Raw genomic sequence first — 71,612 nt, 5'->3', positions numbered from 1 at the left:
TGAAATTGAACAGACATCTCATCAGTTGGGCTAGGGGCTTGAGTGACAGCACAAACAGCATTGGGGATAGAGGACACCCCTGTCTTGTACCTCTTGGTAAGTTAAAAGGTAGAGTCCATTAGTTATAACAGAAGCAGTGGGGTTTTTATATAGAACCTTTATCATATTCACAAAGCCTTTGCCAAAGCCATACGCATCCAAAACAGACCAGCGGTAATCCCACTCCAGCCTATCAAATGCCTTCTCCGCGTCCAAAGAAAGAACTGCAGCTGGAGTGGGACAAGCCCGGGATTCATGTATCACATCCAGTAGTCTCCGTATATTATCAGCTGCTAATCGACCTGACATGAACCCTGTCTTGTCCAGATACACTAATTTATTAATATACCGCTGCAATCGTAGGGCCATAATTCTGGCATACATTTTTATATCATAAAAAAACTTTTATATTTTCAATAATACTTCAACATGAACACTTGACTGAAGCAACTTAGGTTTATTGATTATCCATGCTTTGATGACGCCATGTTTGAGCGCAGAATCTTGGGATATGTGGTCTTCACCTCACAGCCGGTGGAAAAGAATCGGGATAGAACTTGGGCAGAAATCATGTTCATGGATGTGATTATTAACATTACTGTAGTATGAAGCAGGAGCAGGAGCGATTGTTAATAAGAAGAGCGCAACACAAGCCTCGCTAGCAGCGGGACTTTTATTATGCCACAGTGGCCAGCGCCATTTCCGCTTTTCCGGTCATAAGTATGAGGTAACGCAGCTCTGTTTATAATATCAGATACATCTGAGTGTGTTGAAAATTATGTTATGACGTTACTCTGTGCGTTCACTCGGCGGCTGCTATGACACTTGTTGCACACTGCAGTGAGAGTAAAGCGTTTCTGGAAAATAAAACTGAAGGTTAAAATGGAAGCCGAGGGTAATGCAGATATGACGCTAGTGACAGACGACTCCCTCACACGTCCGGGTTCCTTGATTAAAATAGCAATTTTCTCACGATTTACAAATAGTTGGAAACATTTGGGATAATGTAAGTAATCAATTGAACAAAATATATAAAACTAGCCTAGTGGTTTTTGGATATTTTACTGACATTTTTTTTACATAGTGCACCTTTAATGTCAGGGAATTGCTGTAATCAACTCGCATGACAGAGGAGTTAGATAACAAAACAGTCTTTAATAAAATAAACAAGGAACACTCAGGAGATCCCAGGAGAATAAATCAAATACAACCACATTTACATTGGCAATACCAGACATTAGAATGAAGGAAACTCAGGGTGTAAATACATACAGGGATAATTAACATAACTGGGAACATGTGACAACTCAATCAAAAACCATGAAAACAAACAGAACACAGGCAAACAGGAACAGGACACAGAGAAAACAAAACAAAAAACTGAGCATAATCGTTACAGTTAAAATGTGAGTATCAAATATGATTGAGGAGCGTTATCTCTCAATTGTCATTGTTTTGCAGTGCATTATTGCTATCAGAATTTGATCTTACTTTTTAGCCATTCAAATATCAGCAACTGCACTAAATTGCATATATTTTGCTCAGTTTGGGCCTTTGAATAAAGTATATTTCTACCTCTGAAGCTGTGAAAGAAAAAATCTAGGACCTTGTTAAAAAATTAACATCCGATCACATTTGAATGCTAGAAGGCAGATATAGCACAATGTTAGCTCCATAGCTCCATATCTTGTACTTTTACCAACTGTATAAGGTTTACTGAATAAGTTGACATGTAGTTGCAAACTTACTTAAAGTCAATATAATGTCTGTTGGGGGACCATCAAAATAAAGTGTTACCAAAAGTCTTTGCTTGAAAATATTAACCTTCGTTTTCAGCATCTAACCTCATTGAGCAACAATAATGTTTCAGATCTGCAAGTTGGCTTGGGGCAATTTTACAAAACAAGCTAATGATGTTGATAGGCCTGCAGATCAATTTGGTTCAGAGGCACCTATGTTGAAGCCAGCTCTCTCCCAAAACAATAAAAAAGGCCCAAAGAACGGGTGACACCAGGGCCGTAGCTAGGGAATTCTGGGCCCCCTGAAAAAACATTGATGTGGGCCCCCAATGCTCTCCACTCATATCATATACGGTGTATATATACGGTCTATAAGGCCTATAAGATTTGTGCTTGGAGGGCCACATCTGGTTCCATGCACCTAATAGGGATTTCTTGCAAAATAACTAAACAGACAAATAAATAAATGCAAATAAAGGTTATTGTTTTTACTTATTTTATATATAAAATATGATATAAAAATGGCATTAAGCGATTAATAACTTTGTTTACAGTCATCAAGCAATTATGCAAGACAAACAAATAAAACAACAACAAAAGACAAGAAATTGATAAAATGATAAAATAAACTTTTTTTAAAGTAGGCCTACCAGCAATAGCCTATAATAGACTTGCGGTTTTATTGAGTCTTTCTGCTGTTTTCCGCTGATTAAGCTGAAATAATTAACCGTCAGACTAAACCATTTTTAGGGAGGGGGGAGAGAGAAGGGGATATTTGGAATACTTCTTTAACTAAATTGCATGCTTTTGTGGTTTTCATTGAATGCAGGCATAGAGGAATATATAGCTTAACTACAGAATTTAGTGGGGCCCCCTGGGCAGTGGGGGCCACTATAATTGTCACCACCTTTCACCCCACTATAGCGACGGCCCTGGGTGACGTTTACTATTTGGATCCATGATGAAGGTCCTGAATCGCATCCAGTACTTCCCTCACCTGTCGCTCTGATAACACCCCCTTCCAGCGCAGCAGACCAGGTACATACTGCTCACTGCAAAACATTCAGAAGACTTCACTGTTTGAATACTCTCACACAATGAACAGAGATACATTTAAACACCTGTAATGATTGAATTTGTAGTGTTTGGTCTGGGTTTACCTCTCATGTGGAAAAACACTGAACAATTCACCACAGCTAATCTTCAGTGCATCTACATCACTGTGGTGTAAAACTTCACTCATTCCCTGAAGGAGCTGGTTTTGCTGGGCAACATCTCTGTTCTGCAGACAGAAAAATCTAACTATGAGATTTTATTTATATAATGAATGTAAAAACACTGTTCTCTTATGTCAACAGTCAAGGATATGTGGAGCAATTATGTTAAAGAGGGTCCTATTATGCTTTTTTAAATGTACACTTTCTTTATTGTATAATGTTGCTGGTTTAAGCATGAAAAGGGTCTGCAAGGTTACAAAGCACAAATTCACTCCAAAGGAAATTATTCTCTATATCAGTAAGCTCTGTTTTAAGTCTTGAGTTTTCTTCTTGGAATGTACACATCACACAATACTCCCTAGTTAAATAATTCCTGCCCAAGGCATATTCCTGGGAAGTTTGTATTACGAGTTGGGAAGCCATGTTTATGACATCAGGTGTGTTCAAGTCACTTTCATTGGAGCAAGATGGTGGTGTAACTTAACTACTGTAAGAATGTGCATCAGGTGTGTTTAGCTTTTTTGTGTTTTTAATACATTTATGAAGCCACTGTAAACGTTATATTGTTGTATTACAATACTATTATATTTTGTGCAGGCAATTTACTTATTTTGTTGTAAATAAAAAAGCCTGACAATGTCACTGCTAAATATAATAAGTATTGTGGTATTCTGCCACATTTCTTACTGACATGCCCGAATTCATAAACTCAAGGCAAAAAAGCTTCCCACTCGTATTTTATGTTGTGACACTGTTGTGGTGTTAATGTGTTCAACTCATAAATATGATATTTCCGACATGACTTGAACACACCAAATCACAACACACTGATGCAGCCAATCCATCCGAGCACATTGTGCTTTTTGGAAGGAGAGGCTTCAGAGAAAGGAATTAAAAGAGTTTGGCAGGGACAGTGTTACTGGGAAGAGAGATGCTGCAACAAAAGAAAATTAACATCCAAGCATGAAAAGCTATTCTAGACCCCAAAAACAAAATCAAATTAAAAAAAGGGTATAAGGTCTCAGTTAAATATAGTTTGACCCTGATTTCTAGTGGTCAAGTGCATCAGGAAATCAGTCCTTAAATACAAATGGAAATAAAAGAGTTATTTTTTTCACCAGTTCAGAAAATGTTTTGTGAAAACGTTGAACATCCTCTTTTATCTTTTCCTCGGCATCTTCCCAAACCGTCCCAAGCTTTCTTAACTTTGTCTTCACCAGGCAGTCCAGGTACACTTTGGAAACACAGTCGTAAGCTATTTTCACAATGATCTGTCAGAAATAAAGAGAGTGTTGGAGAGAATGAGGGTGAGGTATGGAGCTTGAATCTTTTTAATTGGTTTTAAGGTCATACACAGTGCGTACCTTTTTGATCTCCAAGGCGCTCTGAGGCAGAGATGCACACTGCCCGTGGATTGCCTCCATCAGGATATCAATATCCACATTATTTGTCTTGAAATAACTTTTTAAATTGGCCTACAAATGAACATTTAAAGACAAACAGGACTGTAAGATTGGTATAAAATGTGTTAGGAAAGGTATCAGTATCCTTGTTGTTTATATCAGCATAGCATGGATAAATCGGAAATAATCCCAATGAGATGGACGCACTTAATTTCAAGTGCATGATAGCAATCTTTTCTTCTGAACAGATGATCATAAACATATTTTGAAGAAATCGAGGAATACCTGTGCCAAGCATGTCATGATCTTTTGCACAATGGATGAAGCCTTAACTTCCAGTTCCTTTAGTATGCTTATTGTGCTTGAGACGACATCGCTGTTGTTATTATCTGGACTGATTTCTATAGCACAACATCTGTAGTAAAAGAACACTGATTTTATGACAAAACTGCAGAAAATTGTGGGAATTAAAGATTGTAGGGTTAGCTCTTACTGTAAGCATGTGAATCAATACATTTTGAAGGGGAAAAGGCAATTCAAAGTGCACTAAAACGTTCACTTAAAAAAGTTTTTGATGCAAAGAAATTAATATTTGCACTCATTTTTTTTTTTTAATCATACACTCACAGAATATAATAACTCTAGTCATAATCTAGTCCCTAATGGTTGACTCTGTGTTTCAGACAAATATGGTGGTCAAATATTAGTCACTTTAATATTGTGGAGATTGTGGGGGTCGCAGATGGATTCATGGATGGTTAGAGACGGGCTTGGCCTTTTCTCTGCCTTCACCCGCGAGTTCCAGTGCTCTCTCCAGTGCGGTCAGGAAGCACGCTCTGCGGTTTCTTCTGCCCCGAGTAATGGCCCGGTGCTTCAGCTATCTTCCTTTGAGGAGAGATTTTGAAGACACTATTGTTTCGACTGGCGGCAGAGAGGCAAGACGTTCGCCCAAAAAGAAAACTGGATGAATGCTCCGCAGTAGCATGGGGATTCCCTAGCTCCACCTCATTCATCCGAGCCCTCAGCTCCACCTCAGACCGCAGACCAGTTGGCTCAGCCCTGGCTCCTCGCCCCCTTGGCTCCACCTGTGACCGTCGTCCCTTCAGCTCCACCGGGCTCTTTCTTCCCATTGGCTCTGCCCTGGTCAGTCGTTGCTCCACTATCGCCTTGGACTTCCGGGCTGTTGTCTGCGCTCCATTTCTCCACCCCTTGGCTTTGTCTGCTCCTCTATCCCTCAGGATCAATGGGGTCCTCCCTTGCACCAGCGTTGCCTCAGTTCTCCGGCCCACTGGCTCCACCTTGGCCACTTGTGGTCTCCAGGTCCAGCGATGTCGCTGGGTCTCTCAATCCATTGGACGTCACCATCTCCCTGCGTCACCTCAGTCAGTCTGGCTCAAATGATCTCCATCATGGCCCTCCATCATGGCCCACCACAGGGTCGCTCAAATATTGTCGGTCGTCCGTACCTCCCTGGATCCTAACACCACTCTTCCATGGGTCCTTCCACCATCAACTCCTCCATGGCTTCTCCCGCCATCTGCTCTGCCCTGGTTCCTGACTTCTGTCACATAGCTTTTCTTCATGTGGATTACTTTAGTTTGTTTGATTTAATATATCCTTGTTTTATTAAAACTTCTGAATTATTCATCATTATCCTCTGGACCAAATCATTATAAAAAATATCCCCACAATTATAATCTGACACTTTGAATAAATCAGTCAAGAGTGACAAATATTTCTTGATATTTTCATAAGCAGAATTAATTATTCAATATTACAGTTTCTGAGCCATGTATACTTAATAATCAGTAAATACCTGAGTTGCATACAAGTGTTGATTGTCCGAAACAGATACACAGAGTTCTTCTCAGTGAACTTTAGTTTTTGTTGACGTTTATTCTGAGTATCCACATACCTAAGAAAACAGATATTTATATTAAGTACAGGATCACAAACCTCCTCTTTCCCACAACCATGCACTAACAAGATAACCACTGGATACACAATCGTTTTAAGGTGTGAAACTTAGGCAAGGGGTAATATAAGATTAGGAGAAACCTACTTCTGAGCAAAACAATGCAGCTCTTCACTACAGAGTATTTGTACCGCATGCATCAAGGTCAGACCAACCTTTTTTGCATCTAAAATAGCACCATTCAGGCACTGTAAAGGGGAAAAATTTAATATGTGAGCATCATATAAATCCCCTGTGACATGTTTTTACATGAGAAAATAAAAATAAGTCTTGCTTTACGTTCTCTCTCCAAGAGCTACCTGAGTGACATCTATGTGAAGTCTTAGGAATGTTTCCTCATCCATTGACTCCTCATTATGTACTGGTTGCTCATCATAGAGCAGGGTGTTCTGTAAAGTCCTACAGATGTCCTTCTGTTGCAATTAAAGTTGGACAGAGACGTGTGTTACATCTCTCTTGTTTTGGGTCCCTTCATGCATTACTGAGATATTAGTCATTATAATGAGAGTCAAATACATTCATTAAAATAACACACAAACAGTCATAAACTGTGAAGTCCTACCTGAAGTTCTAGAAGCAGTTTCTGCTTTGCTCTCTCAAACCATCCTGTCAACAGCAGCGGGTCGTACACTGTCAGTTTTGAGTCTGAACTGAAACATAAATGAGTACAAGTAGTAATATAAGTAGTACACATTCATGTTCAAAATGTAGTAGTAAGTAGACATTAATATTAAAAAGGTTGGTAAGATATTGTAAAACTTTTTCAGAGAAGTCTCTTACGCTCTTCAAGGCTGCATTTATTTGTTCAAAAATACAGTAAAAACAGGAATATTGTGAAATAGTTTTACAATTTGACACATGATCCTTCAGAAATCATTCTAATATGCTGATTTGGTGCTCAAGAAACATTTATTATCACAGTTTAAAAAAATTATGAACATTTTCCAGAATTCTTTGATGAACATAAAGTTAGAAAGAAAAGCATATTTTTGATATACAATAAATAAATGTCTTTAGTGTCATTTTTGATCAATTTAATGCATCCTTGATGAATAAAAGTAACCAATTCTTCTTCTTTTTTTTTTTACAAAAAAAAAACACTGTCTCCAAACGTTTGGATGATAGTGCGCCTTTCAACACTTCAAAATTAACTTGTCATACAAATGTTACATTTACAATGAATTTACATTGCATACCTGAAGAAGACATCTTTTCCCCACAGTAAAAGGCAGAAGGTCTCATTCACAGAGAGATCTCTGTTTAGGAGCAGGTCCAACTTGGTCAAGAGGTGACGACTGTAACTGTCAGTCAGATGAACTAGCAGTCCAGTGTCTTCCAGTACAGGTGTTAATCGAAGCACCTCATTGCATATCATGCTCTGTGTGTTCTTTAGGAAAGCTTGTAACTGCTCTAGCTGAGATCCTGGTGCTCCCTCTACTGGCAGTGTGGGAATGTGGTTTTCCACAAACTGATCTACTTCTTGAAGATACTCACAGAGCCAGTTTTGAGGGAAGCTGCCTCCTTTAACAACATTCAGTTTGCTCCATCTTTGCAACACCTCAGCTGCCTGGTCAAGGTCCTCAGGGTTTGATTGTTCACTCAGAATCGTTCTGAGAATATCAAGCGCTTTCTTGCCACTTACTTCAACCCCTGAACCAGATGCCATCTCGGAGCTTTCCTGTTCTCCTGCTGTGAATTTCTGTGCATTAACTGATTTTGAAATGTTCAACTTGTATGTGAAACATGTAAAAAAAAAAAAATCCTACATTTCATTTTTAGACAATAACTATATTTTAAAAGCTGAATGAACTACCGATTGTAGAAAAACTTTCATATGAGCAACTTAAACTATTAAAAAGCAAAAACTTGAGAAAAAAAAAGGTCCAATTTGGTGGTGAGGGTCCAAATGAACTGCTGAGCATGCTCAGTTTGATCACTGATGATGCACTTTAATAAATTGTGTTTTGGTCAAAGCATGTGGAGTTATGTTGTATTTTACCCTCTAAAACATCTGAATTTACTAAAAAAAAATTAAATAAAAATCATTTTCTTACCATTGGAGGTCTCTGCATGCTGTATTTCACAAGAGGGAACTGCTCATCTTTATTTCCTGTTTTTTTTTATTATTTTTTTTATATATATATATATATATATATATATATATATATATATATATATATATATATATATATATATATATATATATATATATATATATATATATATATATATATATATATATATATATATATATATATACATTTTTGGTCAAAGCATGTGGACTTATGATGACATAAATGTTTGTTATTCAGAAATAATTCATGTTTTAGCTTTATGTAGTATTTTTGATAATACCATAAGTATATAGGCTATACAACAATTGTTGTTGTGTAAAAGTAACACATTTTAGCAGTTTTCTCAACAACAATAATGTAATATTAATGCTCAGTTTAAAGTGAAATGCAAACTTATTGAACTTGGACCCATAAGTCAAAATGAAATACTATTTTTGAGTTTACAAAATTGATCATATAATGTTTGACTTTAGTTAAGTTGATATAACACATTTTTCATGTTCAAAAAAGTCCTGCGGTTGCCTCGAGTTTTCAAAATAAAAAATAAAAAATTATAGTGTAAATGCATTGGGAGAAAATTTTCAAAGATGCAGAATTTATTTTGTATTTTACCCTCTAAAAATGTCTGACTTTACTGTTATTTAAAAATTTAAAAAAGCATCGTCTTACCATTGGAGGTCTCTGTGTGCTGTATTGGCGTGCTTTTCACAAGAAGAACCTGATCCTCTATGTTCTTGACTTTTTTTTCCCCCCAATTTTTTTTAAAAGCTTTAAACATTTTTGCAAGTGTAATGTTACTGTATAGTAAGGGCTTTTAGATTCTGCAATCTCTTCGATTTAGATCTGTGAAAAAGTCAGCTGCAGTACATGTGCTCTATAGTAAATGATGAAATTCAACTTCTTTATGTCGTTGTTGTATCTGCTGTTATGCACAGGATATGAATGTGGTTCAATTATTCTTTGAAGTATCAGGTAGCTGCACCCGGTTTGAGCAGAAAGTTAAGATAAATTCCACGTGTGGTACCAGTCAAAAGCTGGATATAAATTGTTTTCTGTTGTGATCAATCACTATTATTATTTATCATCCATCCATTATCTAGCTATATCACTCAATATATGTAAGGTCAAGGGAAGACTGGAGCCTGTTATTATTATAAAGAAATTATGAATCAAAATATTTTACATATTTTTAAGGTTGGGTGCTATATGTATTTACTTCATTAATGAACAAAACAAAGAAGTAAATCCAACATCTGACATCTGACCATGGTGAAGCAGGAAGGACGGCGGAGTCAGTGGGATGACGGTCTGATGGAGACAGGGGAGCATGGAGCCAAGTTAGATCCTCTGGCTTTGGGGGTGGGCGTGGGCACGGGCTCTGGGTGCATCTCAATCAGCTCCCTAGTTCAGTAGTCAGGGCACTGATCAGGGAATAAGTCAATGGGCTGATGGGCTGACTCCTGATCAGTGCCCTGACTACTGAACTAGGGAGCTGATTGAGACAGCAGCTTCTGACTCATTGTCTCTGGAGGGCGTGGCAGAAGGCTGGCTGGGCTCTGATTCCAAAGTGAGTGTGACAGTTCAGTGGCTGGCAAATTCCTCTTCCATCTCACCCCCGGTAAATGAGGATCCACTCTTAACGAGCACCAGTTCTACGAAATCCATACATTTTCATTCAAGGACCATCAACGGGCAGGGGAACAAGTTGTTTTTTCTTGGGATTTAAACTGGTCCAAAATATGAAATTAGTGCACTATCAGTGTGCAAGATGGGCAAGGCCCAATGTGATCCTCAAGGGAGCAATTCTCCTGGGTGAGGAGGTGGAGGAGAAGGCAAATGGCTGGTATATTTATCTCTTCTAGGTTCAGTATTCTGTCGTGTGCAGGCGAGACAAAGGCAAGAAAGTGGTGAGGTGGATATAATAACAGCCGTTTAAGATTCAAGATTCTTTATTGTCACTATACAAGGTAGCTACAGCAAAATTAGAGCAATCCTTACAGTGCAGTCACAATCTAAACATATAATTTGAACAAATACAATTTAAGTAGAATTTCAAGAAACCATACGATAATATTGTATATACTGTACAATATGTCAATAAACAATATATGCCATAAACAATACAACACAAAAACACACAAAACCAGTACAATCCAGGCAAATATTGCACAGAAATATTGCGCAGTAGGTACTGTATGATATTGCACACAATAAAAGAGAGGTAAGTGCAACAGAATGTAAACAGAAACTGAATTATATAGAATGTAAATGTATACTGAATAGACACACACTGAGATACAAAGGTTGTTAACCTGTAGGTTGATGCCCCATCAGATTGGTGCATTTCTCCGTTTATGTGTGTGAAGCAAAAACAACAAATGACAACAAACTAGGGCATAACCACCAGAAAGGAAGCACAGGAACCAAATGGAAACAGAAAAAGCAAATAAACAGATTGCCACAAGTACCATACAAATAGTTCATACTATTTACTGTTGTTTGCTATGTTAATGGCCAGGGGGTGGGCCCCAACAAATCTTAAAATGTATTTTTTTTTGCTTATAATTACATAATCTTAGTGTAGTGTACAACAGTAGTGTACGGTAGTCAAAAAGGTTGAGAATTATAATCTAAGTTTTTAATGTCATATGATACACAAAAGACATATGGTGCTTTTGCAACTTTTGCGAATCTGATTTTTATGTGGTGACCTCATTCCTAATTCCATATCATAGCCATTTAAATTTTGCTATGAATATTTGTAGCCTACTATTTTTTATTCAAAATTCTCTTTAAAAATTACGTTTTTAAAAGACATTTCTTTGCTGCAAAAACAAGCCTCAAATAGGCTTACTTACATAACCTATAATTCTCCATTGCTAGTTACATGAGAAGAACGTAAACCGAAATAAATAGTGATTATGTGTTTCAGTGATGATTGACGTCAAAAGGAGCCAGTGAGCGTTAGGAAATTGAATACAGGAAAGAATTTTAGCCAATGAATGACTGCGGTAGGCGGGGCTATGTGGATTGCACGCGAGGTACCCGCCCATCATCAGCACTCACAACTCATTCTGCCTTTGCGTGGAGCAAAGAAGGTTCTGGAAAGGTAAGACATGACATTAACCAACACTACATGCTGGCAAAATGACACGTCTCAGACATATATCCGTAGTGTTTGAGTCTAATAAATGCCAAAAAAAATCGTTTGAAAAACCGTTTGTTTTCTTGTCATGTCGAAGCTGGGAGCGTCTTAGCTTTATAAGTATCACAGCAAGTGTGTTGCCAAGTTACATTTGACAAACCTAGCCTTTTTTCTAACCCAGCTTCTCTCCGGAAATCCGACACCCCTGGACTGATCGGCTGCATCGCTCAGCACTCCCCAGGTTTAATCTCTCTGTACCGTTGTGTCGTGTTACATTCTTTGGATCACGACCCAACATCTTCAGGCTCTCCACTGTCAATCCTTCACTCCGTCAGTGGACGACTAGCGTTGTGTTTATGTCTTTATTTTACGGAAACGGTGAGTACACGGTTGGTCATTTGCATAAACTGCTTTCTCAATATATATTACACATTGTAAATGCGTTTTGGGTACCTGTGACTTTGAAACGAGTATTTTGTAGGTGTTTTATAACTAGCTAATGGGTGTGAACTAGCTTGACGGAGGGGAACAAAATGGCGTCATGGTGCTTTTGCGCACTCCGCTGCGCGCTAAACGTGACGCACTCTGCACCACCGCGACGATCACACAACTTTACGACTCTTTCTGAGGTTTGTTAAAACAAACGCGTCGTTGGTGTGTTTAAATCATTTTGGGTTATCTAAGGGTTGTCGTCGGTATTCGACGTGTTTATTTCGATATAAAATAATAGCAGAGGGGGTTGAGCTCGAGCGGGTAAGTTAACCATGTGTATGTTTATCGACCTTGGACTGTAGCTTAACGTACATAGATATCGTTTATAAACGCATATCAAAAGGGCAGTAGTATAATACACTGATGTGGGCTCTGAACATTTCTTATTCTCTTAACGGTTTCTGGATTGGAATCGATTAATGTACTTTCAATGTACACGCGCACAATACTACGTCGTAATGATCGTAATTTTACATTTATTTGGTATCAGAAAATCTGTTCTGTCACGTAACTTACAGCTCTTAAATTTTTCCTCACCACGTGTTCATTTTGGCTTGAGTCATACTTAAACCTGCTGACGCAGTCGATGACGTGTGTAGCTAGGGTCTTGATCAAGGACTCTATTAAATTATTATATTTTTTTTATTTCCACGGCCAGAAGTTTGTTTTCCTGTAATAACAGATGCCAGAGAGAACATTTAAAGTAATTTATTATAGTTACTCTAAAGTTTTATTGTGGCCTACCCTAACCACCATAGACATTGACAAGTCTCCCCGCCCAATAATCGGATCTTCCCCGATATTTAATAATCTTGATGCTGCACCGCTCTGTTTATCATGTCAAAAAGTTAAATCCTTAGGTTGGTCTGCCTCATGGCTCAAAAAGCTTGTCAATGTCAAAATCAATGTCAGTCAAACAGGCTTGTTCCAGTGCCAAGCTTTAGATTTAATCAAACAATAATTGACAACTGTTGTATGGCAGAAACGTTAAAAGACAGACCGTTTTGTTTTTACGTGACTTATGTAATTATTGAATGTGATGAGACAATGACCATTAACGGCCATTTTTGCTTATTATTAAGCATAAGTGAATGTGTATATTTGAAAATAAATCAATATAGATCTTAAATACAATCTTTAAATAGATTTATTCCATAAATCCACTTAAATCATATGAAATAAAAAATGACTTCCTAAATGGTCACAAAAAGGAATATGGTCACAGTCTTGATTCAAGTCTTGAATGGGCTACATAGTGCTGTTGTACTAAATAAATATCAGCACGGCTTTGATTTTGTAATATAAAAAAATTGTCCAGTTAGTTTGTATATCTCTTCTGCCTACAAAATGGCTTCCAGAACAACCCAATGCATCAAGCTTTGTGTCACCAAGTGGAATGCCAAGTAACTTATCTAATTAAAGGAGTGGAAATAACTGTTGTATAATAGTGTATTTCACTTTGCTTTTCAGAGCTGTTGCGCAGCTGTTGGAACGCGAGCGGAGGAAACCTAGTCCACGAGCAAGGAGTTTGCAGCCTCTGTGGCAAGATCTTTTTCATGTCAGAGACCGAGCACACTTGCAGTTGTTTATGTCATCCCCTCTTCTCCAGACAGAAGATACCCAAAAAATCCCATTCAAGATCTTCTTATCTTGCTGATAGTGCCTCAGATCACTCAAAATGTCTCTCAACGTCAACCGCAATGTGTCGGACCAGTTCTACCGCTACAAGATGCCCCGTTTGATTGCCAAGGTACCCAAGAGATTTGTTTTTGTCTGAATGCTGTATAATTGTGATTATTATTACTGTATGCTGAAATCATTACAGTATTATCTCTTATAGATGTGTGCATTTGGCAATGCTATATTAATTTGGAGAAGATTAAAAATGTTTTCCCTCTTGTCAATTTCGTTTAGGTGGAAGGCAAAGGGAATGGAATCAAGACGGTCATTGTCAACATGACCGATGTTGCAAAGGCACTGAATAGGCCTCCAACCTGTAAGTTTGTTTTTACAATTAGTTATATCATATCCATTATTATTTCAGTAGTGTTTCATTATAACACAATTATGATCTTTTTTTAAATTTTTTTATCTCTGTTATTTCTTCAGATCCAACTAAGTTTTTTGGCTGTGAGTTGGGGGCGCAGACTCAGTTTGATGCTAAGAATGACCGCTACATCGTAAACGGATCCCATGAAGCCAACAAACTGCAGGACATGCTGGATGGATTCATCCGCAAATTTGTGCTTTGCTCCGAATGTGACAATCCTGAGACTGACCTGGTATGTTGATAATCAGGGTTTTTGCCTGCTGTAAAGAGGTTTATCCTCTCATGGTTAAAAATTAAAGATTCTGTTTACTTAGTTTTGCGGTCAGATAGTGTTTGGAGAACATTCTGAGGTGTACTTTAACTTGTTTTTGCCTTTTTGGGGCAAGGGCAGTTGGTTTGTGATGTTCAGTACACTTAACTTTGTTCTTTGACTTTCATAACGCCTACGCAAGTGTTGAAAATATATCCACCGTTGTGAAAGCATCAGTCGTTTTGTTTTTATTTTATTCAACAAATTATATGCGTGTTTATATGTTTAAGTATTATAGTATTTATTCATAATTTTAATTTGCTTTCATTTTTATATTTTCTGTTTTCATTTTAGTTTTAATTTGCTTTTGTCTTTATCATTTTTAATATTTCTATTTAGCTCCAACTTATTTTATTCAGTCATTTTAGTACTTCAACTTAGTTTTAAAATTTTTATTGTGGCCGTTAAGCTTATTTAGCTCTAATTACAGTTTAATTTACAAAATTATAGGTGTTAAAACTATGTATGTTTTTTTGGGGGGGTTGGCGAAAATAAAGAGAAACTACTTCTGATTTGTCTAATAATGCCAGTAAACCCTTACGCCATTTCAAATAAACCATTGTAATTACTTGTAATAGCAAATTTCTTCTGTAACTTTCCACATTTTCAGCTGATATTTAAATATGCTGCCAACCAAAAAAGTGAAAATCGAAACCTTAGTTTAACAATTAAACGGGTCAACAATTCAGACCCTTTTATTTTCAGAAAGGATCCTCATACTATCTGATGTTTAATTTGCAGCATATTAACCCAAAAAAGCAGACCATCGGAAGCGCTTGCAAGGCTTGCGGTAATCGGGGAATGCTGGACACCCGGCACAAACTGTGCACATTCATCCTCAAAAACCCACCAGGTGAGTTGGTGCTGTGTTGTGGGCTGTTACAATGCATCTACTTGTTAGCATCCGAAATGTATGCTTTATGTTTGTAGAATGCTTTGTTTTCCATTTAAATTTCTAATTGTAGCTTTTCATATAAGCTTTATATACTCAATTTTTAAGAGCTAATCTGTTTGAAATGCAGAGACTGATAGCACTTGTGTGAAAGAGAAGAAGGAGAAAGAGAAGAAAAACAGAAAGAAGGATAAGGAGAATGGCTCGGGGAGTGGTGAGGCTGGGAACCATAACGACATCGATGCACCAGATGCTGTGGTAAGAGATAGCCTTGAATTAAAAAAAAAACTAAAAGTAATTTGTAACCAGTGCATTGAAGGGTGTGTTTATGCGTAATGTGTAGGATGGTGAGGAAGATGACGATGACTGGGCAGAGGAAACAACAGAGGAGGCCCAGCGTCGGCGTATGGAGGAGATCAGTGACCATGCTAAGAACCTTACCCTCAGCGAGGACCTGGAGAAACCCCTGGAGAAACCCCTGGAGGAGAGGGTCAACATTTTCTACAACTTTGTCAAAGTAAATAATGCCACTCTGTTTCTAGTGTAAAAACATTTTCTTATGATGTCCTTGTATCTTGTAAAAAGATGTTCTCTTCTGCTGCACTTATTTGATTTGAAATACAGTATGAACAGTAATGTTGTTGTTTGCTACATTATAAATGTCTTTGCTGTTACTGTTAGATCATTGTACCAAGTCCTTGCTGATTAAGAGTTAATTTCTTTTACAAAACATTTTACTGATGCTAAACTTTTCAGTGGTAGTTTACCTTAAGTCTGTGTATTAGATTTAAATGAACATGAATGTTTAAATAAGCAAAGATCTATTAATGCTACTAGGACGCAAACATCTCACTCTTTTTCTACTCAGCAAAAGAAAGAGAGTGGCGCAGTTGGCTCTGCCGATAAGGAGATTCTGGCTGAAGCAGAAAGGCTGGATGTGAGAGCCATGGGGCCGCTCATCTTGACTGAACTGCTCTTTGACGAGAACATTAGAGACCAAATCAAGAAATACACACGTCACTTTCTGCGGGTACTTTAAAAAACCCCCACCAGTTTTCATTTTAAATGTGATAGACATGCCCACACAGGATCTGCATATACAGAACTAATTGGAACACCCCTGTCACTTGTGTTAATTTATTCACTATTTTGGCTTAAGCTGAGTGTAGTTACTCTTAGCTCCGTTTAATACATTTTACGCCCAAAATTTGAAAATTGGCTCTGAAAATAAAAATAAGAGTTTCCATCTGGGCCTAGTGATAGATGAATATTTATAGCAGGACACTGAGATGTGCCTACAAGCTGAGATGATGGTGTAAAGCCATGCTAAATATAAGTCATGACACTTTTGAATCAGCAGCTTTGATATCTACCAGTTTTCACTTGCTGCTGAGATAAATGAAGATGAAGCTGTTTTTTCATCAGTAGATCATTTTAAACCGTTTATCTAGCTCAACATGCTTGTGTCTGCGAAAGATAACAAAGAGAGTGCTTATGTTTGATGAATGTACATAGTTTTACCACAATCATAGTGCTGAAAGTGCCAGATTCTCCTTTCTTGCAGTTCTGCCACAACGATAAGAAAGCTCAGAAGTATCTGCTGGGAGGCTTTGAGTGTCTGGTGAAGCTTCATCAAGGTCAGCTGCTGCCACGAGTGGCCGTCATTCTCAAAGACCTCTATGATGCAGACCTGCTGGAGGAGGATGTTATTCTCGCTTGGGCAGAGAAGGTGTGCATTTCACAATTTTACATACAACTCAGCATTTTATAAGGCCAGGGTCATGAAATAAGTTTCCTATGAATTATCAATCTTGAATAATATGCCTTTGTTTTTGTTTTAAGGCCTCTAAGAAGTATGTTTCCAAGGAGCTGGCCAAGGAGATCCATGCCAAGGCGGCTCCCTTTGTCAAATGGCTGAAGGAGGCGGAGGAGGAGAGTGAAGGGAGTGACGCAGAGGAGGAGGAAGATGATGAAAATGTTGAGGTAATTTCATCCCCGTTTTTTTTTAAACAGTTTGAAACTCTTGGATTAGCTCAATTTATTTATAAGCAGATTGGACAGAAGGCCCTTTATCCAGCTATAGCTGTATAGTTTTATCTCAGGCCTTGGAAGAATTGGTTGTTTCTCAGGCTTCAGCTGTTTCTCAAGAATGTAGTGTAGCGGTTTCATTAACACTTGAACCTATGGAAGCTTGTTTCCGACCATGGAATAAAAAAAGGTAATTACGACTAGGGCTGTCAAAATTGCTCAAAAATGATGTTCGAATATTCCCTCTAAAAAAAGCACGAATATTCGAACTATTCGAACATCTGGTTGCGCATTTTATCAATGACGCGCATTACGTCAATAACAGGACAAATGAATACAAAGAGACATAACTACTTATATAGGTAGTCTATTTAAGTTTAAACATATTTGACAACATATTACCTACACAAAAACAAGTAAATCAACTAATGGCTAAAGACCGCAGACCCCACTCTCTCTCGCCCTCACGCTCTCTGCGCATAACGGCTTAAATGAACAAACACATTTCGAGAGCTGATCAAGAGTTTTGTACAAGCAATTTAAGGTCGCGACTCTTGTCCAAAATATAGCAGGCTTCATTCAGTGATTGAAACAAATATTAATATAAGTTTTACAGCATATTATTGAACGCTCCGAGCGAGCTGTGCTGTGGTAAACATGGAACTTTTCTTTGACATGAAACGGTAAATAATCAAACCAGTGGAAGCAGTGCATTTATCCTTCATTCATGCAATATCTATTCAGGCAGTACCTCGGTTCCATTGCTTGACAGAACTCCCTGAAGCCGCCTCATCCACGACACTGATCGCTCTCATGTCCTTACAAATGAACAAAATTAATTTCTCCGTTATGGTCTCGCGTGTTGCAGACAGAGAGCCTGTGGCGGGCGATGCAAAGTAAGGGTGGTCCAGTTTGCACATACAAATGAGTTGCTTATATTTATAAAACGAGCCTAAAAAAGCATAAAAAAGTCAGTTTAATAAAGAAAAGTGAAACTAAGTGAAAACTCACTAAAGTGTTTAGTGAAATTATGAAACATTTAGATATCATAAATTGAGTTGTATTAGTTAACGTTACATTTCTACATACATTTTGTTCTCATGTCACAAGTAATATCAAGGTTTATTTTGATCTGTTTTACATGATTCTTTTGTAGTGTGGTTTTCGGTGAAGTGTACTAAAATAAATATCGTCACCTGTGTACATTAGCCCACTTCTTCTCGACGCTTTTCCTGATAGTTTATAGAACAATTACTCCGAGTCGCCATCTGTCGTTTCAAAGAAAAGCACAACGCCGAACGCGTCAAATATAAACGCCTCGTCCGTTTGGGGAGGAGCGCGTGCAGTCAGCGTGGACTCGCGCTCTGGAGACGGGCCAAAGTACACAAGGCTTCAGGCGCGCTAGCGCGCCCACTCGCAAAGCAGACAGCCACGCCTCTACTACCGCGGGCGTTTTTTCCCCACATTTTTTTATTTATTCGAATATTAATTTTCACCTTCGAAATTCGTTTTTTAAAAACTATTTGAATATATATTCGAATTTAGAATATTCGTTGACAGCCCTAATTACGACTTGTCTCACAATTCTGACTCTCACATCTGTGAGTTTATATCTCACAAGTTCTGAGAATTAACAATGATGAAATAGCAATGATATAAAAACGTGCAATTCTGACTTTATTTCTCGCAATTAAAAGGTTATATCTCGCAATTCTAACCTTTTTTTTGTATGTATATGTGCGTGTACACAAATCACAGTTAGTCTGTAGTAAATTAGAGAAACCGCTTTATATTTTAAACGTCAGCAGGAGCCCTGGGACTGCAATTAGTGTAATTACATTAGTCTTCTCTGGGCTACTATTAGAGAGAGGTTAAGAAATGCTTGTGTGATTTATTCTGATTCTTCGTCCTTCTCATTTGTACTCTCTTTGGTCTTCAGGTTGTGTACTCTTCCTCTGCTCGAGAGCTGAAGGTGGAGACCGTTCAGCCAGAGAAGGCAGAAGAGGAAGACGACCTTGATATAGATGCCATTTAAAGAAATGACAAGTGAAACAGCAGCTGCCACCTTGAAACCTTGCTACTTCCTGTTGTAATGATCAAATGGATCACAGTGGCCTCCTGTTTAGCCCCAGACTTGTTTTGTCTCACTTTCACCTTGATTTATATTTGATTTACAAGAATGGTTTTAATATAGCTCTTTCATTGACTTGCTGCTAAAGTATTAAGAACTTTTGAGCTTTATTGTCTATATTGAGCAATTTTGTTGTATTGTAAGCTTGACTTTGATTCATGGGTTTGCTTGTACTGTACATCTGATTTTTTTTTTTCTTGAAATCATAAAATAAAGTTTTTTGCTGTACATTATATTGACTATTTTGATTTCTTAACTAAATAGCATCACTTGATTTCATTACTCTATTCAACCACATGCCTTCTCACCAAAACCGTACCCTCCTAAAAACAAACAAACATGCACATCCACAATATGCACAGTAACTCGGGCAGAGAGTATTTCTGATGGGCTAGGAAGTACACAGGCTGTTCTTAGGACATCTATTGAGATGTCCTGCAGTACATTTATCCATTATCTATTATGAATAATTACTTATGGTTAAACGTCAAGCCTAAAATGGCCACTAGATGGCAAAATTCATCAGGGCATCTAACTGATGATTCATCTCTAAACTGTCATACAGCTGTAAATCAGTGGTTCTCAACCTTTTTTTGACCAATCACCAATCTTTTAGGGGTCTGGGCACTGCCCCTTTCCTCCAAAGTCCACCATTGTAAGAGCCCCTTTGTTTTTGATGACATTTACTTTTGGCATTTAATTAAAATGTCAAATGAAACCAGGAATTTTTTTTATTGATTTTTTTAATATGCAAATTAAATGAACAATGTGGTGTTGCAATGGTGTTATGAAATGATTTATTTGCATATTTTTCAATCGAAATTCATGTTCCAGATAAACTTGATGTTGACAACTTTAAGGCTAAATAGATAAACATTACTTTCACTACATAACACCCCCCCCCCCACCCCCCGTATATGAATACCGTATGTACCTTTAACTGACAAAGTTGGAAGAACACTCAAAACATATTACATTAATTTTATTCATCAATTTAATTTAAATGTTTTGTGTCTGTGCAAAAGAGAGAGAAGATTTGTAAGCAAATACTTTAGCAAGGCTAGTGTTTCAGCTAAGCTACATCCCATTTAATATCCTTAATTATAAATAACGTTATAATCTTAAAAAAAATAATATCATAAGGATTATTTCCCTTGAGACATACAATCGGAGATAGATATTTTTATTTTATTTATTATTGTTTGGTTTGCTTTTTTTGTGTTCATATACCTGGTAATAAGATCTCAACATGGCGGCGACCACAAGGGGGCGACCCGCTCCATGTAGAACAAAACAGCTGTTTCTGTAAGACTAATAAATCTACAGTTTCCATCTCAGGTCTGTGAACAACACTTTTAATGATATTTCTCAAAAGTGCATCGTGGAGTGAAACACACTGACCAATTAATTGAAAACCTTTGTCTTCATGTGTCAAAACCGGTCAAACCATACATGGTGAAATTACACTTCAATTGAATAGGGTGTGCCACAGTTGTTATGGTATGACGAAGTTTCCCCCTTTTTTCCATATGAACACCTACAGCTCCCTGAGGGATGCGGCGCTCTCCAATGAACACAGGGATCTGTCTGTTTCCTCACTTCCTCTGTCTCGCTCAGGGCTCGGCTCGAAACTCCTGCGCTGTTGGGCAGCCATCTTGGATCTCGCTTTGAACTAAAGGCGACAGACGCGGCTGTTCTGATGGAATGGAACCGTCAACGAGCGTGACTTCCCCGCGGCCCCGACGCCTGTGATCACCCGCTTTACCCCGCTGCTGCTGTTACCGGTGAATGTACCGGACAGTCCGTTTGGAGGATCGTTTGATGAGCAAATTGTCTTTGGGGGAGATCGCAGCGGAGGCCCCGTGAAGTGCAATTTTCTCTATTCTTACTTGAACCGGACATCCGAAATATGAAGCAGACAGTGACGCCAGGCCTGAAAGTATTATGTTTTTAGTAGTGCACAAGTTAACCGGTCTCGTTCGCTTTTCAGGGATCTATTAGATGGCGTGTACTCGGTAATAAAACGCAGTAACGTCCGCGAGCGTCCGGAATATTTCTCCCAAACTTTTAACAACTTTGTTACCAGCTTTAGAAGCAAATCAATGATATTGACCAATCGTGTAACCGGTCAGATATATTCACCCATTCGTTGCACCGCAAACCGGCTGCTTAAATTGTAATTCCCGGAAAGCAGCTTTCCATCAACACTATGTCAACAACAAGAGCCCCCCTGCCCACCGTCAACGAACGGAAGGCTGAAAACGTAAGTAGCCTGTTTATGTTGTAGTATCTGGTTAATAGTCAATAATAACTGCCGTGAACTGACTCAACCCTGTTGATTTTTCACTTATTGGTGTATTATTTGATCTCGTCGCGTCGCAATGTATGCTTGGCTGCGTCTCAACATCCAGTGAGCTGCCTAACTAGACAGCGATTTTGGTTAAAAATGATCTGAAATCATTCAGCTCCAGAATTAAGGACAGTGTCGCATCCCATGCCGTGTTTTATGTGCTTTAAGTGGATTAGCGGTGCCGTGCCAGTCTTTGGACAGATGGGGCACCAGGCTGAAGTGACGCATGGGGTCCAGGGTATCGGTAATTTGGCTGCTTTTCTGCTTAATGAGTGCAACATATGCTTGATTAGTTAACGTCCTGCACACTAGTGAGTGATCGTGCGTGGGTTTGCGTGTTTAATGCGCCAATAGGATGCAGATATTGCGCATTGGCGTCAGTCTGTCCTATAGGTTACTGCTCATACGTCAGCAGTGAGGGAAGGTGACATGAGCACACGCGCTTATGCGGGTCCCCCTCAAAGGTGCCTGTGAATAATGAGCATTAAGTTATGGGCTTTTTTCACTTTTCACTCTATCTGTCTCTCTGTCTGTCTGTCTGTCTGTCTGTCTGTCTGTCTGTCTGTCATCCAGTCCCTCTAACGTTCTGTCAATCCTTTTGTCTTTCAGTCTGCCATTACATTTTTCTATATGTCTGTTGTCCAGTTCTATCTATCTATCTATCTATCTATCTATCTATCTATCTATCTATCTATCTATCTATCTATCTATCTATCTATCTATCTATCTATCTATCTATCTATCTATCTATCTATCTATCTATCTATCTATCGTTTTGTCTGTCTGTCCTCATCCATGCGTCTAACTTTATCTGTCTATCTATTGTTCTGTCTGTCGTTCTGTCTATATCGATCTATTGTTTTAATGTTCTGTCTATTTATCTGAATTATTCTGTCTGTCTATCATTCTAGCTTTCTAAATATGTATGAATTGCTCTTTATGAATTGAGAATATTGTGTGCTCACTGTTGTTCACATATTAAGTCAAAGGATTCTGTAGATGATTCTGTGTGTTCAGTATCTGATTGAATGCCATTCTTTATGATTTATTTATTGACATTTATTAATATTTATAGTCTTACCAGAATGTACATATTTTAACGCTCTAATCAAGTTTTGATGGGAGACAAAAAAGGAAATTAAGTCAAATGAGGTTTCAGTCACCCATCCACTCAGCCCCACCCGCCCCAAAACACACACACACACACACACACACACACACACACACACACACACACACACACACACACACACACACACACACACACACACACACACACACACACACACACACACACAGGGTGTCAAAAAGACTCCAGCAGTGATGCAGCTCGTCAGTATCGGTGTTGCTGGATAAGCGAGTATTGATGAGTTCTTCTCATAGAAAAGACAGGGCTGTTTGGTTCAATGTCATTTAGCTTGCAAACCCAAAAATGAGAGGATCGCAATCTAATATGAGGCATCGTTCAAGCTTAAGCGTAAGTGACCTTTATTCAAGATCGTTCTTTGCATTTTATCGCAGGGGGTCGGATCATTTCTGTGGTCATGTTATATAACATTTATTATCAAGCGTTAAGAGTGTTGGTGGATTTATAATCTATTAGGCAGAGCTTTGTGGATAACAGTCAAGTCGGGCGTCAGGGACAATATGCAGGATTTAGTGGGAACATTGTGTAGAGCAGTGTCAGCATACCCTTACATACAGAGGTGTTAGTACCACATGAGACACACTGACTTACTAAACATCATCCTGTTGCACTCGTGACCTCTGAATGGAACAATGCACTTAGTCTCACTGTAATTTGTAGCCTGGTGTATGTTGGTCACAAAGGTCCTGTCACAAGGTTACACGATACCTTGAGAAATGTTAGAGTGATGGAATTAACTTATATTGTGCTTTTTGTTTCTTTTTCTGATCAGTATTTTTGATTTAAGATTTGGTTTGATTTAACTTTTTTTTTAAAAGAAAGGAAAGAATTACTAAATGTAAATGCAGACGACTCATGGTATAACTTTATTTTGTGACCGTGGTGGTCATTTGGGGTGAGGATGGATGCGACTGTGCTAATGGAGCTTTCTGACTGCATGGGTGGAGTCAATATTAGTGATTTCTGCTCTGACTGGGAACTTTGTGTTTGTTGTTGCCTAATACCTGGGGGGTATTCCAGAAAGCAAGGTTATCTTACCATCAAACATACCCTGAACTTTTTGTTGATTAACCCACACCTTACTTACTCGATGGTTCCAAAAACACGTCTGGGAGTAAGTTCGTCCAACCCAGAGTATATGTTCAAGGTGAACACACAAGACATTCTCAACAGAATGACAAATTGACAACTCATCAGGGAAATGGACCCTAAAAAACGACCTTTCTTCTTCACTGTAAAAAAATATATGATCAATAAGTTAAATGGCAACATATTGTAGTTTTTACATTGCTTATCAAAATACAAAATATCAATTTGTAATTTTTTTTTTAGTTTAAAGTAATTTAAGATGAATTTACTTATTTGAATTGACTAAAAACACTTTTTTTCTTTTGTTTAATGGCTATTTGCATACTTAGCCATATCACCATCTATTTGGTGGTTGTGCTATAATTTTTAAATCATTTAATCTTTAATCACTGTGAATAAGAACTATATTGTTTGTTTGATGCTTATTATATAATAACAAGAAAGGCTGGTTAAACTAAATAAGTCTGTGCTTGCAAATATAATATGGCTGTATATTTTTATTTTTTATGTTTAGTCATTTTGCTTACACATTGCTTGAAAGTTAAGGTATATCAAGTCAAGTCAAGTCAACTTTATTTAAATAGCGCTTTTAACAATGTAGATTTTTTCAAAGCAGCTTTACAGTGTTAAACAGGAAAATAATGCAGCATAATTTTATTCAGCTGTATAGCCATTCTGGAAAAAACGCTGATGTCATCAGTTCATTTCAATTATCATACAGTGACAGTGACATACAGTGACATATTGAGGGACTCAAACACAACTATTAAAAAAGGTTGAAATGTATATATTATTATGTGTATATATATTATTATTATTATTGTGTGCAATCTGTCACGCCTACTGGAGCTTCATCAATAGCTGCATGTGCCGAACTCCTCTGAAGTAAACTAACCCTGGAACAGTTAGTTTCAGAGAGTTGCTTTATTTTTGGAACCGAAAGTTGAGGATATCCACTTATTTACCCTTTAACATTAACATACCCGGGTATGTCCCATAACCTGCCTTCTGGAATACCCCCCTGGTCTTTATTTGACTGGTGGAAATTGTACATTTCTGGAGGGCAAATTCTGGGATAATATTATTAAGACTGAAAATATAATTTGGAAATTTCGGAAGGGATTAAGTTTTACATTTTTTGTTGTTGTTATTGTTTGTAATTTACATGTGTTTTGAATTCTAACAGCATACAACGAATGGCCATGGCCGAGGGGAGGTGACCTCTCGATCTGTGAGGTCAAGTGGTCGAAACCGGAATTCTGGCTCAGGATTGGAAGATGTGCACCCTCTTGTTGGGAATTATCGGCTGCTAAAAACCATTGGAAAGGGCAACTTCGCCAAGGTCAAACTGGCTCGCCATATCCTCACAGGAAGCGAGGTGAGGAGTCAGAAGTCATGACTGTGTTTCCTGACACACAGTGGGGCTCTATGGGAGTTTTCCAGAGACGGACACGTTAGCTTTTCTGCTCTCGTGTTTCCTTTTGGAATTTTTTAAAATTTACAACACTTCGTAAAACTCAGATGAACAGAAAAAATGCTTCATATAAATATAATATATGATATAAAACGATCACTTAGCCATGCTGTAATTTTAAAATGAAAAGCATGTTAAATTTGTCATTTGGAAAAAGTTTTTTCCACACTCCTATATGTGCATGTTTGATTATGGAATATTTGTATATACACTGCTGTTAAAAGTTAAGGGTCAGTACGTTTTTTTTTTTTTTTTTTTTAATTAATACTTTTATTCATCAAGAATGCATTAAAATGATCAAAAGTGATGGTAAAGACATTCATAATGTTTCAAATAACTGCCGTTATTTTGTACTTAAAAACAGTGATGCATTTTTTTCAGGATTCTTTGATTAAGATTAAGCAGCACAACTGTTTTCAACTTTGATAATGAGACATTTTACCATATCCACATATTTTCTGAAGGTTCGTGTGACACTGACGACTTGCGTAATGATGCTGAAAATTCAGCTTTTCATCATGGGAATACATTTTTAAATATATATATATGTTAATTGTAATGTTTCACAAATATTAATGATTTTAATGTTTTAAAATAAATGCAGCCTTGGCGAACATAAGAGAATTTCAGAAACGTTAAAAACTTTTACAGACTTTAATATTTTTAATGGCAGTGTATATAATTGAATAATAGTTTAGGTTTTCATTTTAAGTTGAGAACTTAAAAACCCACTTAAAGTTTTCAAACACTTTTCCTTCTCAGGTTGCAATAAAAATGATTGATAAGACCCAACTGAATCCAACAAGCCTTCAAAAGGTGAGGTTCACATTTGATATTAAAATGTGCATGTGCTATATGTATTTCATGTAAAACTGTGTCATGATTCAGGGTTTTTTTCTTCCTCAATGCTGCTAGTATTGTGTAATTTACCTTCAGGAAGTTCACGTTCCCTGTTTGTTCATGACTGTGGGACATTGTTTTTGTCTGTGATACTGTGTATTGGCTACCTGGTTAGTTTTATGTTTGGTAGTGGCGCAGTTTCATACTGATTCCTAGGTAATGTTGGCTTTCAACTCAAATTTGAAACTGAATGCAGATTGTAGTGCTGATCTTCTATCCAGAGCATTCATCAGAGGCTTGTGTAGTGGAAATGGAACATCCTTTCAGCTGGTGTTCTCAGTCACCCATCATCATGAGGAGTCTATTCAAACAGAAGCTCCTCCAGCAGTAACCTTCACACTCTGAGCACAAATACTGAAGTACACCAGCTGTGCTGCAATACTCTGCCCACCTACTGCAGACAGTGCCGCCACTCAAGCCGCTCTCGACTGAAACACTCTTCCACACCTGTGCATTTGCAACCTTGTGTTTGGAAAGGTTTATTTCTAAATATGTACAAAACTGTGTGGGAATGTGGAGCGAGCAAATGCTGTAATATGGTAATGCGATTAATGTTGCATGGGCAACTTGCGTTCTATACGTTAAAGGGATAGTTCACCCAAAAATGACAATTTACTAAACCTCATGTCATTCCAAACCCATAAGACACAAATGGAAAGGCACTTAAGACACTTCGGAACACAAATGAAGATCTTTTTGATGAAATCTGAGAGCTTTCTGTCCCTCCATAGACAGCTATGCAACCGACTCTTTGACGCTTCTAAAAGTTCATAAAGAGATCGTAAAACTAATCCAAATGAGTCGAGCGGTTTAGTCCAAATTTTCTGAAGAGATGTGATCAGATTGATAAACCGATTGGATTTATTTATTTTTTCACATTTAAAAACTGATCAGCAAGCATAAACTGAACCTGTTTGATGTGTGAGGACAAACCCAATTGGTTCTTGCAGAAGCTCAAACGTGCTGCGTAACACGAGAATGAACCTCATTGGTTCTTGCGGAAGCTCAAACGTGCTGCGTAACACGAGAATGAACCTCATTGGTTCTTGAGGAAGCTCAAACGTGCTGCGTAACACAAGAATGAACCTCATTGGTTCTTGAGGAAGCTCAAACGTGATGCGTAACACGAGAATGAACCTCATTGGTTCTTGAGGAAGCTCAAACGTGATGCGTAACACGAGAATGAACCTCATTGGTTCTTGAGGAAGCTCAAACGTGATGCGTAACACGAGAATGAACCTCATTGATTCTTGAGGAAGCTCAAACGTGCTGCGTAACACGAGAATGAACCTCATTGGTTCTTGAGGAAGCTCAAACGTGATGCGTAACACGAGAATGAACCTCATTGGTTCTTGAGGAAGCTCAAACGTGATGCGTAACACGAGAATGAACCTCATTGGTTCTTGAGGAAGCTCAAACGTGCTGCGTAATACCAGAATGAACCTCATTGGTTCTTGAGGAAGCTCAAACGTGCTGCGTAATACCAGAATGAACCTCATTGGTTCTTGCTGAAGCTCAAACGCGCTGCGTAACACGAGAATGAACCTCATTGGTTCTTGAGGAAGCTCAAACGTGCTGCGTAACACGAGAATGAACCTCATTGGTTGGCGTATATCAAGTGAACATACATGAGCTTCCGTTTACCACAACTGATTTGTAAGCTGTTGAATGTGAATTAAAAGGCTAACTTCAATCATATAAAGTGAACGTGTCTCTTCAGAAAATTTTGATTAAACTGCTCCATTCATATGGATTAGATTTGAGATCTCTCTATGAAAGTTTTTAAGTGTGAAAGTGGTGGTTGCATAGCTGTCAATGGAGGGACAGAAAGCTGTCAGATTTCATCAAAAAGATCTTCATTTGTGTTCCGAAGGTGAACGAAAGTCTTACAGGTTTGGAACGACATGAGGGTGAGGAAATAATTATTTTATTTAAATTAAAATGTAATTAATTTTCGGGTTAACTATCTCTTTAAGAACTGTCTTTCATGACATTTTGTTCCCTTAAACAGATAGTCCACCCTAAAATTAAAAGTCTGTCATCACTCATGTCATCACTCATTACTCATGTCGTTCCAAACCTATATGACTCCCATTTATCTTCAGAAAACAAATGGAGATGTTTTTAATATTCTCTCTTCATTTTTGTCCATCCATTGAAGGTCATAAAGACATTGAAAAAGTAATCATAGTAGGCCTGTCACAATCTTTATGTACTTTACAGCAGTGTTTTTTTTTTATTGTGATTGAAACTTAAACTGCACAATTATTGCGGTTCTGCCAAATAATGGTTTGTTGAATTACCACGATTAGACGAATAATCTATAATTGTTGCTTTAGATTTTTCACGTGATATAAACATTGATAAGCTCACATATGTACATAGAGCACATCAAATATGGTACGTACAAAAGTACTTCATTGGTGAAACCTCATTGGTTGTGAGTAAATGATGACACAATTTTTTATTTTTGGGTGAACTATCTCTAATATCTGTATTCTTCCATTTATTTGGCCCAGACACAATCTTAAAATTAGATTAATTCAGTATTACTCAATCTATAGTGCCACAGTTTAAGTAAGTAAATTGTGAAAAATTGGACGCCAACAAAAACCATAAATAAATACATTTTGAATTGCCCTTGTGAACAATCATACAGCACGACCATTGTCGTCTGATTCATAAACTGATTGTTATGAGCTGTTTTTTTGTTTTGTTTTTTACAAACCAGAAGGACTAATGAATAAGTCTTATGAGATGTTTGAATCAGTCTATTGACTCACTGAATAGTTTGGAGCTCCGCTCACACAAAAGTCACTTTCAAACCAAGCTGCTTTCTTTTAGTCAGTGCAGCGAATTGTGTGGATTTCTATTGAAACGACTGGATTTCATCCACAAAACTTTGCAGAGCCGTGGTGAATGTGACCGTGCCCAAGTGATGCTCCTTTAGTAGGAACTCTGGGATTATATAAAAGAAGTAACCCAGTGCAATAAAGTGCACAGAAATGAAATAAAATCTACATTAATATCCCGTCATTCATCGCTTGGTTGTAGCTGATTAGAACAAAAACTCAGATTTACATGAACTTTTATTGCTTGTCACTTCATGCAGTTGCGCCTGGTTAGGAAAGTGTTATGGTGGTGAACAGTTTGCCGTTCACAATCAGTCTTCACAACAGCCAAGATGGAGGGAGGAGGAAGAGGATGTGAGGGGGAAGGACAGATGGACATTTTGGTGGGCTGACAGTGAAGTGACAGACTGGAGGGACCTCAAAATGGTATGAGATGGAAGATAAAGCCTTTAAAACAGGCACAGAGACAAACAGCCTGATGACAGTCTGAATAAGAGGAGTAGATGTACATACAGTATGAGTGATAAATGTGAAATGAAAGTCTGGAGAGAGATGTGGGCATGCGATGATCAGAAGAATTCAAATGATAATGCTAATCAGTGCTCGCTCAGAGATACACAAGCCGAGGCCGCGTCTCTAATTTTAGCTGGAAGCTGCTCGCCGCAGCCACCATTAGTTTTTCCACAGCGCCATTGATTGGGATTCAGAGTATATCCTCTCTCTGTGGCCTGCTGGTCCTCAGCCAACACACGACTGACTCATGCACCGCAATAATGAGACCAACCCAACCAGGCCGTCTCTTTTCGTTTTTCTATGTTTTTGCTCTAATTGTCAGCATCACTTTCATTTTATCTTCCTCCTAACCCTCTATTGTGCATGGTAATGTTTTTTTTTTTTTTTCATATTAAATTTTAGGGAAACTTTTGAACGGTAGTGTTTTTTTTTTTCTTTTAAAGAAATTCAAACTTTTATTTAGCAAGGATGCATTAAATTGATAAAAAATTACTTTTATAATGTTCGATGTACAATCATAGCCTGTAAAAAAAAATATGGACGTAGTATCCGTGACGTCACCCATAGGATTCTGAAGAGCAGCTTTGAAGCGTAAAGTAGGGACAAGCTGGGCGTTGCCATCTCGGCAGCGCGTCATCTCGCGTCACTCCCGGATAATAGAAAATGGGCGAAGAGCTGAGGTGACGCGATGACTAACAGACAGCAGATAAATGGCCATCCACCTGTCATTCAAAGTGGCCACGCCCTTAATTATGCAGAACTTTAAGGCTTTATATAATGTAAATTAATGAGTTATAAAAAATTAGCCGTATAGACCAAAACCACAATTTGTACCAGGCTGTAAACATGTTTTTTTCTGCTGTAAAGTTGGGCATTTTAAAGTTGGGCTCAATGAGATTCTGCTCCCTTCTGGAGCCTGTCCCTATTGCGGCCAGTCGATGAATGGCAGTTTAAGTCACTTCCGCATTGACTTCAAGAGAACTTACCCTCCGACACATTCATTAGCCGCGTTTCCATTACCCTTCAAATTGCGCAAATTGAAATTGCGAATTGAAAATATGCCCAATGGAAACGCGTCAATTTCGCAAAAACTCCCATATAACGCAAAAAAGTTTTTACGCTCGCATGAGGTGGTTTTTCAGGCAATTCGGAAAAGGAAATTTCCGCAAAACTGCAATGGAAACGTTTTTTTTCGCATTTACAGGTCACCTGGTACGGTCACGCATTGCTCTCACATAGGGCCTACATATCGTTTTTTTTCCACTCAAGTATGTACGAGATCTTATGTCGTTAAGACAACATATATTTTCTCCTAATAAGGAAAGTGGCGTAACTTTATAATGACGGACCCCGGTGCAACCACAAATATCATAACTATCTATAGGCCTGTAATTATGACATGTATTCAAGAAATGTATTAAAACAGAAAGACGCTATAGTTTCAGCCTTGCTCAAAGACTAGGTCAATCCATTCCCGACGATCTTGGTTTGCTTCTTATTTATTAAATATAGCCTACAGCCAAATAGTTGATTAAACATTGATCAAAATTAAAATACAATTTATACAAAACGAAATTAATTTTAAAGAAAGACTTTCTAGAAAACAATTCAATTGTGCTCAAAATCCATGTCTCCAGACATATGCGCATCTGATTTGCCTTACTCATGCTGCTCACTTTTCATAATCAACATATGAAATATATAATATAATATAAAATATATAATATAATATAAAAGATTATAATAAATATTTAGATATTATAAACAAATATTATTATAATATTTAGACATAGCCTAACTAGCTATATGAAACTAAATAGGCTACGTTTTGTTTAACCCTCTTTCCGACGAAGTCGTTGGCAACTTTTGATGGATTTTTTCCTTATTCCAGGAAACTCAATATTCAGATTCATTTTTAGCCATACAGATGTGCAAGACATAATTATAAACTGTAAACTCTCTACTTGTATTTGTGTACACTCACGATAACAGCAAAGGCCGTGGACTCAGGGAACAGATTATTTTGCACTCCACTCCAAACGCTGTCTTCATTTCAAAAATATATTTTGTTTATTAAACGCAAAGTTTTTCATTTCAAAAGCATTTCTAAATTCAGTTTATATTTCCAAAAAACGAAATTCCGAGCCAAAATAACGAAGTGGTAAAAAAAACCTTTGAGTTACCACCATGCAAACTCAAACTTTTTGCTCGTCTCTGTATATGGCAATGCGTCACAATAACCTGGCGTATGTAAAAGTGGATCATTCTTTACAGATGATGGTATGTTTGGACAGAAGACGAGTTCTTTATTAAACTCATAAAAAAACAATAGAATACAAAATGCCACAATTTATCATAACACCTCATATGTGCCGCTCAAGTATAAGGTGCTTTCTTTGCCATCAGTGCTTGGATAACATGCACGTCTCTTACCAGTAAAAATAATGGCGTGCGGTGGCTGGGATATACATAAACCTAACAACATACGTAGCATGATTTTTGGAATGATTTATCACGAGAGGGAAAAAATGGTTTTAGTCGCATAACATCAGTTAATGGAAACGCTGTCATTTCGCAATATTTTTTTGTCGACTTTTAGAAAATATCGCAAAAGTTTTGCGCAAATCTGTAATGGAAACGCGGCTATAGACAAATTCAAATGGTTTGTATTTTACTTAAAGACATTTTGTCAGCTTTACTTGACTTTCTTTTAATAAAACAAAATTTTTATTTGTGAAAATAACTCAATATAGTTGTGTGGAACCACTTGACGCTGCTTTAAGTAAATTCAACAAAAATTTTTGAGTGTAGTAATATTTCTCAATATTACAGTTTTTGCTACATTTTTAATCAAACAAATGCAGCCTTGGTGAACATAAGAGACGTCTTCTAAATAAAAAATCGTACTACTCCGGTGCATCTTCTGTAAAAGTAAAAACCTTTTTTTGGCGTTTTATATAACATAATTATATTACTTTAAACGCACACATTTGTAGTTTTCCAGTAGGTTGAGAAAATGTTATTCAAGCGAAAATGTTTTTTTTCTACACTGTATTTATTATTTCTTTTTCGCTTTATTTTTATTTAAATGTTTTGTTTTAGTAAATTTTGTTTTTGGTAACACTTTACAATGGTCTCCATTTGTTAACATTAGTTAATGTATATTAACTAACATGTTCTAGCAATGAGAAATACATTTGTTACAGTATTTATTTATTATTTTTTTGTTAATATTAGTTCATAATACAGGCGTTCATTGTTCGTTAGTTCACAATGCATTGATTAATGTTAACAAATAAAATTCAATTAAATGTTGAAATTAACTAAGTTTAAAAAATGCTGTAGAAGTATTGTTCATTAGTACATCGTGAAATCATATTGTGTTTTCATGTAATATGTATTTTTATTTCAATTTGCAAATTATTTTTAATAGATTTAGTTAACAATAACCGCACTTTTGTGAATCACGTGAAAGTATGCTTCCCTTATTTCTGTTGTAGTCTGTTTATATGTCTTAATTTCTTGTGCCGTTGAAGCAGTGGTGCGTGCAGGGATGTTTTTAGGAACTCCAGCCAGCTTGTGTTACACGTGTCCTCATGATTGTGCATGTGTGTTGTTGTGATTTGGAGGTTGTGTAATTGCCCGTGGGCGTCTGAGCTCCACACTAGGTCTGGTTCCTCGACTGAAGTGAGATGTTCTGCTGTGGACTGGTGTTTTTTAGTCATCACAGAGGCGTTAAGATGGTGCACCAAAGGGAGGGAGAGTGTGAGAGCTGAGAGAAACCGAAGAGAATCTTAAGAAAAACAGAGACAATCATGTGGAACATATCTGAGATTAAATTTGAAATTCTAGGTTTTAATTTTTTCAGGTAAACCTGGAATAAATGATGTAAACCATGATGTGAAGGCAAAGTTACGACATAAAATGAAATGTGTAACTGTTAAGATATTGTCCTTTATTTTCCTTTTCATAATTCTTTTATCTGAAATTTTAGAAAGCATTGTTCTTATCATAAACAACAGGTCTGAGTGTCTTTTGGTCAAGGAGTTGATTGATTCAGACATTTTGACAGTGCCGCTGTCTAATGACAAACTACAGAGAGAGAACAGGATTGCATCATTTGATTTGTGTGTTATAAATCAATAGGAACACAGCCTTTCCACAGACCTCTGTGTTTCACCCAACTGTTAGGCAAATAGTACAGGGACAATTCTCTATTGATTTGCAACCTTGGAAAGTTTTATTACACTTTATCTTTTAGAATTCACATCTTTTTAAATAATTTTTTTTTCTCCTGCACCGAGCCAGAAATCTCACTTCAGTAGCACGTACATACAAGAATATTTTTACAGCGGGGTTTATTCAGATATATAATTCACATGATTTATAACGATTATTCCTAAAAACATTTTCTTTTACAATTCCGCTTCTACAAATAAACATGAATGAGCATCTGAAAGTGTCTTAAAAGATACAGACAGTACAACTTACCAAAATCCTTATCATGTCACATCTCAATCAGTGTTTCAACCCCAGAAAGATGTCAATAAAGCAGCTTGTATAAAATGTCAAGTAACTTCACATTTACCTCGAAAACCCATATCCAGTGACCATTAACTCATTAGTCAGCTAGAATAATTAACTCTAGAGAGGAGCATTTTGATAAATATTATGCTCCACATTACATATTCATTATACTTTTTTTAATGTTCTTCAATATTTAATGCATGTTTTAATTAATCTGGCAAGTTTTTTTGACAGCCACCATTTAAATGTATATATTTAATTGGAGTATAAATACTCTGTGATTGTAAAGTTAATATTATAACTTTATTATTATAAAAAAAACATAACTGAGTGTAATTTAAGTGTTTGTATACAATATTATAGTAGGCTATGAATGACTCCCATAATTTACAGCATTAGTTAAAGGGGGGGTGAAACACTAATTTTCAGTCAATCTCCTGTCAATCTTGAGTGCCTATAGAGTAGTATTGCATCTTTCATATCTCCGAAAAGTCTTTAGTTTTATTATATTTATAAAAGAAAGATACGCTGTACCGAGTCTTTCCGAAAAAAGCTGAGCGGCTGGGAGCGTATCGTTCGGGCGGAGCTAAAGAATGACGAGCGCGCGCAGCTATTGCATTGAGCTATGCATGTTTACATAGAAAAACAATGGAATCGATAGCTAACAACACAAAGACATTTGAAGCATTTTTACTCCCCGCCTGCTACCAACACACGACCGTGAACCTTAATTGCTGGGATTGCTCCATCTTTCAGCATTAGGCGAGCTACAAATTCGGAGTTGAACTGTACCTTGTTTATAAACCATAGTCGCCAAAATTCTGGGAACAAACAAACACTTGAACAACTCCGCTGCTGCTCCGGAAAAACTTGTGTGTTTTTGGTTGTCATGGCAGGACAATCATCTTTGGTGACATGTTGATTTCGTGAAGTCCTGTTACTGCAGCGCAGCCAGCTTCCCTAAAGCGGTTGCTCTCTCGCTCTAATAGCGCGCACTTCCTGGAGAAGAGCCCGTACGGCCCGTACAAGGACATTCCGCCCCATCTGACGTCACATATACCCATACTCAAAAAACTTTCCGAAACATATGAGAAACCGGAAGGAGTATTTTTGGCACAGAAATACTCCATCAAACGTCCAACTTTTTTTTTGTTGAAACTTTGTCCATGTTTAGAATGAGAATCCAAGTCTTTAACAGTGTAAAAAGCTCAGTATGCATGAAACAGCATTTCACCCCCCCCCCCTCCTTTAAGAGATTTGTTTTCCTTGAGAAAAGTTCCCATATATTGTACCTGATATACTATATATCCAAAATAATCGAATAATCGGAATCGAATCTAATTGCAAACTTGTGAATCGAAATCGAATCATGAAATTTGTGTGAATACCCAGCCCTACATTATAGGGTGGTTGTGTACTAGGGTTTGCACAGACTAGTTAACTCGACTTTAATGCTCTGACGCTTTAAGCTTGAAGCTGACTAGTCTCTGGCCTATAGAGGGTAGAACAAGATAAGCCATTTCCTGACCCGTTGTGTACTAGGGTTTGCACCGACTAGTTAACTCGACTTTAATGCTCTGATGCTTTAAGCTTGAAGCTGACTAGTCTCTGGCCTATAGAGGGTAGAACAAGATAAGCCATTTCCTGACCCGCACGCTCCATTTTCAACAATTAAAATGACAAATAAACGCATACTCCGAGAGCTCTCCATAAGATATGTTTGATTATGCCATCTGTGGATGCTCAAATTGATCAGGAGAATGCAGGTTTTAAACGGCTTGTTATACACGTAAGTTAATCGCCGTTCTAATCTAATGCATACTGCATACATTGTAACACACATAGCTTGCACATCACGCAGAGATTGCGCACTCCACACACAGAATCACTCGGTAGCGCAGAAATGTATTGTCAACACCGTTTCTGTGATTTATCAATAATATAGCTTAGAAACTGAAAATTTCTAGCATATATTTCTTGATAACTAAAACCCACAGCTTCACTATTAGTAGAGAGACGCTGCCAGGTAGAATTAATTCACACGCAATCGCTCTCTCACCAATGCATTCATATAAATGTAGCCTAATCTTTACTGGGCTACTTTATCTGATTCAGAACGAGCAGACATCTGTGAGAAATATAACGACCCAACGACAAAAGAACTGATAAACTAAAGCTGTTATGTAGGAGAAATAACCTTTTGGGCAGCTGTGTCATCAACTGTCCAAAAAAAAAAAAGGTGTTCAGTTTCAGCTCGAGGTTCAGGTTTATTTGTTCATTATTGATGTCATCATCGACTAGTCGACGTCGACTCGACCTTTATCACATAAATGTCGATTTAAAAAAATCTGAAGTGTACAACACTGTTTGTTCAAACACCATGTAAAAGTGAATTTTGCATAACATTTGCACTTTAATGGAATATCTCTTTCCTTAAAATATTTACTCTATTCACCTGTGGTTTTTTTGCCTTAAAAGAATTCCCAGTCGAGCCAGTGTCTGAGGGAGGAAATCCCTCGCCAACTTTGTATCTAAATGTACATGTTGTTCTTGTATGAGTTCTGCAGTGGCCTCAATGTTTCAAAACGATTATGAGTGGCTTAACTCACAGAATATAGTGTGGTGAGAATTGGATTGGGTTTATGCTGTACCAAAAGCGTTTCCCTGTGGTCCAAAAATCGCACCCTCTCCTCAGCTACAGCTACACTTGTGAGAGCAGGCCGTGGAAAGCAGTACGTGCTAACAGCACAGGAACACAGTCTGCCTACTGTAGCGCTATTAAAGATGCATGACACTTCCATTCCATTGAGAGGGGAGGATTCAGCCTTTTTTTAGGGATCAATAATGAATAGCACTTTACGCAAGTTTCCACTCAAAAGGAAGCACTCTGTTCCCTATGACAATGACACAGTACAGCTGTATTTAGCTTCCTGTTCCATGTTAATGCTGAAAGAAAGTCCAAAGCTTTTGTGTAACAATACACTGTGACATGTTGACCACGTTTAATTGTTCTTCTCTTCAACAGCTTTCCAGAGAAGTCACAATCATGAAGAATTTAAACCACCCAAATATTGGTAAGCATGTTTATTTGCACACGCACAGACGCCCTCCCCCTCATTTGAGTTAGTGCAACAGCCCATAAGTAGCGGCTTCGATACTGTTCCTCTCATTTAGTTTAATTGATTCCCCCATATTTGTTTGTTCCTGTTTGCAAACAGCATAATTATTAGCAGAGGCAGACACGTCGTCATGTCTTCACACAGAGGGGCTTTATGTTTCACTAGCCTATATTTAGACACCCTGTCGGTGGTACAGCATGAGAGAGCTTCATGGTGTTTCACGACAGATAGACGTTAAACAAAATGGGATGAAGTGGAACCTGCTTTTAAATGTGCAGAGGAGTATTTATAAATAAGAAATGACTTCCAAAGAGATAGGAAAATAATGCGAGGCGGTAAAAACTCGCTTACAAAAGGGATTGTGCTGTATTATGGAACAGTTGGTAATCTCACAGTAGTTTGATGTATAACATTGTATTGAATTACCATATTCATATGCCTCCTTTAAATCACAGTATTTTAGTATTATTTATATACTATATTTTGAATTCTTTTATGTTTATATTATATTATCAGTTTTCATTTTAAGTTTTAGTAATTTCTATGTAATAGTCATTTCTATAATTATTTATGTTTAGTAAAACTTAAACCTTTTTTATTTCAGTTAGTTGCCAAGGCAATATTTTCAATATTTTTCCATCTAATATTTATAAAGAAAGAGATTTTAATAGTTTTAGTTAACAATAACAACACTGTTTAGATGGCACTAAAATTTGGCATGGTACAAAAACATGCCAGTTTCATGGTATGTTTTATTTGGTAATTTTTCTTTTTTCTTTTTGTCTTTATATAAAATTCATGGTACGTTTTATTTGGTTAATGTTTTCTTATTGTCTCGATTATAAAATTGATGGTATGTTTTATTTGGCAATTTATTTTCTTTTTGTCTTGATATAAAATTCATGGTACATTTAATTTGTTTGTTTTTTTTGTCTTTTTGTCTTTTATATAAAAAAACAGAAGTTACAAAATATTTGTTTCCTAAACACTCCCTTCTACTATTTAATTTTAGACAATTCCACTCCATTATGGACTCCATAAACACTCCAGGGATTATGTTGACTTTTGTGTTTGTGTGCAATATATTGTGTTTGTGTGTGTGTGTGTGTGTGTGTATATAACAGTATATATTACAGCCAAATACACAGACACAACTTTTTTTGAGCATTTTATTTGTAAGGCTGAGGCTTGTTTACACTAGTGCGATTTTTTTTATTTTTTTATTTTTTTATTTTTTTTATTTTTTTATTTTCATTTTAAAATGCGTAACTTTTGCTACAGTTACAGCTGGTGTCCACTCTACTCCGGAGTTTTCGACCCTCGAAAACTGAGACTATTGGAAATTCTGCAGACCCTGTTTTAGTTTAAAAAACTCTTGGGTTGCGTTTCAGTGTAGACGGACCAAAATGGAGACTTTTGAAAATGAAGGTGATTCGCTCCCTTATTGGGTCTTCTGGATAATTGCGTATACTTCCCTAATTCATCAATCCCCTATCATATGACCATTATTACGCTACCGGACAACGACAATAACAGAACAGCCTCAATGATTGTGTAAACAGAAACATGGAGACGGAACTGCAAGATTTGCTGACTTTGGTGTGTCGTTTTAGCAGCCATTGTGCAGTTAAACTCTGCATTTTATAGTACTGCTGCTGCCCACATGCGCAAGAGGCAAGCTATTATTAGAGCAATCGGTGACTGTTTACACTTGTACGCCCGGTGTGCATGAATGGTCATGTGATGTGCATTTTCGGCCATGTAGTGTGGACGGAGGTTTTTTGTGAAACGGAGTGGAGACACCAGTTTGGGCGAGGATTTAAAACGCTTTTAAAATGAAAAAAGCAGTGGTGTGGACAGCCTGAGTGTCAAGCTGTTTTCAAACACATATCTAAACCACCCCCCACCCCCTAATAAATGTCTGATCGGGATCAGATGAACCTGTCGTTCTTCTAAACAAGTCTTAAAGATATCAAGATTTGTGCCTGAAAGAAACCTTTTTTTTTCTTTGCCTCCTTTTTGTGTGTATTCCTCTTCTCCATAATTCCCTGTATCTTTCTTTACAGTCAAACTGTTTGAGGTGATAGAGACGGAGAAGACACTGTTTCTTGTGATGGAATATGCCAGCGGAGGTAAGTGTTCGTGTGTGTGTGTGCGAGAGAGTGAGTTTAATTTTGTGTTCTTGTCTACTCTTGGTCTTATCTCTGACCTCTCTTCTCTGTGTGTCGTGCAGGTGAGGTGTTTGACTACCTAGTGGCTCATGGGAGGATGAAAGAGAAAGAGGCCAGAGCTAAATTTAGACAGGTGCAGTTATCCTACTGTTTTCTTTCAACATGTTAGGGGCACACACACTCTGATTGGTTTTCTACTCGGTGTAAGATTAAATGAGCCTCATCAGCCCACTAAGCACATACATATCATGACTGTTATTACATGAAGACACTGATATTCAGTAGGAACATAGTTAAAGTAATATTACGCTCAACTGTGCTGTATTATTTGCACTTGGAGCGTGTTTGTTGCTCTTCGGTGTGTTGCGTCATACTTTAACTGGGGATAGAGTGGTTAGTCATCATCGGCATGGATGAGCATGGCCAATTCTGTGAAAAATAAGAGTCAATCAATGCACACCATTGAATTTCGGAAAAGCTATTAATGCAAGTAGACAACCCATGACAAGTCTCGCCTGGACCAATGTTCTTTTCCTGATGTTTGTTTAGAAATATCTACAGTCTGATTGGATGCAAACGTCACAGTTTCCACATTAATTTTCTTAATGAATGGCTGTGCACTTGTTTTTTGGGGGGTGTTAGCGTTGCTGTTAGTGGCCTAAAAAAGCTCATTAGCACAAAATCTGAATTTATTAGCGCACAGAAAAGATTAGTAAAATTGTTTTATTTTTCAATAAAAATTAATTACAAGATTTTGTTTGCCATGCTTATGCTCACCCATTATTTGATCAAAAATACAGTAAAAACAGCAATACGGTGAACTATTATTACAATTAAAAATAACTGTTCTATTTTAAACACTTTGGAATATAATTTATAAATATAAGCTGCTGATTCGCTGCTCAAGAAAAATGTATCAATGTTGAGAACAGTTGTGCTGCTTAATATTTTTTGGTGGAAACTGTGATGCATGTTTTGAGGGATATTAGGGCTGCACAATTTATCGAAATATCGCGATATGCATATCGCAACGGCACGCAATATCTGAATGATTTTAATAGGCTACTTCAACAATGTGAAAAGTGTATGTTTTAGGTCGACGCATATAGCAGAGAATGGACTGGGCACACGACTGTTACTTATGTGACTTGCTTGACGTTAAAAAGAGTTATTAAACGTAATAACGCGCTGTCTGACACACACTGAAACGTCCACCCCTAGTTCAGGTGTCTTTGTTTACCTGGATGTTCTTGATGTTAAGTTTTAGGTTGATACAACTATATATTACCAAGTCAAGCAAAGAGTTTTTGGTATTTAAATATTGGCATTATATGTTTTGTTTGTTTACAATGATGTTAAAATTATATTGTCAGATTTGTGACATCATTTTTTTGCTAAAACGCATAAATGGTATCATTCTCTGTTTTTAAAGAAATATTGTATCGCATATCGAATATTTCATTATTTAACAAGGGATTGCATATCGCATTTTTTTTCAATATCACACAGCCCTAAATATAAAGTTTAAAAACAGCTTTTATTTGAAGTAGAAAAAAAATATTTTGCAACATTATAAATCTCTTCAGTGTCGCATTTGATCAATTTAACGTGCCCTTTCTGAATAAAAGTATTAATTTTTAAAAAACAAAATCTTACTGACCCCAAACATTTTGAACTGTAGTTTATTATAATAATAAAATGTATGAAGTTGAATCATTCACTCATTCATGATTCACTCATTTATTGAACTACATGACAGAAAATCAACGGATTAATCACTTACTTTAAAGGGATAAAAAATAAAGTAAATAAAAATCATCCTCATGCCGTCTCAGATGTGTATGACTGACTTGCGTCTGTGGAATATTCAGCGAGGATGCATTGAATTGATCAAAAGTGACAGTAAAGACATTTACAATGGTGTTATAAATATCAATAATTTATAAAGAAAGTTAGAGACTTCTTTCAAAACCATTAAAAAAAATAATCCGTATTTGTGAGTCCATATAATGCAAGTGGGTTGAAAAACTGCAAAATGAACACGATGGTAATCCATACAACACCAGTTGATGAATCGGTGTATTCTAAAGTTAAACAATGCGTAAGAAAAATACTAATATTTTACACTTCTGTCAGCTGTTAAATGTGGGTTCATGAGTTCATGCTTTGCGTTAATGCACGTGCTGTTAAACTCATCGTTTTTTAAAATAAGGTTAATACATACCATTTCAAGTCAATACAATTGATTGAATAGACTATTTAATGACCCTAATCCTGATACTTTTTTTCCAATGATGTTTTTTTTCTCTCTTCAAACTCAACAGATGATCTGATTTATTTATTGTTTTGTACAGATTGTGTCAGCTGTGCAGTATTGTCACCAAAAACACATTGTGCACCGAGACTTGAAGGTAAGCAGTTCTCTTGTTTTTGTGAAGAAACATTAAAAAAGGGATTTGACATGAATGATTGGATTAAAGTGTATAGGTGTAAGAACTTGCAAACAAAAGACGAGAAGGATTCTACAATGGCTCCAAAATGTCTTTGGACACTTAAACAATAATTAGAAATTCAATTTCATTAGAAGATGAAATATCAAACCAAGTAGCTTCTTCAGAAAATGTTTTTTTTTTTTTCAATTATTTTTCTTCTTAACCCTCTGTGTTTTTTTCCCAGGCTGAAAACCTGCTGCTAGATGCTGATATGAACATTAAGATAGCTGACTTTGGCTTCAGTAACGAGTTCATGGTGGGAAATAAGCTGGACACGTTCTGTGGCAGCCCCCCTTACGCTGCCCCCGAGCTCTTTCAGGGTAAGAAGTATGACGGGCCGGAGGTGGATGTGTGGAGTTTGGGGGTCATACTCTACACGCTGGTCAGCGGCTCCCTGCCCTTCGACGGACAGAATCTCAAGGTTTTAACCTCCCTTTAGCAATGTCAGTCCCCCGGTTTCACAGACGAGGCTTAAGCTAGTCCCAGACTAAAATGCACGTTTGAGCTGTTTTAGCTGAAAGCAACTTGCACTGACAGATCTTAAAATATGCCATTGTTTTGTCTCAAGATGCACACCAGTAATGTGTTTAAGGCATGTTTATAAAAGATACTTTAATGTCCTAATTGAACTAAGGCCTAACTCTGGCTTAATCCAAGCCCTGTCTGTGAAACCAGGCCTATATGGGTTTGTGTCTGTCACTGTATACTTACTGCTGTTTATTACACAGGAACTGCGTGAACGTGTGTTACGTGGTAAATATAGGATCCCTTTTTACATGTCCACTGACTGTGAGAATCTTCTCAAGAGGTTCTTGGTTTTAAACCCAGCCAAGAGAGGAACATTAGAGGTTAGTCTTCCTTCTACCTTTTAATCAGTGCGTGTCAGACATTTTTCATAATGCCTGTTTTGTACTGAAGACATGGCTACATTAACTATTCACTATGTATTTATTAACTATATAAATTTTAGCAACATCATGCATTCATAACTTTTAAATAATTTTGTACCTTGTAAATTTAAAAATATGCTTTAGTGAAATTATCTGTTGGTAAATGTTGTTTAATAATGTGTATTTTCATACTGGTGCATAAAAATGAAGTTTGTTTATTTTTATTTATTTTTTTTAACAACATTTTTACTTTATTTTTCTCTAAACGTTTGTAATTAATTAGCTGCAATTTTTTTAACTGATGGTTCCTCTGATTAAAAAAAAAAATTAAATTTTAAGCCATTTCAGAACAAATATTTACACTACTGTTCAAAAGTTTGGGATCAGTCAAACTTTACTTTTAAAAAAAAGAATCTAATACATTTAATCAACGAGGATGCATTAAATTAATCAAACGTGACTGTAAAGACATTTATAATGGTGTTTATAAATATCAGTAATTTATAAAGAAAATTAGAGACTTCATTAAAAAAATCTTACCAACCCCAAACTTTTGAACAGGTAGTGTAAATTAAAGTAATTAAATATAATATTTTGTTGATTTTAAACATTTGTAATCTAATTGGTTTGGTCGCAAGGATCATACCTCCGATTAAAAATCACCCTTTTAATGCAATTCAGAGCAAATATATACATATCTATCTTAAGTATTAACTAACAATGAGCGATACATTTGCTGCAGTATTATATCTCTTTTAACATTTTGTTTATGTTAGTTCACAGTGCTTTAATTAGTTAACAAATACAACTTTTGATTTCAATAAAGTTTAAATTAACATTAACTAAGATTAATAAATGCTGCAGAGGTATTGTTAATTCTTAGTCAATGTTATTAATGTAGGTAACTAATGTTAACAAATGAAACCTTATTGTAAAGTGTTATCAATATCTATCTATCTATCTATCGCTCTCTCTCTCTCTCTATATATATATATATATATATATATATATATATATATATATATATATATATATATATATATATATATATATATATATATATATATATATATATATATATATATATATATAACGAATACCAAGGGATTATAAATAAAAAAAAAATAGTGAGTTATAACATTTTAGCAATATCGACCAGCCCTAGTAATGATGCCTGTCAGCAAATGCGGTGAGTCTCAAGCTGGAATTGATTGTTTCTGAACTTTCTCCTTCAGCAAATCATGAAGGAACGCTGGATCAACGCTGGCTTTGACGACGATGAGCTTAAACCCTTCCTTGAGCCAGAGGCCGACATTTCCGACCAGAAGAGAATAGGTAAGAGGAAACCTCACTGTAATTAGCTCTTTTGCCATCATTTCAATAGTCTCGTGTAGCCAGACCTTCAGACTGACAGTAGACTGGTCCATCGTAGCTTTCATTGGGCAAGGACCGCCCAGAGGCCGTCTGACTGACATGTAAAGCAACCAATCACAATTTGTTTTGTTCCACATCATGTTTAGGGCCGTTAAAATGTAATGTATATGTCCCTACGATAACAGGTCGGGGTGCATTTAAAAATGATTAATTCAAGAACGTTGTGCAAGTTTACTGCAACAATGGCGCCACAAACTTCGCATATTTTGGAAAATCCAGCATTTAGTTGATCCTAATAAGCGCTCATTGTCACAGTTGTAAACACGACGGCTTTCTTCTTCCATGAGGGGGGTTTGGCACCACAATGACTTCAAGGCAGACAGTTAAAGAACGAGACAAACACATCTGGAAATCCTGTAGAATTCCAACCAATCAGATGACGACGTCGAACCTCCTGAAGTGTTTCCCATTTTGTGTGCCTTATTCATCAGATTTTCAGCCAATGGTCTGTTGGTGTGATGCCTGAAGCTGAGACTTCCATTTCAATGTACATTTCCATGCAAGAAAGGCAACGGAAAGCATTTTGCGTTGTCAATTTTTGAGCCGCCCTCTTTAAGAGCAGGTCGAGGGAGATTTATATTTATATCCACACTCTTATCACAACACTTGAGAGAAAACATCCAGAGACGGTGATATGAGAGCTTAGGGAGCGTACTTGTTAGTGTGCGGTGTTGCGTAATACCCAGCAGCTGGCTCCTCATCTATCGACGTCTCTGATGTCTACTCCTCCCTCTCCCGCTCTATCACAGCGAGGATCTCCTCATGTAGCAATGTGATATGATCACATGACTCCAAGTTTCGAGAGCTTGGCTGGAGCACGAGGCAGTGCGGTGCGCCAGAGCTTTGCACGCTTATCTGCAATCGATATGCTGCTTCGCACATACGCCTGTCAGCGTAACCACACACACACACACGATCACACACCTGGTTGCTTATTGAGGGCACTGCGGGAACAAGAACACTCGAATGTGGAAGCCGGAGATAGATGGTGACTGGTCTTTTCTAGCTTTCCACCCACATTTTGAGTGAAGCCTCACGTTGAGAGGAGCATGCTGGAGCTTGGCAGCCCTCAGCAGTCCTTTTGTGTGTGTGAAGAGGAGGTGAGACGGGAAGCTTTGGTTCTTTTGAAGGAACGCACTTAAGTCAACCAGTGTATGGATTCCCACGAGCCCATTAAGAGTCAAATCTCAGAGAGGAGGAGGAGGCTTAATTCAGGCTCATGAAATATAGCTTTCCATCTTGTTTCACTCTACAATATGCATTAATAGAGAGAGCTCTCCAACACACAACATCCGACTGGCCCTTCATTCACTACACCCAGCGTCTCTACATGTGATTGCCCTTTTGAAAACTCAGTCCTGAGCATCCTGACCTTTTTTTTTTATTTACGTTTATGAGTTTAAGATACTGGCTCATGACATTCAGTTCATTTATGGATTTGGCAGACGCTTTTATCCAAATAAACTTTCAGTGCATTGAAGGAATACATTTGAGCTGTGTATTTAACTGTTCAGGAATGTTTACCAGTGTAGAGAAAAGATGTCCGTTGCACTGTTTATATTTACTGATGGATAAATTGAAATTATTTTGGGTGGTAACTGACAAATGCCACAGATTCCGCAAATATCAAATGCTTCCAATCTCTGTTCAATTACAACTTCGTAAATTATTATATTTAGCCTTTTATACATTATAGTTGAGCTGCCATAGCATTTTAGATTTTAGGCTTCCTTTTTGCTTAAATACACCTTGCAATTTTTTAAATATTAGTGGTTATTAATACTAGTGCACTTAATTTTACAGTATGTGCACTGCACTTACCATGTATTTACAGTGTCCTTACCCAAGAAAGCACTGAGTTATATAGGGCAATGAAATGGACTAAGGGTTAAGGTTAATGGGTTAAGGTTAGTTTCAGGGTTAGGTTAAGGATTAGTTCTTATTATACCTCAATTATTGTAATTAGTATAGGAATGCTGTATGTACATGCAGAAAAGGACTGTAAAATGAACATTGGTTAATGCGTTAATGAGCAGCACTTTTTTTATTATTAAGTTTGCAGCATTTATGAATCTAGGTTAAATGTTAATTCATTAATATACTCAATTTGTTTGTCTATTAGCTAATGTTTTTTTGTACTTAAAATATTACTGTACACTACCCAGGGTGCCCACGGGTCCTTAAAAAGTCAGTTTTAACAAATTTAAGGCCATAAAAAGTCTTAAATATCATAAATGGTGTAAGAAAAGCATCTCAAGAGGTCTTAAATTTGTGGACAGAAAAACACAATATGGCTTAATGTGATTATTAAACTTCAAAAGGCTATGATTTAATTAAATGTGTGCGCTGTTGATGAATTATAACATTGTTTACCTTATGGTGTTTATATCACCGCCAAACTTGTTGTTTCAGAAAAATTCACCATTCTAATAGGCACAGCTGTTTTGTATACAGGGTTTACCAGGGTATCCCTTATGTTTTTGAGAGAGTGACTTTGCATTTTGATTCACCCCACAGCAAAATTGACCAATTTTTTTCGCAACATACGCGCAGTGTATATATAAATATAATCATTTATAACTTTGACTGGTTTAAAATGGTTTAAAGGCTGAAATGTGAGGTTTATTTATTTCTTTTCTTTGTCAAACCTGTGTTTAAACTGTTAAATGACTGTAAAAAAAAACCACAATTTAAAACAGTTTTAACGTTTAGGATGGCATCATAGACATTGCCCTACACCGGCCATATGATTATGGTCTTAATTGTATTTGTACAGGTCTTAAATTGTATTAGCTATACTGTTAACATCTAAAACCTTGTTGTAAATTGTTACCTAATAAATATATTTTTCAGTTAAAACAGGAGGTACAGCTTGTTCTTTTTTTGAGTAACAGTGAATGGGTGGCTATAGGACGGATCTGTGTATTGTTAGCACGTGTAGGCGGGACGGATGACTCAGTAACATACTTACAAATAAACTGGATTTATCCCTGTGTATCAACCAACTGGTTTATAGTGTCTGCATAACAACTGAGGGGGTGATGTGTAATACGATTATGCAAAATTTTTAAATATTTAATTATCCTCAATCACTAAAAGAGTCTTTAATTAGTGTCTGTTTTGGTAGATATCAGCCCTCATTCATGTTTTTAGCACAAATAGTGTGTGATCACTCGTGTGCTCACGTTAAAAATATTTATATAATTATTATTTATTCATAATTTATTCATACATAACATAAAACCCCTAGTATGAGCAATAATAATAGTAATGCTTGCCTTAGGAAGCACTAAAATGTTATTGTGTAAAGGTCTAAAACTAAAAGGAGACTCTAAAGGCATCTTTACACAGATGAGTTCTGTGCATGATCAATTTTGTTTAAAGACATAATGCCACATAAAAGCCTGACTAATGTATACCTGCTCTGACCCCACTTCAGCCCATAGTATTAAAGTATACAGTTATAATTGCTGTGTAAATGCATTTATGCACCCTCTGAACAGCATTAAACAGTCTTTGTAAAGATGGCTAAATTACATTTCAGAAGTGCTTCTATGCCGCCTTTGCAGTGTAAATTTGGCATTAAACTATTCTGTATTTTTGTGTGTGTCATTCTCTAGATGTGATAGTGGGCATGGGCTTCTCCAGAGAGAAGATTCAGGAGTCTTTGTCCAAAATGAACTATGACGAGGTCACAGCCATATACTTACTGCTGGGCAGGAAGACCAATGAGGTGAGCTGCTAATGAAGAGTGGTTACTTATAACTGATTTGTTGGTCTATAGTACAAGTGTGACTTGCTGTTTTTGTGTGTGAAGGAGGTCAGTGACTCCAGCTCCAATAGTAATCTCTCCGTGGCTAAGACCAGGCCAACCAGTGAGATGAACGGCCAATCACCTTCTCACCTGAAGGTCCAGAGAAGCGTCTCCTCCAGTGAATCCAGAAAATCCAGACGCCATAGTGACCAAGGTGACCTTTACATACTGACAAACATTAGCCCCTTTTAGATCCAAATGGTGCGTATAAGCACAGGCTATCAATTTTATAAAAATTTTGATCTAATTAATTGCATGATATATCTGTGAAATATCAATTCAACTGCCCCTTTTTTGCTTTTTTCGGAAATATCCTTGTGTATTATTAGCTGTTTGTGACTGTAAAAGGTCTGCAAAGTTTCAAATATCAAAGTGCATGATAATTTATATTATTGTCTCCCAAAAGTAAGAAACAATTCTAAACTGCCTGAAATAAGTCGTCAGAAAATCAAGCCTTACTTTCTTCAAAAACCTACCTAGATTTGTAACACTTTTGCTTGATGCCAGCCAATGGTCTTCATTGCCTGCCCGCAAACAACGTCTACTCTGACCCTCAAACACTGTAGTTGTAGCTGAGGCCTGGAAGAGGTTGGTTTGCGTGGTTCTGTGCTGTGAAAGCAAATCCACATTGCATGAACTTCCAAAGGATAAGGACGCAGGCTTATCTGTACTATAACATCGTTACTGTTCATATCACTGTGTATCAAATGCTGAGGATTTTCTGGAGCTGAAATTATTTAAAAAAATGTGTTTTTTGACCTTGGATGCAATCTTTTGTAGGAGACCTCCAACAAACCAAACTAGGAACCTTTAAAATAGCATAATAGAGGGGCTTTAATGAATAGGCTGGAGTATTTGCAGAGAAAAGCACTCAAATAATTCTCTCATTTACTGTCTTTCTCCTTCACAGTTAGTGTAGTCGCTAACTCAGCATTGAGTAACTCCAAGAGGACAGTCCCTGTCACAGCTGACGGTGATGTCAAACAGGAAGTTGGAGTCACAGCACGTAAGGCCCCCACTCACAGCCCCCCCAGCCCACTCCAGGGTAACGCCAACAACCCCAACAAAACAGACATACCTGACCGGAAGAGAGGCAACTCCATCACACCTAATGTAAGTTCACCCTCACTGTTACTGTCATTATGTAAAGTGTAAATAGCAAACTATAGTCAAGAGTTTAGGGTCAGTATGATTTTTTTATTCTCTAAGGATGCATTAAATTGATCAAAAGTGACTAATGACATTGATATTTTTACAAAAGATTTCTATTTCAAATAAATGCTGTTCTTTTGAACTTTCTAGTCATCAAAGAAAGAAATGTATGGTTTCCACTGAAATATTAAACAGCCCAACTGTTTACAACATTGTTAATAAAAATAAATGTTTTTGAGCAGCACATTTTTGAATGATTTCGGAAGTGTCATGTGACACTGAAAACTGGAGTCATCACAGGAATAAATTATATTTTAAAATATATTCAAATACAATTTTTTTTTTAATTGTCATATTTAATTTCACAATATTGCTGTTTTTGCTGTAGTTTCAAATCAAATAAATGCATCCTTGCAATGAAAAAAAAACATATCCCAAACTTTTGAACAGTAGTGTACCGGTCCATACATTTCCCATGATGTAATAGAGCAGTACACCTCCATTTTTTTTTTGATATCACACAGAATAACTCTGGATCGGGAGGCATGTCAAGGAGAAACACATACGTGTGCAGTGAGAGAAACAACACAGACCGCCTTTCTGTCATTCCTAACGGGAAAGAGAACAGGTATAGCCCTGCCCATCTTGTCTGCTGAGTGATGTACCTAATATTTAACAGACATTTGTGTATGTACATATACATATTACATATGTATACATGTGTATATATATATGTATACATATGTACTTATATATGTACATATTTGCCACTTTTATCCAAAGGCACTTAAAGGTGCAGTAAGCGATTTCTGAGAAACACTCTTGATATTTGAAAAGCGGGTCCTAAAGCGATTGCCTGATCTTTTTCCAGTGATATTCTTTTGACCTTTTCTCTTTTGTAATGTCTCTCAGCCATCTCTCTTTCTACAGTCTTTCTTCAAATCTCCCTTTTGCTCACTCCCTCTCCTCCCCCATCATGAGTGGACACGCCCCCTACTTCTGATTGGCTACAAGTGTGTTGTGCTGCTCGGTCCGATACACACAACAGTGTTTCTCTGAAATTTCTTACTGCAACTTTAAAGTGCATTCAGAGTGTATTTTATCATTATGTTGTCCAAACTGTTGATTGAGTTACAGGAACACTTCAGATTTAGTGAACTAAGCCTGATTTTGTCTCCTCCTGTAGTGTGTCTTTGTCTCCTGGGTCACGTGACCCCGGTGCCTCCACTCACAGCATCAGCACTGCTGCTACACCCGATAAAACGCGATTTCCACGAGGCTCCGCAAGCCGCAGCACCTTTCACGGACAACTGAGAGATCGTCGCACGGCCACCTACAACGGCCCACCCGCCTCGCCTACGCAGCCTCGCAGCCGCGGCAACGCCAACAACCTGCTCACCAAGCTGACCTCCAAACTCACACGCAGGTAAACGCATGTATCATTTCTTACAGTGCCAATGCCATTCATTCAATTTAGGCCTGACTTTTCCTTCCTGTTTCCTGATCTCCTTCTTCTTTTATTTGTATTTTTTTTCTAAGGGTTCTTTAGAAATGGTTTAATTTTGTCCATCTATGTAATATCTATCCTTTTTTTTCATTCTTGTGTTGTAGAAATATGTCATTCAGGTTTTCCAAAAGGTAGGCCATTGAGTTCATGGGGTGTAAATCTGTTTTTAACGTAATGAGAAGAGTCCAGGGGCTGACGCACTAACCCATAGTGATTTGATTGCAGTGATTTGGAGTTTAATGCTCTCTCAGTGGTTGATTACAGCATGCTTTAAAACACTGCCTGCATCATAGTGTGGCCGAATCAAATCAATCTAAATCGCTCTTTAACTGATTGCTACTAATCAAAATGTTTGCATGACACAAGCTGATTGTGCAAAACAATGTGTATGACTTAATCTGACATAAAAAAAACTGATTCCACAAAGGCTTTGGTACATTCTCAGCTGTAAGGTGTGTGTAGAGAGATCAGATTCAGTAGCTCTGTGTGATTCCTAGACAACAAAAAAGACCCAAGTAGTTATTTTTCTTTTGTAGAACAGAGATTGATTTGCACTAATGTTCAAAAAGTTGGGGTCTTTTTATGGTGTAATGATGCTGAAGATTCAGCTCTGCCACAACAGGAATAAATTATATTTTAAAACGATATTTTGATCCAATAAATGCAGCCTTGATGAGCATAAGATACCAAAAAACATACAAATTTGTGCTGACCCCACATTTTTGAATGGTACTGCAAGTTCTCTTCATTATTCAGTGTGTTTTTGAGTAAAGAGAGCTCGGATGGAAACAGATTGTCATTGAATACAGTTAAAAATGATAATGATTGGAACATGATTGAAAATTAAAATTAAGTGATTGAAAAATAGAAATTATGAATGTATATCTCTCCTGTTAGCAATGAATGGTTTAGACAAAATTGGCTCACACTGCCATCTGTTGGTACACACAGGCTTTCTTGGCTTGTTTTGGGGGGTCTAGGTTTACTTTTTACCACCAGATGGCAGTGCGAGCCCAAAAAAAAACCCTTTACGTGAACTCCCCAAACACACTCGGACCCCTCAAAAGTGAACAAAACTCAGACCATCTTAAAGGAACACTGTAACTTTTGACCCCCTAGCGGTTAAACAACAAAACTGCATGCATTTTGCAAAGAATGTTGTTTTGGTTGTGCTTCGGCTCTGCGTGACTGCAGATTAATGTTTTTTTTTTTTTCTCATAACAAAAAAAAAAGAGAGGGAGTTTATCCTACTTCTCATAAAACATTCACTACTAGGCTTAAGTGATAAATGGAGAGGATGTCAAGCTGACGACATTACTGTACCCATTAATAGACGGGACATCCTTGAAAATAAATTCCAGCACAGCGCTACAACAACTATAATGAAATCCTTTTCAATAGATAATGCTTTACTATGGACTCCGTTAGAGAGCTACATATGGCAATTTATCTGTTTAATTAAATACCTTACTCACCTGTTGAGTAATAAAAACGTCATCTCCGTGTCGCTTTTAAAACATGTAAATTCTCGCCACCTCCGAAAAGCCAAACCAATGTTGATTCTGGTTCTATTACGAGCTGTGTCGCGTTCTCTATTTGTAACCAGACTCTCCTCTCTTCAGCATTTTTTTTTCAAACGGGTGATTCCCCACAGATTTGAAATTTTAGGTAGCCTGACGTCGTCATACTCAATTCTAGTCAGAATATGAGTCTGATACTGCTCCGTTGGGCTGTGATTATGGGGCGTGTGTCAACCGAACCAGGAAAGACCTCAATTGGATAGACTTGGCTAGTTTTGAGTAGCAATTGGGTGGGTTCTGTTGTGAAAACTTGGCAACCATGTCAGCACGCACGCTGGAATAAGTAACGTTAGAAGAAAAAGATGAGTGTAAACGATCTTTGCCGGTGTTGTAAAAAAATAATTTAAGGATAGACAGAGTACTTACCAACACGATCATCATTTCTGAGAGAAATAGTAAAGGTGAATGCATATACGAACAAGTTCTCCATTTAGGATTAGAACAAATTCAACCCAAGCGCTCTTTGATGACGTGGATGATTGCGTTACTGTTTATCATCTGTCCATCATCGTCTAAAGCCCGCCCTGACAATTTCATTGGTCCGGCATAATTACTCCTCTACGGATCAAGTCCAGACCGAACTGCCCGAGCTCAAATGTTCGGCTGGCATCCAGGCTAGATTTTAGGTGCTCCATGTCAAGCTTTCTCGCTCGTTGTACAACTAACCTAGGCCACTCCCACACCATACACGTGTCAAAGTAGCTGGAGCAACTTTGCTCTATTTACGGATATGACGAGACACACATGTATGTACGCAATTTCCAGCAAAAAACAATTCAACAGGTCTAAAATATAAACACTTGTAATAAGCTTACCATAGTGAATAAGACGATACATTTTGGAAGAAGGATTGATATTGATTTTTGTTTTTTTTAAGCTAAAAGTTATGTAGTGTACCTTTTTAAAATGATGTGAAATGAAAACTCGATGGTTGAATTGGAAGGCCTTTTGATGCTGTGGCAAAGTGAAGTCACTACAACAGAGCCGTAGTACTATTAAATGTAATGTTTATTATTATGTGAAAAGAGCATGAGTTAGTGTGAACTGAGATCTTAGTCCACTTTTAGGGCCAGGGACAGTGCAAACTGGGTTCACATTTTGGTTCTTTATAAAGGAACCGTACTGATCATTTCTCAAACACAACTGGTAATGTCCAAAAGAAGGTTTTCTGGTGTTAGGAGCCAGTGCTGGTTATAGACCTTAGTGATGACCAGTGACCACACAAGTGTCCTTGGATTTGGATGTATTTTCCCAATTATAAGCGTTTCAATGAATTCTTTAATGAAGAGTACTAAAATCAACCACCAATCACAATGAAAACATTGATTTTCGATTTCTGGACAAAGGTACAAGAGTGTCTAATTATTTTATGAAGTATTGATCTAATACAGTTTGTAAGTCACTAATGCTGAGTATAAAATACAATATATTTGAGGGGTGTAGCAAAATATGTGAATATTTAAGTATTTTGATAGTGTAAGGAGACTCAAATGTGTCACAAATATGGGAAGTTGCTTCTGAGCTAAACATGTGTTTCTCTGGCGATAGCGCTTTGGTTCATCTCTGATTGGTAGATCTCTTCAGATTTATGGTTACTGCTGCTGTTCCCTACCAGATACATAAATACATGCAAATCAAACTTTCAGGGTCTTTAGGATTTATTTTTGTTTTTGAAAGAAGTCTCTTATGCTCACCAAGGCTACATTTTATTTGATCAGAATTACAGTTAAAAATGCAATATCATTATTACAACTTGACACTTTTCAATTTGTACATATATTTTAAAATGTAATGTTTTATTGTTGTGATGATAAAGCTGAATTTTCAGCATCATTACTCCAGTCTTCAGTGTCTCATGATCCTTCAGAAATCATGCCAATATAGAATAACATTTCTTCTTATCGATGTTGAAAACAGTTCAGAACTGCTTAATATTTTTGTAATATTTTTAAAAATGTATTTTAATATTATATTTCAAAATAATATTTTTTGTATTACTTTGGATCAATTTTAATGCGTCATTACTAACCCCAAACTTTTGAACTGTAATATATGCACTCTGGAGGCCTGTGTCCCTGCAAACAGAAGTCTATAAGAGCATATTTGGTCACGTCCGAAAGCAGGGTTCTGGTGGGAGGAGCCTGTTCTGGCTCATAGAGAGGATTGTAAGGAAACTGCACTGTAAGCTGCAGCCGACTCCATGTTGAATGACCTTCAGGAGTCCCCTTCAGATGATCAGATTTGTGCCATAGAATATAACTGAACTGAACCGATCACACACTTTCTCTAATAAACTTCTGACTATACAAAATGCTCTATTAATGTTGAAACTGTCTCAATCTATCCCTCTCTTCCCTGTGATTCTTTCTTCCCTCCCTTCCTTCCCTCCCTTTTATCTCTTTCTCTGTCTGCCTTCCTCCCCCAGGGTCACTCTTGACCCGAGCAAACGGCAGTCTGCCGTCAAATCAGGGCCGGCTGCCCCCTCTGTGCCCCCCACCCTCACAGTCCCCTCCAACCCTGCGGCAAAGACTCTTAGTAAGTCTGCGCTCCACTCGTTTACATTCTTCCTCTTTCTTTATCATCCCCCTCTCCTCCAGCCTCTGCCCTTTTCACCACACCACAGGGTTCCCACAGCATGGAAAACCTGGAAATATCAGGACATTTTAAAATTGTGTTTTCCAGGAGTGGAAATGTGAATGGAATGTTTTATTATGGAAACACTCACACACATAATATATATATAAAATAAAAAGGAAAAACGAAGAAAAAACTTTGATATGCATGCATGCATACATTGATATAATACAAATAATATAAAATTTATAAAAATATAAAATATAAAATTCCCTTTTTTTTGTTTTTATATATATATATAAAATGGTAATTATACCCCCCCCCCCCCCTAAAATCATATATTTTTAGAGCGATACATAGATGGATGGATGGATGGATGGATGGATGGATGGATGGATGGATGGATGGATGGATGGATGGATGGATGGATGGATGGATGGATGGATAGACGGATAGACAGACAGACAGACAGACAGACAGACAGACAGACAGATAGATAGATAGATAGATAGATAGATAGATAGATAGATAGATAGATAGATAGATAGATAGATAGATAGATAGATAGATAGATAGATAGATAGATAGATAGATAGATAGATAGATAGATATAGATAGATAGAGTGACTCATTTTAGAGTGAGTGTGTGAGATAAAAAGTTGCAATTATCTTAATTTTTTTTACAGAAACAAGCTTCCATAATTTTTCCCATCACTTATGCTTTGCTCAAAAATATTTCACACCATTTTGATGTCCAGAATATGAACACATTTGAAATGATGATATATCAGTCCAACCAATTCAAAAATTCATAATCACTCAAATCAATTTTCATTCGTGAATTTGAGTGAATTCATTGGTCCGAGAGAGTGGGAACCCTGTCTCTAAACATGTGGCTCTGTATTGGCTATTTGTTTTTATCTGCGTCCACCAGTTTAATTTCTTTCTTTTTGTCGGCTTTGAACTGCTCTTTTCTTCCAGATACAGCAGCTCTGGCTATAGGCAGTTGTAAGATTTCGCAGATGAAGAGTGTCTAGAGTAAGGGCTCGTTTAAATGCTCAAACAACAGCTACAACTACACATTGTGTTTAATGGAGAGCGAAAGGCTGTGTGTGTGTGTGTGAGAGAGAAAGCGAGCGACTGTTTTGTCTGTCGATTTTAGTCCGAGACGATGGTGTATCCATAAGGACACTGCGACGCACACCCTCTCGCATGCGAAGAGCACAGTATATGTATAGACACGTCCTCTATATCTGTATATGCGTCTGATGTCAGGTCACAGCCAATGTCTCGCATCCAGCGCTCAGAATAGGCTTTTTCCCCATCATGCACTCTTTCAGTGAACTTCTGGATGTATATTGTTCTTTGAAGGAAGCAGCATGGCAGTTCAAATGAGTGCATGGTGAACAACTACCGTACATATTCAGGTGTTGATTGTAAGAGTCTCGTATAAGTTGCTTTTGTGTTTGTCTGATCCAGCACACTGGTGACACCGAGTCTTTGTGGGAGGTTTACTGTTTTGCTTACCTCTTCTTTTTTTTTTTTTCTTTCAGTCTCTCTATCTCTCTCTCGATCTCATTGTGTGTGTAGCGATTTGCTCTAAAGTGACTAAAAATGATTTCCTTTTTCTCTCTATCCATTCCTTTTTGCTGCATTGTGATCTTTAACCTTTCGACAAATTAACAATAAAAGAGTCTCAACCGAGTTTGAGAGAAGCGGGAGATTTGAGGGCTCAAGGTGAGGTGTCGGTGACTTTGAAAACCCTTATTTCCTCTCCTGGCTTATTATTTTAGTGTGTTGTGGATGTATACTTTCTGTCTCCCACTGTATGAGATATCAGAGTGTATATTAGTGTAGTGTGTGTACAGCACGAGGGCCATTAGTCTGCTTTATTCATGAATGTTTGAGTGATGTTTTTTTTGTGTTTTCCCCCTACATTTACATTAGGGCTGGGCGATATTTAATCTTGAATATTCACAGTATGTTTTCTTAGGGATATTTAGCACCAGTTTATCAGGAAGTGACAATTTTGTTCTCTTTGACTCACTGGCTGGAAACTCTGCTTTATTCGCAAATGTTTTATGTGCTATTCCAATTTTGTATATTCCGAAGTTAAATTCACAACTTTGGATGGAAATATAGCTACTAAGTATCACAATGATTTGAATGCGCTTTATTTGGCCAGATAGCATCATTAGGCCCCGATCATACAAAGCGTTTTTCAGGTTCGAAAACTTGAGGCGCACTGCACTGCACTATTTATTTTTTTATTTTTTTTATGTTGCTTGGAAACACCCAAATCAGCGGTCCTGTCAGTCTCATCAAGGTAACGGTCAGCACAACGAAAGGCCCGCCACTCCATTCATTCGATTGGACAATAGAAAAAAACGTGATGACTTTGGCCGTTTTTCCGCTCAGAGTTGAATTTTTTTTCAACTTCAGGCGCTCAGAGCGCTCCTTCTAAAACACGAGGCGCAGCAGGGAGTTAAAACGCTCTCTGCCAACAGAAATCTATTCAAAAAAGGCTCTTCTCGCTGCAAAAACGCGTTCTGTCTGTTCGGGGCCTTAGACTGGTTTTGCAGAGAGTAATAATTCCCTTGTTTCCCTAGGTTAAAATTTGGTAATAGCATCTGGTTAAAGGCACAATATGTATGATTTTTTTTATTAAAATATCCAAAAACCACTAGGACAATGTTATACATTTTGTTTACTTGTGTACATACATTATCCCAAATGTTTCCAAGAATGTTTAAATCCAGAGAAATAAGTCATTTTGAGCAGGACATGGATCAAGCACACAATGTCCGTGCGTCGCCTATCAATGACATCATACCTGCGTTACCCTCGATTTCCGAGGGTTTTATTTTGTAGAAACCATGGAAACATTAGAGACGCTTTAATATATTATGTGTTTTATTAGACAGGTGAGCAACTGTTTGGACACATTCATCGGCAGAAGACTAATCATTGTTATATAGCACAGTTAGTCTTAACTGTTTGAATCTCGTTTTCTTGATTTACCACGAGTACCATGTTTCACCATGCCTAATATCGATCTAGCTTACATAGGAGCTGCAAGATTCTTTTCCACTGGCTGAGGTGAAGACGACATCTCCCATGAATCCGCGCTCAATCTCTGCGTCATCAAGCTATGACTTTATTCTGAATAGGCGACCTCTAGCGACGAAAAACTACATATTGTGCCTTTAAAATATCCATAGCAAATATGGCACGTTGATGAGTTTGTGTTCAGTTTATTTTTGACTTACTAATTTTCAGTAAAGTGCCACTGTGACCTTGGTAGTGTATTTTGAAATATTAACAAAATACTGACTTGCCCAGCCCTATTTCATGTTAAATAGCATTTAAAAAAGGAGCTGCTTCTGTGCATGCCTTAGTCTGCTGTGCATTTGGTTGCCATTAATTCCCATGTGTGCTGATAACCCATGCATGCATCTGCTGCAGTGATTCTTCACCACCACTTTGTGTAACCTCAATACATGAAATGTTCTTCATCCGTTGCCTAAACCTTACCTTTCTCTCTTTCCATTCCCGTTCCGCTCTGTCTCACAGTCGCCATGTATCTGGGGATCAGCAGAAAGATGAAGGGAAAGATGGAAAAGACGGGAAACCCCGTTCTCTCCGTTTCACCTGGAGTATGAACACCACCAGCACCATGGAGCCAGCCGACATCATAAATGAGATCCGCAAAGTTCTGGACGCCAACAGCTGCAGTTACCAGCAGCGTGAATGCTTTCTGCTTCTCTGTGCCCATGGGGACACCCGCGCCGACAGCCTCGTCCAATGGGAGATGGAGGTTTGCAAACTGCCCCGGCTCTCACTTAATGGTGTCCGTTTTAAGAGGATATCTGGCAACTCCATCGCTTTTAAGAACATTGCTTCCAAAGTTGCAGGCGAACTCAAGCTATGAATATCTTTAATATTACTACATAGAGGAATTTATGAAATGGTTCAGTTCAATATAGACAAACAAATTAAGCTGTACAATCGTAAAGTAGCAGTTTTTTTTTTTTTTTTTTAGTTTTTTTAATAAACCACTTACATGTATTTGAAAAAAATGTATATACTGTAACATTGCTTAAAGCAATAATTTCTTTAACATCGGTCACACAATTATCGTATTATCGCGCAAGTTGTTAAATGCTGTAAAAAAGTACAGGTTTGAACCTTTCAGTGTTACGATTGTACGCACCTCTGAGAATGTTCAGCGAGGAACCAACTCATTGCCATCTCCGTCATTTCAGACTGAAGAGTTGAGACTGATCTTTCAGGAAATGGACACTAGATGGAGATTTGTTTTATTTTAGCTTTTTAACGGGCACTATTCTGTGGTGGTTTTAAGTATTGCGTGTTTTGGGCGGCTCTTGTGTAAAGGGTGCACCCGAATCTTGACTTGCTTAAGACTTTTTGCAAATTGGCTCTGCACCTCTGTGTATCGAGGATGCACGTCTGTGAAAGCGGCTGCAGTAAACCTGATTTGAGCTCAGTTTCACTGTTTGAATGTTATTAAGAGCAACATTTTAGATGTTTTATAATTTATTTCACGTTATTGCCCACTCAAGTGTATTTTTTGTGTAAATATTGTACTTTATGCGGTAATTACACATTTTCATACTGTTTTGTTGAAGTTCTTTGAAACCAAGAGGGCATCTTGTAATCTTTCACTTATAAGACTCACCACAGATTCCATTAAACTATCTGTAACTCGTCACGGTGTTCATAGCAGAGATCTAATACAGCTACAAAATGATCTCAAGATTTGTATTGCCTCTTTTTTATCTTTGGTTACTCAACTCTTTGTATCACATGAGCTGCAGGTCAACAACTTGGAGATCTTTGTACAATCAAAGGTAAGTTTCAAAATTTTGGGATCAGTATGATTTTTTTAAAAATTCATGTTCACCGTGATCAAAAATACAGAAGAAAAGGTCAAGTTGTAAAATAACATTACAACTTAAAATATATTAGACACCAGTTCATTTCAAATGTAATTTATTCCTGTGTTTGAAGACTGGAGTAATGATGCTAAGAATTCAGCTTTATAGTGTCACATGATCCTTCAGAAATCATTCTAATTTGCTGCTCAAGAAATATGGCAACACCTTTACAGTAAGGTCTCATATGTTAACCTTAAAGTATGAACTTACATTGAGCAATACATTTATTATAATGTTAATCTTGGTTAATAAAAACAGTTCATTGTTTATTCATGTTTGTTTACAGTGCATTAACTAAACAAATACACCATTTTAATGTATTAGTAAATGTTGAGTTTAACATTAACTAAGATTTAAATGCTGTTTAAGTATTGATCATTCTTAGTTCAGGTTAACAAGTGCTTAACTAATGAAGCCTTATTAATGTTAACTTATTGCATGTTTGCTAAAAGTACTTATCCCAAATGTTTAAACGATAGTGTGCATGTATACATTTTAGATACACACACGTGTGATGTGTACATATTTCTAATAATTTAGTTTTCAACCTTTGAATTGGATAGAAATTGCAGTTTGAGTTTTTCTATTAAAAAAAGAAACTTTCTAAAAATCCTTGATTAACTCTTAAATCATGAATAACTTAACAGGTAAAAGTTAACAGAGCATCTATTGACACCAAGTGCAAATAGCGTGCCTTGTTGGCAAGTGCTAGTCACACTAGCAATGCCTTGTTGGGCCAAACAAGATGCGTGAAAAACCTGTATTTCAACATCCTCAGTGGCGTAGTCAGTACAGCCTACAGGTTTAAGGATCTTGGTTTTGTAGCTGCCTTATGGCGAGCTTGTTCTTCTCCCTTATCACATCGGAAAGGCATTTACTTTCAATAAATTTTACCCAATAAATGCTTTTATTAAATATTCCTTTAGGCGATTTATTTCCACTTTTAGAACTGAATTTTTTTTTATTGAAAGTTAATGCCTTTCCGATGTGATACACTGCAGCTGTGTAGGGAGGGCTTTTGTGCCATTAAGGTGGCATCCATTTAATAAATACATATTGCAAAGAACTGCTACTTTTACATGGTGTAAATAGAATGTGTCACTATTTTCACTTAGTAAATAGCATTTACAGCCAGTTTCACTTCGTGCAAATAGCCGCTGCCATATGTTAATGTGGGAAGTTCTGGGAACCCTGGAATTGTCAAAAGGATAGAACGGGGAATAAAACGAAAAAGCAGGTCAACACGTGCCAATATTTATTTTCAGATATTCTCATCCATGTTTTGCCCTGTGACATCTGTATGTGTAACAGTAACTCAGAGCAGATACAAAGGACCTTTAAATAAAACATCTTCCAAGAACAAGTCAACAAACATTCAGTCAATCAGTTAACAAAAGGTGAGGGGAGGTGGAGAGAGAAGAATGTGTGAAGTGCGGTTGAAATGCAGTCTACTTTTGGGCAGGCATGAGGTCGTCAATGGACTGGCCTTTCTCCAGCCGTTTCTCCATCTCGATCATCAGTTTGACTCCATCCACCACCATCTGCATCAGCTCCACCTCAGAGAAGCCCAGGCGGTCAGCGTTGGAGATGTCAAAAATACCACCCACCGCTGCAGTGTCCACACCACCTAAAGAACAGAGGCGTCACTTTCTTATTGCCATCCGTTTAAATGCCTGAATTTCTGTTCATGACACTCATAGTAATGTGTGGTTACATATTCAGCTGTAATCAGTTCCTACCTGTTCCACGTTTCTGCAGCCGCAGTCTCTTAAGGATCTCTTCAAACTGGCGGTACTTGCTGAGATTAGGTAGTTTGACATGTACTCCAGCACGCAGGCCTGTGCCGAGGTTGGATGGGCAGGTGAGGACGTAGCCAAGGTGCTCATTCCACATGAACGAGTGGCCCTTGTTTTTGAACAACTCCTCAATCTGAAAGAAAAATCAGTAAGTGTTTTTTTGCAGTTCTGTTCAAGCCATTGAGTAACTAAATTGTCTAAAGATTACGCACACTGAGGAAGACCTTTCAGGATATTTAAAATATCTGTTATTAGAGCGTTTCAATACAAGATGCTAAATCCAGTTATTTAAACTTTGAGAAGAACCCTTGTGGAGACAATCTTGTCAAAGCAGTTTCAAAAGAATGTACTGGCAATAATAAATCATTTGCAATGTGAAAAGCAAAAAACAAAAAATGATAACTATAAAGTTAATCGTGAGAATAGGTTAGTCCATACCATAACAATAATTATCGATAGTGACACCGAGCAATGGTATGTGGCCTATTTGACAAAGCTGGTTTTAGTGGATATTCTGGTATGCTTGAGTTAAAGGGATAGTTCACCCAAAAATGAAAATTAATACTTTTTGTACACAAAAGCAGATCTCGTCCCCCATTGACTGCCATAGTGTTTTTTTTTTTCCTACAATGGTAGTCACTGGGGGACGAGATCTGCTTGGTTGCAAACAATCTTCCTTTGTGTACAGCAGAACAAAGAAATGTATACAGGTTTGGAACAACTTGAGGATGAGTAAATGAAAGAATTTATGCTTGGGTGAAATATCCCTTTAATTTTGAGCAAACGCTGGTTTTTGGGGTGGAAGAGGAGTAATTGGGCTTTAAATCGGTGGTAGCTTGCACTTTATTCTGGGTAAAGGCCCATTCACACCAAGAACAATAACTATAATGATATAGATATAGTTCTAAAAAAATCGTGATCTAAATGATCATTGGATAGGTTTTTCCCAGCTGATGAACGATAAAAACATTGACAGCCAGTCAGAATTGATACTGTTTTTAAAGAGATCTTACATTTAAAGCGACAGGTGACGAAACTGCAGCGCATGCTTAAAATAAACAGAACGTTACGGTCCACTGATGTGAACGCTAATATAGTTATCGTTCTTAGTCGGGCCTTAAAGAGAAAGTTAACCCAAAAATTAAAACTAGCCCATGATTTACTCACCCTCAAGTCATCCTAGGTGTATATGACATTCTTCTTTCAGACGAATAAAATCAGAGTTATATTACAAAAGTCCAGGCTAATCCAAGCGCTTTAAACTAAACTGCAGATCTCATGTTATGACAAAATATTTTTAGCGAGACCGATGATCAGTGATGTACTCTTACTTCGATATCACTGACACTGCAGGATTTGGTGGTCGAATGGTTTGAATAAGTCTAATGATAATAGCTTACAGTACAACCGCGGCTGCATGGAGGTGTTGATTTCATGTAAAAGGCATCTTCACAAAATTATGAAAAATACCACTGTATTTGAAGGATACAACTTGAAGAAAACTGGAAGGTTTGCACTTTTCCTTTTTAAAATACCTTTTTTAATCTTATACGTTCACATTACCAGCAAAACTGCGTACATTTGATTTGGTTTCAAATGAACTAAATATTTTTAATTAAAATACTATTTTTTATGGATATTTTGATATATTCTAAAACGTAAAAAGGATATTGGATGATTTTCAGCAATATAATGTGTTAGGCACAAATTACATTTATACTCCGCATGTCTTGTACCTTTGACAGTGTTAAACGTGGCATCACGTGGATGGGAATATGCATGGAAATGATATGCAGATGAGGTTATGCATAGTAAAACTAGGTGTTGTAAGCTCCATATATGGTGATTTTAGGGAGGAGACAGAGTGGAGATGTATGCACAATCTTCTGCTGACTGGGATTTATAAAGAAATTTTTCCGCAGGTTCTGGTGCACACAGTTTTATAAATCTGAAAACTTGTGCGTACGTACACATTAATAAATGAGGCCCCTGGCCTTTAAAAGGTCCCGTTCATTTTGTACATTTAAGTAGCTTTTATAAATGTGCCTTAGAAAATTACATACCTTTGTGAGTCCGGTGCAGAAACGGTTGAAGACCTCTTTCATGTTGCCACCTTTCTGCATGGAGATGACACGTAGGTGGTCCTCCTCATTCACCCACACAAGGAATGTCTTGGTATCATTGTGCCTGGAGACAAAGAGAAAATGAGTGAGGGCATGTCTAAGTCCAGCACAGAAATGCAATGTTTAAGCCAGAATGAAATGCTTTCTCAGTAAGGAACTCTGTCAGAGAATGGGGTCTTCTTATTTATATAAAAATAAATTAACAAATATAAAAACTGGACACAAAGTGTATCTGATCAACAAAAAAAAAGCATATTTTTCCAAATAAAGTGTATCTGAGCCTCATCTAAACTGTTGAACAAGAATAAAGTCTCAATTCTCAATTAGTGTCGAGCCAGTACTAAAAAACAACCATTTTCTCAGCACATTTGATTACATTTTTGATGCTGCATGTTTTTTGTAAGACTGCTAAAAATATGCAGAACAAAATGTTGGTGCTGCCTAGATTTGTAGGATCTGGAACAAACTGACAGGAAGTAGGTTGTTCTCAACAAAGTAGCACAAGCAGTGCATTAAGGACCATCCAGAGCACTGACCAGATGCCCCTGGCGTCGGGCCAGTCACGAGCCATCCCTGAGGCCAGCAGCAGGGGAGATACAGGCTTGTCGAACAGGAAATGGTCATCAATGAGCTGCTGCTGCTCAGCCTCGGTCATGTTCTTCAGGGCGTAGTATTTTCCTTTGAGATCCCCAGACAGGGCACCTAGAGCTACAGCAGACAGATTAACAAATCTGTGAGTAAATCCTTAAATTTTAATTCATTAATTATTTCTTAAAGAAACTATCATAGAATACAGATTCAAATGTCTAAGGAGTGTTTATCTGGTCCAATCACATGTGATGATACTCATCACCACTAGAGGGAGCCACATGACCAAGTTTCAGGAACACAAGCGCTGTATTCCAATTCACTATGCACTAAAACGTATGCATTTTGTGAAGGAAAAAAAAGGGAACAAAAAGTACATAGTTTTGAGTGTGTAGCAGAAGAATATGCAAGTTGGGACATGCTACCACAATATAACGGAGTCTTTATCGGACCACATTGTCACAGAGTTACAGTAAACTTGCCTGCCAATCATCTTGTCACAGATACCATTCTCATACACACCCACTCTACATTTCAATTCATTTGATTTATGCTACTCAATTCTTCCTACCAGATTTGAAAGAAAAGCAGCATCGTGTTGGTCTGCCACTCATGCAGAAAGCTCATGTTTTTTGCATAATGATGCAAATGGCCAAATGTATCTTTAGAAATGTTCACCCTGTGTTTTTCATAAGGCTAGATAATTATTAAAAGCACTCAAACCCCTTTATATAAACCAACATGCTCGCACATTCCTCATGTTTTTAGTTTAACACTTTGTGTATGTAGCAGTGATATTTTAGTATCAATGAGATACTATTATGGTTTTTATAAATATTTTTAATTCGTTCTCAGTTTAAAATTCTCAGTCAGTCGTTTGGGTTAATGTTTTTTTTTATGGTTTTTGGTTTACTATAATATCCTTGTGGCCTGTTGCACAAAGCTGGTTTCAGTTGCTACTCCGGTAAGTTCGAGATTAGTTTGAGCAAACTCTGGTTTTTCAGGCTCAAGAAGGTGGATTGATTTTTAGCAGTGTTCATCACCATGGTAACTTACACTACACGGCTAACCTGCTCTGGAGCAGGTTTTATTCTGGGTTAGAGATCACAAACCCAAACTGGACCAATCAGCTGCAAGTAAAGGTGCAATAAAGCCACACCCCCTGTATCTCTCGTTCCAAATTAAAGCAATTTAAAAAAAAATAAAAAATTAAAGCAATTTATAGTGAAAACACTTTAGAGACAAAATTGATCATCTTTTGGTGCTAATTAGTTATTATATTTATATTAGGCTATATGAATTATAATTACTTTTAATTCATAATTATATTAACTGACAAGTAGCCAAATATTCATATAATATAATGCATGCATTCATAATTCTTTTAAACAGCATGTATTCATTTGAGCTCTTTGTGAACCTATAATTATTAGGCATCTTTCTTTGATTCACATGCAATGAGTGTCAGATACTCTTTCAGCTGCCTTCTCAAACTTTCGCAATAGCAGCAGTGTTTATTCCTGCTTTGTAAACACACTTAATCTCTTGATCATTTTCAAAACGATCTCTCAATCTTCAGAAGAGAAGGGAATTGCGCCGTCTCTTGTGAGAAGTGAATCAAACGGACACTGTGATTGGCTGTTTGCTGCACGTGTCACACCTTCAGGTGCATGCGCTTCAGCGTTAAATCGTAAACTCTGGATTAAACCGGAGTTGACAGAGAATGTTTATACCAAGCTTTGAGAGACCGTTGAACTTGATCTAAACCATCTGGATTTGTCAGCTAGCTTCATGCAACAGGCCTCTGGTATGTAGTTGAACCAAATCCTCCTCCAAAGCGCAATGGGTTGTGGGCAATATTAGCAGTTAAAGTGTGCATGGACTATGAATTTCCACTGCAAATGTTAGACCATCCGAGTACCTTTGGGATACTAATTTCAACATACCACAGTTCGGGACACACCATTTATAATTTCAAATACTATTTTAGGATGGATAGAATGCGTATTGGGATGCAGTTTCAAATAAACCGATGTGGGGATGCAGTGACGTACCTTCCACAGAGAGCTTCTCAACGGCTCTTCTCTCTCCACGACTGCAGTGGGGCGGCAGACAGAATCCGCGGATGCTCCTGCCTGTTCTGACACGAGAGCTCAGCACGTAATTGGAGTCCAGGTCATCACCACCCTGCAGGAACAAAAGTTTTAGTCTTTTGAATAACAATATCACCGTATCAGTGACTAGGTACAACAACAACAACACTCAGTGGCCTGTTGCACAAAGCTGGTTTCAGTTGCTACTCAGGTAAGTTCGAGATTAGTTTGAGCAAACTCTGGTTTTTCAGGCTCAAGAAGGTGGATTGGTTTTTAGCAGTGTTCATCACCATGGTAACTTACACTACACGGCTAACCTGCTCTGGAGCAGGTTTTATTCTGGGTTAGAGATCGCAAACCCAAACTGGACAAATCAGCTGCAAGTAAAGATGCAATAAAGCCACACCCCCTGTATCTCTCGTTCCAAATTAAAGGAATTTATAGTGAAAACACTTTAGAGACAAAATTGCTCATCTTTTGGTGCTAATTATTTATTATATTTATATTATATGAGTATTTTTTCCCCTTCTATGGTAGTCAATGGTTGCTCTACTGGCTTTGTTACAAACATTCTTCAAAATATTCTCGTGTGTTCAGCAGAACAAAGAAACTCATACAGGTTCGCAACAACCTTAGAGTGAGTAAATAACTGAATTTTCATTTTTGGGTGAACCATCCCTTTAATATAAAATATAATGCATGCATTCATAATTATTTTAAACAGCATGTATTCATTTGAGCTCTTTGTGAACCTATAATTATTAGGCATATTTCTTTGATTCACATCATGCATTGATATAGTCAGATACTCTTTCAGCTGCCTTCTCAAACTTTCGCAGTAGCAGCAGTGTTTATTCCTGCTTTGTAAACACACTTAATCTCTTGATCATTTTCAAAACAGAATATTACATGATTGTAAATTTGATTAAATTCTTTTTTTTTTTTAATTTCACAGCAAGAAGAAAAGAGCGGTCTGTGAAAGTGGACAACTTAAAGAGAAATCTTATACGTCAATGCAAGTAAAAGTTATAGTTTAGTTGATATATAGAGAGAATTTAACATTTAAGCTCACATGTAATTTTTATAGCTTTATTTATTGATTTTAAAGCTTATTTGTATGACCTTTATATAGGCTATTTATATTCATTTTAACAAAGTGCCTATAAATGATACATGTGTAATTGATTATGGGTATAATTACATAAATGATATCCAAATCATTCAAAATTATTATTATTATAAATAAGCATGGTTAAAAGCCAGACGCTTTAGTCTTTAAAAACCATTTGCTACGTAGTAACCTTTCATTTGGAGTAGAAAAGGGGGGACTGACTTTATTGCATCATCAGAGCTGTGCCCACAGCAATTACAGTTTGAGATCTCGACTTATCCAGAACATAACTTGCCCTGGAGCAGGTTAGCCGTGGTGCGCAAGTTACAATGGAGATGAACACTGCTAAAAGCCAAACCACTTTAAATGGTACCTAAAACCCAGGATTGGCACAAACTAAGCCTAAACATATCTGGCTAGCCAGCTAAACCGGCTTCATGGTATAGGCCCCAGGTTGGATTCATCTGGATTTGTCAACTCTGAAACTCAAGAGTTGGTTCAGCTAGCTTCATGCAACAGGCTTCTGAAGGTTGTATTTCAAAGATGTATCAGCGGTTTTGTCCAAGCCAGTGGGGTCTAATGTGGTTTTGGACAAACACATTCTTTAAAACAGCTTTTTTTGAGTGCGTGTTTGGAGGGTGAGTAAATGACAGAATCATTTTGGGGTGATCTATCCCTTCAACTTCATACCTTGAGGTTATTGGGGTTGAGGTCGGTCTTGTGTTTGTCTGTAGGCTTGTATCCTCCATGTCTGTCCTGAATGACAGGGTCCAGCAGCTCCTTGAACACCTCATAGGTCTCCTCATCCCCAGCCACACAACCCACAGTCATAATGAAGGGGTGGCCTGAGATAGGAAATAGGTCAATGTAAACAAATTAGGAGCCATGCACCTCAGTGGCCAGCACTTCTAACTAAAATTATTTTTTTTTTTTACATCAAGTGCCTTCTCTTAGGACTACCTAAACCCTGACCCCTGACAGACTGTGCATATTCTTTTACCAGGATTATCTACACCAGTCTGAATGACGTGATCTATGGTGACGCCATTGGGTGTGCAGCGCTGACGGAGGCGTTTGTACATGTCCAGAGTGAGGACTTTGGCCATATGGTTGCAGTGCTCTGTGAGGTCTGGATACTCTTCCTCAGCTGGCAGTTGCTTGATGTTCAGCCTGGCTAGCTTAGCATTGCTAAATAAATACAACACATGGGGTGTAAAAATACTACACTCTGCTGCCGAAGGATGAAGTCACCTGTTGTGTTCTGGATAGGTTAGCATTATTTGTCTCACCATTTGCTCAGTGTTCATGACCTGTTTCAGGCCAATTGTATTGCATTATCCATGCCATTGCATTTTGCACAGGCAGGTTGGTCTTATCTATCCAGGAAATATTTTTATTTCATGCCCTTTGCACTAAAACAAGAGTCAGCAAGGTCACCATCTAAGACGCAATGATAATCACACTTCTTTTCTTTCTGATTGTTGCGATGTTCTAAAAGCACACAAGAGGTGGCCTTTGGAGGACTTTGAGTTGCTTCAGGTTTTTACCTGGGTTATCTATCCCGGTCTGGATTACATCATCCAGTGTAAACCCGCTCGGCGTCTGTTTGGTGCGCAACTTCTCATACAGCGGCGGCGTGATGATTTTGGCCATATAGTTGTTGTGCTTGCTGAGATCGGGGTATTCCTGCTCACAGGTGTTCTTCATCTTCAACTGGTTGTGACTGTTCCCGAAAGGCATGGCTGCTGTTCTCTGAGCGCGGTGGGAATGGGATGGAAAATAACTGGTTACACTGAATGTGAAATAAAGCCAAGAGGTTTAACACTAGCTTCCATCCTGACATTTGATTAAATCTGGAAAAAGACTTGGCTTTTAATGGAGAAATATCTACATACAGTTGAAGTATCGATACAAGATGGAAACCGTTTTAGAGACTACCTAGTTTTATGCATGCGATTAGTGTTACATTTAAGTAAAAAATAAAAAATAAAAAGTCAATTATCAATATGGCCAATAGGTGCTATGGCTCCACACAGAAATACTCATATTGAGCAGGGAACCCTTTTCTACAGAGACGTTGTACTAAAATAATTTGTACAAATATTTACAAAACATACTGTACTAATTTGTAACAATTTCAAATACTGTAAAATGTCGCACTACCATGCCGCAATGTTTCAAATGAATCTAACGTGACGAATGACTCTTATGAAGAATGAACCGATTCTTTCACCGAATCAAACAAACAATAGAACGCGACCAGTGAAGTACGATGCCCGAATGAATAACTCATTTGAGCCGATTCTTTATAGCGAATCAAAGACGATTCATTCGGAGCGGTTAGTTTTAATATGATTTACATCAACCAAAAGTTACATTGGTTATATCTGACTAGACGTATGTTGATATAAAATGTATTAAAAAGTCAATTTACCTATAAAACGATAATTGAAATAATTGTATAAAATTGATTTATGATTTGTCAAATTTATTTAAAAAAAAAAAACGAGAAGAGGATTCAGGTCTTCCTCTAATCATCGTTGTGTTGTACACTGAAATTCACAAACTTTCGCGCAGAAGTATTGAAGCAATCGATGAGTTAAAAACTGGGCGTCCACTGGACGGCACCTCAACGAAAGAGAGAAAGTTTGAGCTGTCATTGACCATGAGCTGAATCTAGGACGCTTTCTTTCACAAGAAGCCTAGACATGTTAAGAAAAAGCATGCTATAGACGACCTCCACGATACACTTAAAAGCGAGTCTCACGGATCAAAATAACATTTTAAAGCGCCATTAACAGTATCCGTTAGTTAATTTCTCCAAATACAATTTAAATTGCGATCGTGCTTAAGCTCTTACTTTAACAAGAGAGATGAAAACTTCTTGACGAAGCCTTACCGTGGGTTGTGGGGTGCTAGAGCTAGAGGAAGACTGAGCTGAGACAAAGATCCCTATTTTTACGGTTGGCGTATGAACTCTGCGTGGCGTCTGTCTGGTCTCCAGCGCAAGATAGTGATGGAGCGTTTGTTTTATAGTACAGGAAAGCCGCTCTCATTGGCTGCTATTTGCAGTCCATTCATCTCATTGGAAGATGTTGACATTGGACTAGTTAGACTGCTCTTAGAATATGTAACGTTAAGTTAATAAGATGTGCAAAAATGTATGTTTATTTTGATTAAGTGATTCCCAGGACTTGGAAACTGTTTGATATTGCATGGTTAAACCAGGGGTTAAACATGTAACTTAAAAAAAAAAGTAAATTAATATTATTCCTTTAAAAAAAGAGAAAGAAAACCACATCATGTATAATGTGTGCACATATTATGCATTTGACACTAAGTTAGACTGTTTTTGTTTAAATTGTACTTTAACAATATGAATTATAATGCTAAATAATATACAGCATAATCTGACTTCAAGGGATAGTTCACCTAAAAAAATACACTTCTGTCATCATTTACTCACCATCAATTTGTTCCAAACCCTGTATGAATTTGTTGAACACAAAATAAGAGATTTTGAAGAACCAAACAGTTTCTCCACTGACTTCATAGTATTTTATATAGCCTACTATGGAAGTCAATGGGTACCAGCAACTGTTTGCTTACCCATATTCTTCCAAATATCTTCCTTTATGTTCAACCAAATACATTTCATGCAGGTTTAGAACAACTACAGACAGAATTTCCATTTTAGAGTAAACTATCCCTTTACCAGGAGTGCATTTCTGCTGTGATGGAAACCTTAACCCTTATGACTAACGTTACTTTATGGTTGTGGGGCTAGGAAACACCGTCCAGGTGAATCTAAACCACCACGCAAATATCTATTTTGTTTTTCTTGACGTTTGTGCAACATACT

At 37.4% G+C, this 71,612-nt stretch overlaps 4 protein-coding genes across 14 annotated transcripts; 2 read left to right on the top strand and 2 right to left on the bottom strand.

The window, feature by feature from the left end:
* Positions 1-1,176: 1,176 nt before the first annotated feature.
* Positions 1,177-8,056, bottom strand: LOC307142496 (uncharacterized protein). The gene is made up of 10 exons (XM_079843418.1): positions 7,570-8,056; positions 6,936-7,023; positions 6,673-6,786; positions 6,461-6,561; positions 6,215-6,313; positions 4,684-4,813; positions 4,360-4,470; positions 4,114-4,266; positions 2,939-3,060; positions 1,177-2,830 (listed from the first exon to the last, which is right to left on the bottom strand). Exons 1-10 carry the CDS (start codon positions 8,037-8,039, stop codon positions 2,725-2,727), a joined length of 1,494 nt encoding a protein of 497 aa, XP_079699544.1. The 5' UTR covers positions 8,040-8,056; the 3' UTR covers positions 1,177-2,724.
* A 3,419-nt stretch (positions 8,057-11,475) lies between these two features.
* LOC307142647 (eukaryotic translation initiation factor 5-like) lies at positions 11,476-19,729 on the top strand. 3 transcript variants are annotated; one of them, XM_079843662.1, is made up of 12 exons: positions 11,476-11,557; positions 11,775-11,971; positions 13,556-13,835; positions 14,000-14,081; positions 14,195-14,367; positions 15,187-15,298; positions 15,468-15,595; positions 15,681-15,854; positions 16,206-16,367; positions 16,902-17,066; positions 17,180-17,320; positions 19,305-19,729. In XM_079843662.1, exons 3-12 carry the CDS (start codon positions 13,764-13,766, stop codon positions 19,398-19,400), a joined length of 1,305 nt encoding a protein of 434 aa, XP_079699788.1. In that variant the 5' UTR covers positions 11,476-11,557; positions 11,775-11,971; positions 13,556-13,763; the 3' UTR covers positions 19,401-19,729. The 3 variants fall into 3 exon arrangements, with proteins under 3 accessions (XP_079699788.1, XP_079699789.1, XP_079699790.1); XM_079843663.1 differs by lacking the exons at positions 11,476-11,557; positions 11,775-11,971 and adding an exon at positions 12,111-12,222; XM_079843664.1 differs by lacking the exons at positions 11,476-11,557; positions 11,775-11,971 and adding an exon at positions 12,198-12,346.
* Positions 19,730-21,118: 1,389 nt separating this feature from the next.
* Positions 21,119-60,311, top strand: mark3a (MAP/microtubule affinity-regulating kinase 3a). 6 transcript variants are annotated; one of them, XM_079842738.1, is made up of 18 exons: positions 21,119-21,759; positions 25,269-25,460; positions 26,319-26,372; positions 37,374-37,422; positions 39,534-39,599; positions 39,701-39,771; positions 41,993-42,049; positions 42,315-42,551; positions 42,859-42,978; positions 44,256-44,355; positions 48,075-48,187; positions 48,272-48,422; positions 49,179-49,381; positions 49,945-50,048; positions 50,607-50,846; positions 51,032-51,058; positions 54,933-55,042; positions 58,655-60,305. In XM_079842738.1, the coding sequence occupies exons 1-18, from the start codon at positions 21,706-21,708 to the stop codon at positions 58,741-58,743; spliced, it is 2,037 nt and encodes a 678-aa protein (XP_079698864.1). In that variant the 5' UTR covers positions 21,119-21,705; the 3' UTR covers positions 58,744-60,305. The 6 variants fall into 6 exon arrangements, with proteins under 6 accessions (XP_079698864.1, XP_079698866.1, XP_079698861.1 ...); XM_079842740.1 differs by lacking the exon at positions 58,655-60,305 and adding an exon at positions 56,063-56,243 and having other exon boundaries at positions 21,127-21,759; XM_079842739.1 differs by lacking the exon at positions 21,119-21,759 and adding an exon at positions 23,134-23,323.
* A 962-nt stretch (positions 60,312-61,273) lies between these two features.
* ckba (creatine kinase, brain a) lies at positions 61,274-70,755 on the bottom strand. Of its 4 annotated transcripts, none has more exons than XM_079842744.1 (8): positions 70,611-70,755; positions 69,298-69,542; positions 68,441-68,595; positions 66,601-66,733; positions 64,495-64,666; positions 63,899-64,022; positions 61,779-61,968; positions 61,274-61,666 (listed from the first exon to the last, which is right to left on the bottom strand). In XM_079842744.1, exons 2-8 carry the CDS (start codon positions 69,488-69,490, stop codon positions 61,488-61,490), a joined length of 1,146 nt encoding a protein of 381 aa, XP_079698870.1. In that variant the 5' UTR covers positions 69,491-69,542; positions 70,611-70,755; the 3' UTR covers positions 61,274-61,487. The 4 variants fall into 4 exon arrangements, with proteins under 4 accessions (XP_079698870.1, XP_079698869.1, XP_079698871.1 ...); XM_079842743.1 differs by having other exon boundaries at positions 70,650-70,755; XM_079842745.1 differs by having other exon boundaries at positions 69,298-69,495; positions 70,650-70,755.
* Between the last annotated feature and the right edge of the window lie 857 nt (positions 70,756-71,612).

The sequence above is a fragment of the Gobio gobio genome, assembly GCF_949357685.1.
Source record: "Gobio gobio genome assembly, chromosome: 18".
NCBI classification, from domain to species: domain Eukaryota; kingdom Metazoa; phylum Chordata; class Actinopteri; order Cypriniformes; family Gobionidae; genus Gobio; species Gobio gobio.
The sequence above is the reverse complement of the archived record's forward strand: the minus strand, read 5'-3'. Positions and strand labels throughout refer to the sequence as shown.

Bases quoted from the DNA above. Each gene is read 5' to 3' on its own strand.
- LOC307142647 (XM_079843662.1), top strand. From the start codon at position 13,764: ATGTCTCTCAACGTCAACCGCAATGTGTCGGACCAGTTCTACCGCTAC. The intron at 14,368-15,186 runs GTATGTTGATAA...TTTAATTTGCAG, and splicing joins ACAATCCTGAGACTGACCTG to CATATTAACCCAAAAAAGCA. The intron at 15,855-16,205 runs GTAAATAATGCC...TTTTCTACTCAG, and splicing joins TTTTCTACAACTTTGTCAAA to CAAAAGAAAGAGAGTGGCGC.
- LOC307142496 (XM_079843418.1), bottom strand. From the start codon at position 8,039: ATGGCATCTGGTTCAGGGGTTGAAGTAAGTGGCAAGAAAGCGCTTGAT. The intron at 6,787-6,935 runs GTAGGACTTCAC...TAATTGCAACAG, and splicing joins AACTGCTTCTAGAACTTCAG to AAGGACATCTGTAGGACTTT. The intron at 6,314-6,460 runs GTAGGTTTCTCC...CTGTTTTCTTAG, and splicing joins CTGCATTGTTTTGCTCAGAA to GTATGTGGATACTCAGAATA.
- ckba (XM_079842744.1), bottom strand. From the start codon at position 69,490: ATGCCTTTCGGGAACAGTCACAACCAGTTGAAGATGAAGAACACCTGT. The intron at 64,667-66,600 runs GTACGTCACTGC...TGTCTGCTGTAG, and splicing joins TGAGAAGCTCTCTGTGGAAG to CTCTAGGTGCCCTGTCTGGG. The intron at 61,969-63,898 runs GTATGTAATTTT...TTTTTCTTTCAG, and splicing joins TCTGCACCGGACTCACAAAG to ATTGAGGAGTTGTTCAAAAA.
- mark3a (XM_079842735.1), top strand. From the start codon at position 21,706: ATGTCAACAACAAGAGCCCCCCTGCCCACCGTCAACGAACGGAAGGCT. The intron at 39,600-39,700 runs GTAAGTGTTCGT...TGTGTCGTGCAG, and splicing joins GATGGAATATGCCAGCGGAG to GTGAGGTGTTTGACTACCTA. The intron at 42,552-42,858 runs GTTTTAACCTCC...TTTATTACACAG, and splicing joins TCGACGGACAGAATCTCAAG to GAACTGCGTGAACGTGTGTT.